The sequence below is a fragment of the Calonectris borealis genome, chromosome 2, assembly GCF_964195595.1.
Source record: "Calonectris borealis chromosome 2, bCalBor7.hap1.2, whole genome shotgun sequence".
In the NCBI taxonomy this organism is placed as follows: Eukaryota; Metazoa; Chordata; class Aves; order Procellariiformes; family Procellariidae; genus Calonectris; species Calonectris borealis.
The window spans coordinates 134,111,537-134,183,432 of record NC_134313.1 but is presented as its reverse complement, the minus strand read 5'-3'; the positions used below and the strand labels follow the sequence as shown (position 1 = coordinate 134,183,432).

The 71,896-nt window shown below is 43.4% G+C and overlaps 1 protein-coding gene across 4 annotated transcripts; it reads left to right on the top strand.

Moving 5' to 3' along the window:
- The first annotated feature begins 26,769 nt into the window (after positions 1-26,769).
- On the top strand, positions 26,770-62,658 carry SNX10 (sorting nexin 10). Of its 4 annotated transcripts, none has more exons than XM_075143513.1 (7): positions 26,770-26,877; positions 42,595-42,650; positions 48,825-48,911; positions 50,853-50,953; positions 51,542-51,640; positions 59,842-60,057; positions 60,493-62,658. In XM_075143513.1, exons 2-7 carry the CDS (start codon positions 42,627-42,629, stop codon positions 60,569-60,571), a joined length of 606 nt encoding a protein of 201 aa, XP_074999614.1. In that variant the 5' UTR covers positions 26,770-26,877; positions 42,595-42,626; the 3' UTR covers positions 60,572-62,658. The 4 variants fall into 4 exon arrangements, with proteins under 4 accessions (XP_074999614.1, XP_074999616.1, XP_074999615.1 ...); XM_075143515.1 differs by lacking the exon at positions 26,770-26,877 and adding an exon at positions 34,755-35,864; XM_075143514.1 differs by lacking the exon at positions 26,770-26,877 and adding an exon at positions 42,021-42,285.
- Positions 62,659-71,896: the final 9,238 nt, after the last annotated feature.

Sequence of the window (71,896 nt, the reverse complement as noted above, 5' to 3'; positions counted from 1 at the left end):
AACTGCAAATTATTATTTCTCTTATTTACTTGCCCGAATTGGGCTTTTGCACTCTAAAAGATTGTCCTCGTTTCCTGTTTTAAGAGGAAAACATCCTCAGCATTTTTCTTACCGTTGGTGTCCTTCTCTTTCTGTTTAGAATTTTTTCTCAAAATGCCACCTTTTATTCAACTTCTGAATTTAGCTGCTTGTGTTAAGACATGTCTACTCTGCTGACAGAGGCCTCTAAACCTGGACTAGCAGCCAAGCCAGATGCCCCCAAATTTGTTTCTGAGGCACCTTCCCCAAAATGAAGAGTCCTACTGCACAGACTTACTGCACCTTACCAGCTGAAGTGCAATACCATGGAAATATGGCTGTATGGTTCCTGGACCAAAACGTTGCAGGGTCAAACGGAGCCACGTTTTATCCTGTTGAATTATGAAGCTGTGTCTCCCCTAGCTCAAGGAGTTGTGCTTTGTTTTGCAGAGTGAATATGCAGACTAACTGTTGTGGGGGTTATCTGTCTCAGATGTATACTGTTCACGGGCTGTTTCCTCCTGACAGTGTTTTGCTGTTCTCCCAGCCTTTAGTTGCGACAACACCTGAGAGGGTGTGCAGCAGCTGAGGGAAAGGGTTTGGTGGTACCTTCATCTCAGCAGGAGCTGGAAAGAGCTGCAGAAGCTTTGAGCTTCACTCCTGCTTCACTCCTGCTCCTTCCTATTGGGACAATCCCAGCCGTCAGCTTGGGTAACATTAGATCCTTTTGAAGTTCAAATGGAAAACTTCCAACTCCCAAAATCCCTTTCAGGGACTCCTATCAAAGTACTCTGGGCTCTCATTTCAAATAAATGATAGATAGTTTAAGCTTAAAAAAAAAATCAATTTTGCCAAGCAAAATTGAAGCACTTGTTCCAGAGAAAGAGTCTGCAATTGATCCACCCTCATGGAAGCAGGAACGGTGCTTTTCTTCCTTGTCAAGTGCTGTGGGATTTATTAACATGGTGAGAGAATTGGATGTGATTCCCAGGGCTCCAGATGGCACCTGCCAGATGGGAGCTCATATTCTTATGTCTAAAGATGCTGGCGTTGATGGTATGGTGTTTGAGAATGCCATAACCTTTGGTGATGGATTTTCTTACTAGAAAATGGCTTTAGTAAGTGGTCAAGTACTCCCATTCATTGCAGTGTCTGCAAAATTATTTTAATCTGGTGAAAAGGTAGCCCTTCTGGGTATAGTATTGGATGGCAGGGTTTGGTTTGTTTCCTTGGTTGAAGGTACAATCCCTCAGATTTGCTAGACCAGCAGCGGCATCATTGGCTTCTATGTCTAATTCCTCCTTCCCAAAAATGGTTTTCTTACTCAGGTGCACTGCTCTGCACAGCGTTCCCAGTTGAAATCTCTGTGTATTTTTGTTTCAAAATCTTTGTCAAAAACACTGGGCCTTGTTGCCTGACTTTTTATAAGCAGGGTCAACAATCAGGAACTTCGGTCTTTATAAAGAAAAGGCATGTTAAAGAAACTTAGAATCATAGAATCATTTAGATTGGAAAAGACCCTTAAGATCATGGAGTCCAACTCTAACCTAACACTGCTAAGTCTACCACTAAACCGTGTCCCTAAGCACCACGCTACACGTCCTTTAAATACCTCCAGGGATGGTGACTCAACCACTTCCCTGGGCAGCCTGTTCCAGTGCTCAACAACCCTTTCAGTGAAGAAATTTTTCCTACTATCAAATCTAAACCTCCCCTGGTGCCACTTGTGGCCATTTCCTCTCCTCCTATTGCTTGTGACTTGAGAGAAGAGACCAACACCCACCTCACTACAACCTCCTTTCAGGTAGAGAGTGATAAGGTCTCCCCTCAGCCTCCTCTTCTCCAGACTAAACAGTCCCAGTTCCCTCAGCCGCTCCTCATAAGACTTGTTCTCCAGACGCTTCACCAGCTTCGTTGCCCTTCTTTGGACGCACTCCAGCACCTCAGTGTCCTTCTTGTAGTGAGGGGCCCAAAACTGAACACAGGATTTGAGGTGCGGCCTCACCAGTGCTGAGTACAGGGGCATGATCACCTCCCTACTCCTGCTGGCCACACCATTGCTGATACAGGCCAGGATGCCGTTGGTCTTTTTGGCCACCTGGGCACACTGCCAGCTCATGTTCAGCCAACTGTCAACCAGTACCCCCAGGTCCTTCTCCTCTGGGCAGCTTTCCAGCCACTCTTCCCCAAGCCTGTAGCGTTGCATGGGGTTGTTGTGACCAAAGTGCAGGACCCGGCACTTGGCCTTGTTGAACCTCATACAATTGCCCATCGATCAGTCCAGATCCCTCTGCAGAGCCTTCCTACCCTCAAGCAGATCAACACTCCCGCCCAACCTGGTGTTGTCTGCAAACTTGCTGAGGGAGCACTCGATCCCCTTGTCCAGATCATTGATAAAGATATTGAACAGAACTGGCCCCAGTACCAAGCCCTGGGGAACACCACTTGTGACTGGCCACCAACTGGATTTAACTCCATTCACCACAACTCTTCGGGTCCAACCATCCAGCCAGATTTTACCCAGCGAAGAGTACGCCCGTCCAAGCCATGAGCAGCCAGTTTCTCCAGGAGAATGCTGTGGGAAACGGTGTCAAAGGCTTTACTAAAGTCCCAGTAAACAACATCCACAGCCCTTCCCTCATCCACTAAGTGGGTCATCTTGTCATAGAAGGAGATCAGGTTAGTCAAGCAGGACCTGCCTTTCATAAACCCATGCTGCCTGGGCCTGATCACCTGGTTGTCCTGTACGTGCCGCGTGATGGTACTCAAGATGATCTGCTCCATAACCTTCCCTGGCATCAAGGTCAGACTGACAGGCCTGTAGTTCCCTGGATCCCCTACAAGATCTTGTAGATGGGCATCACATTTGCTAACCTCCAGTCAACTGGGACCTCCCCAGTTAGCCAGGACTGTTGTTAAATGATTGAAAGTGGCTTGGTGACCACTTCCACCAGCTCCCTCGGTACCCTTGGGTGGATCCAGCCCCATACACTTGTGTGTGTCTAAGTGGTGTAGCAGGTCGCTAACCATTTCCCCTTGGATTATGGGGACTTCATTCTGCTCCCCGTCTCTATCTTCCAGCTCAGCAGGCTGCATACCCCGAGAACAATTGGTCTTACTATTGAAGACTGAGGCGAAGAAGGCATTAAGTGCCTCAGCCTTTTCCTCAGCCTTTGTCACTATGTTTCCCCCTGCATCCAATAAAGGATGAAGATTCTCCTTAGCCCTCCTTTTGTTGCTAATGTATTTATTGAAACATTTTTGTCTTTTACGGCAGTAGCCAGATTAAGTTCTAGTTGGGCTTTGGCGCTTCTGATTTTCTCCCTGCATAACCTCATGACATCCTTGTAATCCTCCTGAGTTGCCTGCCCCTTCTTCTAAAGGTCATAAACTCTCCTTTTTTTCCTGCATTCCAGCCAAAGCTCTCTGTTCAGCCAGGCTGGTCTTCTTCCCTTTCGGCACACGGGGATGGCCTGCTCCTGGGCCTTGAAGATTTCCTTCCGGAAGAATGTCCAGCCTTCCTGGACTGCTTTGCCCTTTAGGACTGCCTCCCAAGAGACTCTGTCAACCAGCCTCCTAAAGAGGCCAAAGTCTGCCCTGCGGAAGTCCAAGGTCGCAGTTCTGCTGACACCCCCCCCCCTTACTTCTCCAAGAATCAAAAACTCTATCATTTCGTGATCACTGTGCCCAAGACAGCTTCCAACCGTCACATCACCCACAAGTCCTTCTCTGTTCGCAAACAACAGGTCCAGCAGGGCCCCTTCCCTAGTTGGCTCACTTACTGACTTGTCTAAGATACAAATGTGCTGATACTGCTTAATTTTATCCAAGGAATTTTTCCTAAAGATAGTTTTAATCTCAAGATAGGACGTGGAGACTTTATGCAACGTAGTATCACAAGATTGTAAGTGGAACACCATTGCCCATCCAGAGCAAAGACGAATTATGTCTCTTTGGATGGATGAGCAAATCTCCACCTTGTTTCCAACTTGAAGGCATTTTAAATTCCAGAACTGAGAATATTTGTTCGCACATCTAAAGGCACTTGTCTGCTCTGGGAAATCATAATGAAAGGAAGATGGTAATATTTTTTTTTTTTTTTGCTTCTCAATCATTTCTAGATTAAATGCTTTCAATCACAAATGGTCTCTTTCAGCTAATGCCTCTGCTGTGTACTGTGGCACTGAGCCACTACCTTTTCTTTTTCCATCATCTTTTTCATTAGGCTGAAGGTTTTTCTTGGGCCTGAGATCCAAGACTCAATTGGTTTAGCTTGTTAGAGCTCTTTATTTGTAGGAGTTTTTACAGACTGAAAGACTACCTTGGTTATGCGTCTCATTATTTTTATTTTAAGTATCAGCTAACCTGCTCCTAATGAAGCAGAACTATAAGTTTCACTCATGCTTAGTAAAAGATGTATTCCTTTTTTTGTTTTCTGGAGTGGTTTGATATTTCATGGTGATGTATATAGAGACAGCTATTCACAGACACTACATGTATATTGAAGCAAATTGATGCTCTGCATGAACATTTTTCATACTGGAACACTGCTTTTTGAGCTTAACTTCTGAAATTGTTTCTCACAGTATTTCTACCTGAAGGGAGAAGAACAAGGAAGAGAAGTCTCACAGGAGCACACTTCTCCTGCAAGTCACAGCTCAGCTTTTCACACTCAGCAGATTTAAAACAGGAGTTTATACTTTCTACCTGTATACTCAAGCTGAAACTTCAGACCCTGCAAGGCTTGCTTTCCTTGGTTTTATCCCTTTTAGATGCTTCAGAGGAGACGTTCTGTTGTAGAGGAATTACTTTCTCTCTGATCAGTATTGGGTTTAGCCACTGTACACAGAATTCCTCCAAGCAGGAAGTTCTAATAAGGAATATCATAAGAGATTGGTCATAATATATCTAAATGCTGACAAGCTTGTGATTTTCCTTCAATGCCATGATACTTCAGAGTTTATATGCTTAAAGCTTATGTTTTAGTTCTTGCTGTAGAGTTTTTTGGCAGAAGAATATAGGCAGAGGAAATATTTGTATTGCAACTTCTCACCAGCTTGACAGGTAAAAACAGTGAATTATAACAATCACAAAGGGGATGATTTGAAGTAATTTAATGCATTATCTTCATGTATCAGTGCATGGCATCAATGAAACACAGATGTTGGCAGGCATGGTAAGAAGAGAGGTGGTTTGCATGGTCAGGAAAATAGATGATATCTGGAAACCTCTCTGAAACATAGTCTATGCTGTAGAAATCTCTGCAAGTCCCTGCTTTTGATATTTGTGGTGTGAGTCTGTGGGTAACTATGACAGTGACAGGAGCTTTAGCAGCTCCTGGGGTGTTAGAGGCTGTGAAGACAGCTCTTTCTGTGAAGAGACCATTGGTACACGGCTGACATTGGGGCCCCTGAATGGACATGCCAGCCAGTGCCAAAGGGACACCAGTCCTTTGCCCAGCAGAGAAAAACTCATCAATACTGCCCTTTATCAAGCACACAATGTGTTTCTCTATCAGAGAGAAGAGATTTCAATCCATCGCCTCCTTTCCCCCACAGCCTGGCTCTTCTCCCGGTTGGGGACGTCACTATTTCTTGATCCTTTACTTCTAGAATCCATCCTTCCCTTTCGGTACCAACTCAGAACATGGCATGAATCGGCAACAAGCTATCCCTTCACGGCTTCTCCTGTTTCCTGCCTTTGCTTATGAACGGCTCTTGCAACAGCATTGCTGCTGCAGTTCCCCCCAGCTTGTCTCCCTTTGCCTTGGCTGCAGCTCTGGTGTTTCAAACTGGTGTCCTCAGCACAGGCCCTCCATTGGACTTACCCCTGCTGCTGTGATGTGAGGGTTTATTTGCACTAATCCAGGAGATAGGTATAGATATAGAGATATAGAGATGTAGATGTAGCTGTAGATATAGAAGATGTAGCTGTAGATACAGATATAGATATAGTTATAATATAGAAATAGGTATAAATAAGTGTGTTTGTTCCCTCAGCCGCTCCTCATAAGACTTGTGCTCCAGGCCCTTCACCAGCTTCATACAACTGAGTCAGTTACTTGTTTTTCCTGAGTGTTGCAGGGAAAACCTCTCAGTCCACACGGCTTAAACCTTAAATCTTAAACCTTTAAAATCTTAAATTGAGATCAAAGCGCTTTATTGATCTGTCAACAACATGAAATTAAGCAGCAATCAGTGAAGTGTTGCATTCAAGATCAATAGTAGTAATAAAACAGGTAAACCCTCAAACTAGGCACTTATTAACATTAATAAACACCAGCAAATTTCTAAACACCCTCTGCAACAAACGCAAAAGAGATTTCTTAAATGCTACAAGCCTTTCCATAGGAAAGGCAAGCATTGTGCAAAGCCCTGGTGAGAAGTCACCTGTACCACTATGGACATTTCTCATTACTCGGGTTCAAGAAAGATAAATTCCACCTAGGATGAAGGCAAACAAAGACTAAGCAGTTGATTAGGGGCATGGAGGCCCTACAGAAGAAGAAGAAGGAGCAAGATAAAGGCTGGCAGAGCTGCCATCACTTTCAAGAAAGATACCAAGGATGAAGGCTGTCATGGTTTAACCCCAGCCAGCAACTAAGCCCCACGGAGCCACTCACTCGCTCCCCCCCGATGGGATGGGGGAGAGAATCCAAAGAGTAAAAATGAGAAAACTCGTGGGTTGAGATAAAGACAGTTTAATAGGTAAAGCAAAAGCCGCGCACACAAGCAAAGCGAAACAAGGAATTCATTCCCTACATCCCATCGGCAGGCAGGTGGTCAGCCATCTCCAGGAAAGCAGGGCTCCATCACGCGTAACGGTGACTTGGGAAGACAAACGCCATCACTCCGAACGTCCTCCCCTTCCTTCTTCTTCCCCCAGCTTTATATGCTGAGCATGACGTCATATGGTATGGAATATCCCTTTGGTCAGTTGGGGTCAGCTGTCCCAGCCGTGTCCCCTCCCAACTCCTTGTGCACCCCCAGCCTCCTCGCTGGTGGGGTGGGGTGAGAAGCAGAAAAGGCCTTGACGCTGTGTAAGCCCTGCTCAGCAGTAGCGAAAACATCCCTGTGTTATCAACACTGTTTCCAGCACAAATCCAAAACACAGCCCCATGCTAGCTACTGTGAAGAAAATTAACTCTACCCCAGCCAAAACCAGCACAAAGACCAAAGGAGGAAAAGAGCTATTGAAGTGCAAGGAAAAATATGGCCAAGAACACAAAGGACTTCTCTCCAAGAAGACCTCACCGTAAGCAGTGTAGTAGCAAATGTCAGTTGGTGCATTGATAAGGAATGGTGAGGACATCCTGCATGCTCTCTACGTCTCTGCAAAGTTCATGCAGAGGAAAGCAAACCCCTTTCTTTCACCTCTGGCATCGCCACAATCGAATGTATATGGTATAAATGTCCTTATTAGGGCCTTATAATGTGAACGTACAGATTAATTTACAGGGACACCCAGCAGCTGTGCCCAGTGCATGGCCACCAAGGGCAGGGACAGCCACCACCCATGTCACAGTGCCACCACCCGGCAACGCAGCAGTCACAATGCCCCGTGGCAGGATAAAGGGGGCATCCTCCTGTGTCCCGCTGCCAGCCTGCCTGGCTTCGCCACTGGGACAGAGCTGGCCTGGGGGCAGCCTGAAGACATCTGAGAGGAACTCCTTGAGCTGGTGGAATTACTTGGAGGGGGCTGAGGGAGGAAAACTTGAGGCCAGACGAGGCTGCTGGAGGTTCTCCACTGCAATTCCAGCTCCTGGTGGGGCCACATTCAAAGCTCATCTGATGGATGGAAATACTGCTTCAGGTTTTGGGGAACAGATGCAAGCTCCTTAGGAGATGAGAAGAACCACCAACCCCTGGAGGCTATCAGGCTATCAGGCTTTTTCAGCTGGATAGCAGTGGCAAGACCAAGGGAATGCATTTTTGGCACTTGAGGAGCACTGCAGAGCTCACCGTCCTCATCCCCTGCAGAGCCAGTGGCAACAACCATAAGAAATGGGATGCACAGATGTCCCAGTGCCCTCCCCCAGTGTTTTGGAGCACCCGCTGGTGTCCTGCCAGGCATGGGAAGGATTCTTGCCCCCAAGGTCGGTCAAGCTGGGGGCATTTTGCTACTCTTGGAAGCCCCTGAGATGGCTCCATGTTGAGGGAGGAAAGGAGATGGGCAGTGCTAGTGTGTCCTAGGAGGCGTGACCGGCCTGTGGGATGAGGAGGCGGGTCTTGCTCACACGCTCAGGGAATAGCCGATCGCCAGCACTGGGGTCAGGAAGGAATTTTCCCCCGGGGCAGATTGGCACTGGTCCCCGGGGGTTTTTTGCCTTCCTCTGCAGCATTGAGCATGACCACTTGTCAGGGCTTCTCTCGTCCATTTTGGCTAGGTTACTGCCTGCTGCTCATGCACCATGAAGATGGCCTCTTGTGCCCTGCAGCTGGGGGGAGGAAGGCTTTTTTTCCCCCAAGGTGGGCTAGCAAGTGTCCCGGGGGGGGTTTTGCCTTCCTCTGCAGCACTGAGCATGGCCCCTTGCCAGGGCTCCTTTGGGCCATTTTGACTAGGTGCCTGCTGCTTGTGCTCCATGAAGGTGGCCCTCGTGCCCCGCATCTGGGGGGAGGAAGCTTTCTAGACTCCCAGGGTGGGCCCCAAGGGTGGCCCCCGGGGTTGCTTCTTGTCCTCTGTAGCATTGAGCACAGCCCCTTGCCAGGGCTCCTCTGGGCCCTTTAGGAGAGGTTCTTGCCCGCTGCTCTTGCACCACCAAAGCACCACTCATGCCCTGGCTCTCTCTGGATCTCTTTCCCATTGCAAGTTTGCAGTGGGAGCAAGCTCTGCTCTTCCTCGGCTCCAGTTCCCCAGGTGTTCTGGCTTGTGCAAAAGGGCTCCAGGCTTGCTGCACCATCAGGAGCTGCCACTTTGCAGCTCTCCCTGCATGCAATACAAGCGCGGGGCAGGCACGAGAGCACTTTTCATGCATTGCTGGCAACGAAGCACAGCGGAGGAATTTTTTGAAGGCAAAAAAGTATGATTGTCATCAACAGATGTAATACTTTTGAAAATACCCCACAGTACCACATACCTCTTCTTCTTCTTCTTTTGTGTGTGATCAGTACTGATCCTCATTCTTCAAATTCTCTTCAGGAAACAGGGGCTGCTTGGCCTGTATTCCTGCTGCTGCTTTCCGTAGCTCTGTGGCTTTCCTTTGCCAGACTGCAAGGGATGTTTTTTGCAAGCTAAACTAAAGAATGCATCAGCCTGCTCCTGGCTACACATGCACATTGTGTTAATGCTTGTGAGCATTGGCTCTGAAACAGATTCAGAAAAATAAAATAAAATAAAATAAAATAAAATAAAATAAAATAAAATAAAATAAAATAAAATCCTGTTTCCACTTGTAATCTTTCTGATTTGTGTCCTTGAAAGTGGTTTTGGAGCTGAAAAACCCATGACATTTCAGGCAAATAACAGTCTCATCATTATTTGACTCATTGTGAGTGCAGGAAATTAGAATAGAACAGAATAGTTATGCTATGTTATGCCTAGCATTATGCATGACAAGCTATGACCCAGGTCTCATGGGTCCATCCAGGCGAGCGGCTATCTGCAGCGCAGGTCCCACGCCCATCCAGGAGACAGGGTCAGAGATGGACACACCTACAACATCGCTCAGGCAGGGATTGAAGGCCCTTGGGACTGAAGGTCCCCTGGGCCCTTGGCAAGAGACGGTGTGGGTGGGGGTCCCAGGGGAGGCCGGTCGCAGCCATTGAGGCCTATGAGCACCCCCAGGACCCTGACAGAAGTAGTCCTGCACTGCTCATATACTCTTCTTTAGACTTTGATGGTTGGTCACTTTGGAGACAAAGTATTGGGCCAGATGGACCTTCGCTCTGATGGAGTACAGCTGTTCTCAGGCTCTTGTGTTTTGTTATGTTTTTCCAAGGGAAGCAGCTGAGGCATTTCTAAAAATCAATACAAGAAAAAAAAATCCACAGGGAAATGAACAGGTATTGCTCACATCAGAAAGATTTGCAACCATTTAGTTCAGAAGCATGTCCTGCTTCAGACTGAGGGCTTGATCTTTGAGCCTCACTAGTGTCAGAGATGTGGTCTTTTGCCATCTTGTGAAGACCCAGCTAAATTGGATGAACACAGAAGACTTTCAAAAACCGCACTTCACATGTGCTTTTTGCAAATTTGTTCAGATGGTAAAATTATGTAGAGATGATCCACAGCTCTCACCTCCATCAGAAGGTACATGCCTCCTTCCCAGAAAGTGAGAGAGCCAATGCCTAGGATGGGACATGATTACGCATTCCATTCCTTCTGCTCATGCAGGGCTGGAAAGAAATGTCATCAAAGATTTCCTCAGCATGTACTGTTAGGGAAAGAAGGCAGTAGGAAGAAAAAATAGAATAGAATAGAATAGAATAGAATAGAATAGAATAGAATAGAATAGAATAGAATAGAATAGAGTAGTTGAGTTGGAAGAGACCTACAACGATCATCTAATCCGACTGCCTGACCACTTCAGGGCTGACCAAAAGTTAAAGCATGTTATTAAGGGCTTTGTTCAAATGCCTCTTAAACACTGACAGGCTTGGGGCATTGACCACCACTCTAGGAAGCCTGTTCCAGTATATTTGACCACCCTGTTGGTAAAGAAACGCTTCCTAATGTCTAGTCTAAACCTCCCCTGGCACAGCTTTGAGCCATTCCCATGCGTCCTGTCACTGGATCCCAGGAAGAAGAGTCAGCACCTCCCTCTCCACCTCCCCTCCTCAGGAAGCTGTAGAGAGCAATGGGGTCGCTCCTCAGCCTCCTTTTCTCCAAACTAGACAAGCCCAAAGTCTTCAGCCGCTCTTCATAGGACATTCCTTCCAGCCCCTTCACCAGCTCTGTTGCCCTCCTCTGGACGCATTCAAGGACCTTAACAGCCCTTTTAAGTGGTGGGGCCCAGAACTGCACACAGTGCTCCAGGTGAGGCCGCACCAACGCTGAATACAGCGGGACAATCACCTCTTTTGGCCGGCTGGTTATGCTGTGTTTGATGCTCCCCAGGATGCAGTTTGTCATCTTGGCTGCCAGGACACACGGCTGGCTCAGATTGCGCCTGATGTCGACCAGCACCCCCGGGTCCCTTTCCGCAGGGCTGCTCTCCAGCCACTCCTCTCCCAATTTGTACTTGTGCCCGGCGTTACTCTGTCCTAGAATCCCACATTCATTCTTGTTAAATTTCATGCCCAATGCTCCAATCTATCTAGATCCCTCTGCAAGGTCTCTTGTCCCTCGAGAGATTCAACAGCACCTCCCAGTTTAGTATCATCAGCAAACTTGCTAACGGTGCATTCAACTCCTGCATGCAGATCATTGATAAATGTATTGAACAGAACTGGCCCTAGAATTGAACCCTGAGGAGCACCGCTGGTGACCAGTCGCCAGCCAGGTGTAGCCTCATTCACTACAACCCTCTGAGCTCTGCCCTTCAGCCAGTTCCTCACCCAGCACTGTGTACCAGCTCACCGCACAGTTGGACAACTTGTCCGGAAGGATGCTGTGAGGGACAGTATCAAAAGTCTTACTAAAACCCAGAAAAACAACATCCACCACCATCCCTTCACTCACTAGGCAGGTGACCTTATTGTAGAAGGATATCAAATTAGTTAAACAGGACTTGCCCTTTGTGAACCCATGTTGATTGTGCCTGATGATTGCACTGTTCTTTAAACGTCTTTCAGTAGCACCCAGCATGATCTTCTCCATAATTTTTCCAAGTACTGAATCAGTTTTGCACAGAGTTGCACATCAGTTTTACATCTCCACAGTAAAGGAGCTGTTATAATGAATTAGGTGAGGTCTAATGATTCTACCAGACCCCACAGATACTGCACTGTAATTCAGGGCTTGGTGTTCAGTGGATTGTTTACCATCATTTGAAACGATTGAAACCAAAATACTCTGCAGATACACATTAAGTCTTAATATTTCAGAAAAGCATATATTGGTGAAATCATAGTTACATAAAGGAAGACTCTTTGCATAACTAAGAAATAGTACTTTTATTAAGTAATTTGTTTTGGATTATATGAGCAGAGTTGCAGTTTGGGTTTTCAGTTAATTTCCATTTATTTGATTAATTGAAATAAACAGATATATACCTGTAAAACTAGAAAGGCGAAATTTTTCACCAAGGCAAGGAAAAAAATCACCTTATAGGCTGAACCTTTAAACTTGATACTCCAATTGTTGTACTAAGTCATAAATCCCATTAAGGCAGTAAAATCAGACATCCGAGGGAGAAACAGCATCTCACCTTGTTGTCACAAACGTTCTACAATTATTGCGGGAGCATCACTGGCTTTTACTGAGCACCATTTCTGATTATTCTGTATGATTCCACCTGTTGTATCTGATTAATCTAAAGTTTTGAACGCTACTGGTGAACATTTCTTGATTTTGGTAAGTCACAGCATGATTGATTTCTAGTAAATCCGTCTGAATTCAGGATTTTGTATTTAGCAAGCACCCCATTGCTCTAACTGCAATATAAAATACGACAAAGAAATAGGTCACTGCAACTTTACAGAAGAGGAAATTTAAGGAAAAACATACTACAAAGATACACCTGAGACATATGTAAAGGTGAATAAAGAGGACTTGCTTCCTTAAGAATTTAGGAATTACAGATTTTGATTTTCAATACAATTCTCAGTGATGTCTGTCCTAATAGACTAAGTTGCAAATTTTCAACTGTAACTGATGCTAGAAAGTCAGTGTTTTTCTCTTCACTTAATGACATCCAAAAGCTAGTTTAAACTAGATAATTACATTTAAAACCAAATAAACCAGAGGAAAATACTGACAAATACAGAAACGGAGTTCTCAACTACAGGCAACACGAACGCTTACTACTACAATATTGATTTGTATTGTCTTTTTCTGTCCCACGGCACTAAGAATTGCTCCTTAGTGTGCACATGCTATGGTCAGCAAGCTAAAAATATATCTCATTTTTGTGGACAACCCATTTCAAAAGAAGCCAAGAGAATTAGACCAATCAAGATAAATACAGTTAGGGAGGCTACTATATAGGAATCAATATGTTTGGACAACTTGGACAACATGAGACTGCTAAATTTATTTTTTTCTTCCGCTATCTGAAATTCAAAGGCTGCTTGAACTTCTTCCCCTGCCTTTTAAAATACCAATCAAAAGGCAGGCAATGAATTGCAACTTTGGTTTTCCCAGAACTGCAAAATGCTGTTTGTACTGAACATACTGGGAAGGTTAAGAACTGAAAACCCATTTGCTCCTTCCATCATCAAGCACCACAAGTAGCCTGGACAAGATGCAACATTTCTGTTGAACAAAAACCAGCTGAAACAGCGTGCACCCAGCACGCTTCCAGTCACCTGAGACATGCTTGTGTCGTTCCAGTGTTAATAATCATAGTATTGATGATCCAGGTGGAGGCGCTTAAAGTTTTTGCTTTAATAGAATAATACATGGTAGTCCTTAGATAAAAAGCAGAATTCGTGGGCTTCCCTCTGAAATTCTGTTGTTTCTTTTAATTGTCCCAGACCCACAGGTACCATGCCTGTCAGTATTCTGCACATCATTGTTTAGAAAATGTGTGCTATCACCTCAATTTAGAAAAAAACTAGTTAAACCTATCTTTTTTGAATGAGTTGTTGACTTACAGCTGGTTTTACTCTTTCAGGGGTAGTTCAAGATACAGTTGCTAGGGTTTTTTTAGGTTTTTCATAGTTGCTAGCATTTAAACATGTTGTTAGATATAACACATAATTAAAACACCTCATGTGTAGCTGCTTTTATTTCAAATGTTGTGGCTAAATCTACAAACCCTAACCAAATTGCCACAGGCAACGGTGGTGGTGATGCAGTAGATGGCACTCCTGCCTGGGAGTCAGGCGGTTGCCTGCAGCCAGCCCTGCCAGCCCCCAGCAGGTGGAGCGGCTGTACCCCGCCTGGCTGAGCAGGCACCTGCGGGGAGAAAATGATGGAGAACCACAGGAGATCTCTAAGCACACCTGGTTGTGCATGGTGTGAACGGTGTCTTGGTTTTGCGGGGAGTCAGTCACCCTGGTGCCGTCCTCCTGTTGGATCTTCCAAGGGTTTCATGGCTAAAGGGACCCCAGGCTGTCGTGTTTTAACAGCAGATTGCCACGGTCTGTTCCTCCCCTTTCAGGAAGGCACTGAAGCCTGGGAGGTGACATTTGGTTTTTCCCACGTAACTGCAAAGAATTCACAGCCGTTGTGCTATGCTGCAATGATACACCCTTTGACTGCCCCACAGGATGCAGTTTACAGCCTACTAGAATACTAAGGATTGGGGTCAAATTAACAATGTGCCATTTTCCCATGTTCAGTGCTCCACAGTCAATTTGCTGCTAACACTCTAGGTGCCGTTTTCACAGTACTGTGCACCATCTTTCTGAAAACCACTAATACTGAACAGTTCTTCAGGTGTATTGGCCCTCATCTTCATGGATGACTTTGACAAGTTGGAAGATACCACCAGCCTGGCCACTGTGACATAACATGGACAGCACTGGAGAAGAGGGATCATGAAAGCAGCTGTTTCTCTATGGCCATCTCCTTGTGATGCTCCACTCGGGAGGAGATAGTCCCAAGAATGGAATGGCAAGCAGTGGCCAAAGAATTCCAGAGGTGAACAGCAGCTTCCCTCAAGATGGTTCCAGGCACTGATGTCTCCTTCAGGAATCTAATTGTGCTCATTGCTTTCTAGTGACTAATCCATTTGCTGCCAGTAGATCAGCAGTCGGAGCTGCTGTCATGAAGATTAGTGCCTCCATTAAGAGGATGTTGTGTTCATTTAGAGGGAAGCAAGTGGGCCTGGGGAATAAAGTTAGTAATGTAAGTGTTCAATACCAACTGCTTAAATATGGTTCGAGGTTTGAATAAAGAGACTTTGTTTTTCTTTATCCCATGGCAGACACGCAAGATCCATGCTGAAGTTTGCAAATGTATTTTTAGGATGAACAACGACTAAATGATAAAGTTTAAAAAGTTTAAACTTAAATTGAATAGATATGTAAGATAACATTAATTAGAATATTAAAATCCCTTACCAAAGATATTGTAAAGGACTCTCTTAACCTGCCAATAGTTCTGATGAAAAAGAACAGCTTCTCAAGCTGATTTTGGGACAGTCATGGTTACCTTCCTGCATGTGGTTTCACGGCTGCTAGTCACGTCGGTGGCGGTGTGATGTCCTAAAGATCCAACTTAGTATTTGCTTCCTTGGCTTCCCAATGGTTTTACTGAACATTTGAACAGGAGGCAGAAGCTGTTTAACTTCATCCAGGACAGCTACGGAGTAGCAGTAGGGAGCAGATGTGGATGACTGCAGATTAGCTGTTACGTAGCAATGTGCACAGTTTGCTTGCTGTGCATATGTGCAAGAGCAACAGAAGAACCACAGCAAATGCTGGCAAACATAGACTTGGGAAACATTCTCACCAGTTGGAAATGTTTCCTCTGCAAAATGCAAATATTTCAAATTGGTTAAAAGATTACGCATTGATAAATCACTATCTTTCCAAGGAAGTTGTTGGACTAAAACAGCACTTGAAGCAGCACCTACTGAAACGTTCCTGTTCCTTTTGCAGTAACACCAGTAAATGCTGGACTAGAGTCACAGAGCTGACCTGCTGATGCAAGGCTGAGGATGCAGCAGAGTGGCTGGAGAAAAACAATGCAAATAAATGAGAGCACTTTACCCATACGGATAGAATGGTTATAGCATATACTGGGGATGTTATGTGGAAAGAACAAATATGGAGCATTTTGCTTTTCTTGACACAATTGCAAGAAACCTACAACACCGAGACCATTGCAGGCTTGATTCGTACTCCCTCGCTCTTTCCCATGAGGAATATTAACTGCTCTCAAAGTAAGAGATGCTGTATTTTGAAAAAGAGGCTATTTGATTTGATAGGCAGTACTTTGCAAAAGCAAAACTGAAGTTTAAGGCAGTACTAAAGCCTGAATTCGTGGAGGACAATGTATGTACATAAAGCCACCAGCACTGGAGTAAATTTCAGAGACAGAATTACAAACTTAAAAGATATTTTCTGTAAGTGGAAAACTGAAGTTCAAACAATTGAAGGCCTCCTGCTGTTCCTTATCATCCTCTATTACTTGCCATCTGAAGGTGTTCAATTAGAGCTGCGACAGACTGCTTGCTGCCTGTGTCTATTTTAAATAAGCACAAAAATGGAACCACCTTCATCTTCTTGTGTCTGACCCAGCCATATCTCACTATTAAGACAACTGAGCAGGCTCTCACTTAAAATTTGCATGCCTTTCTGTTTCCCGAACTTAGTGAGAAATGAATTTTGTAGTTGCTGAGACTGGTCTGACTGGAGGTCAGTATATAAAGGCCTGGGCTCTTGCAGATATGAAAGACAACATGCTCTGAAAAGGTAGGTGAGCGCTACAGGTAGGGGAGAGTTGCTTATGTACTCCCTTAAAATCTCAATTCTAACTGTACCCCAGATATTATACAACATATCTCTAATGAGAGTGTAATCAGCATAACTGCTCCAGCAAGCCCAACTACCATGCTCTCAATGCACAGGGGCAAAATGCTTTTAAAAAAATTTATTTTATTTAAGTAATATAAAAACTTTCTGAGAAAATAAATAAATTATTGCAAAAAGACTTTTGGTTTCTTGCTTAACTGTGCTAATGAAGTGAGGGAGTGCAGCACAGTACAGCAGAGAAATACTTATTTGAAATCACAGTAAGCGCATGGTAGATTCCCACGTCACAAGCTGAGCTAAGACAGGAGGCATTACAAACCTCCCTAGGAATATTGCTATACCAATAAATCCTAAGGTCAGACCCATGAGTTTTGTAATAATTTAACTAAGAAATTCTTACCACTCTTCCCACCACAGAAGTTACACTAGTATCCAACACTAGCGATTACGAGGTAATTGAAAAATAAAACCAAATGTTTTAGGATTTGGAGACAGAAAGAGGGAATCAAGCCACAGGTGGAAACTAAAGAGTCACTCAAATGCCCGAAAGCACGTCTAATTAAGTAACACACACTTCAGGTAGTGCTTGGCCTTAGCTTTTTTGGCCACCTAATATAATGAATAAACCTCACATGAAGTCATTAAGAGCAGACAAAGCAATGATCTACACCATAGGACTTGTCTACACAGGAAAGAGCTCAGAACAGGTACTGCAGAGTATCTGTTCTGCATCAGCTCCCCGAGGGGACACTTTTTTGCAATAAGTATGCATTTGTGTGGTTTCACTTAATACACATGAGAAGTGAACTATGTTAAAATCAAAGAAAGGCATCTGTCATGGAAAATAAGAGCATTGACTTGAGTAACTGGTGCAGGATAGCTGCGGGGCTTTGGATTCCCCACTTCAGATTGTTTCACAGTAACCACCTTATACAGATCAATCCAAAGTGCACCACTCCTTCATTGTAAATGTACAAAATGAAGGAAATGGAACAATGGACCGCATGGCTTCATGATGAGGTAATAGTTAGCCAGAAGCTGCTTGTGGTCCCGAGCTATTGCTGCAAGTCACACATGTAGCCTCACAAAGTTCGGGCTGCCAACTGCAAAGAAGCAACAATAGTCCAGCACCACTCACACCCTACGACATGTTTTTGTGGCCATAAATGGCCTTGCAGATGTTTATGAGACAATCAAAAAGCTGTTTCAAATATACTAGTGCATATGATGTAATTTATATTGGAAGTTCAAATATGACATGGACGTGACTTCTCATTCCATATAGACTTTAGAATGAGTCTGAAAAAAATAGCACAGTTTCTCCACTGTAATACCTTTAAGGCAATGGATACACTCTTCTAAAAGGGACAGAATACATGGGCAGCAGGGAGGGCAAACCCTGTCTGATGTAGCTGTGCCGAGCAGTAGGAAGTATCTGATCCACTTGACTTACTACTGAAAGAACTAAACAAGACCTCCTAAAATGTGTCAAGAGGGGATTCTGAACAACAGATGGTTGTACTTGTCCGTCTCCTGCGTTTAACAAACCAGCTGGTTCAGGAGATTTCACCCATGTGTACTTGTAAAATTTATTTGCAGCAATGAGGTATTGATATAATTAAAACTGACAGCCATTGACATGTTAAATGCTGTATTAGAGGTTGTCTATGTATAGGAGTCATACCACCACATGGGAGTAGTACCATTCCAACTTCGCAGGTATGTCTAAAGTAATAAAGCCTTGTTAAAAAGTTCATTAAATTGGCATTAGGAGGGTATATAGATAAGCTTATGCCTGTGCTGTAAGTTATTCTAATGTATGATAGCTTTAAAACAGCATAATATGTTAGTACTAGGAATTGTACTGGTATATTTACTCTAGTAAAAGATTACTCCCCTAAACAGCATGTAAGCAGGCCACAGGGTCAAGGGAGGGTAATGGCAGGAGAAGCCCTGCAAGGGAGCAAGTTCCGTCTGTTCCTCGGCCTGGTGGGAGCCACCCACAGACATGATCTCAGAGCACTGGGAAGGCAAGATGATAGTATTTGGCTTAAACCTTTCTTGTTCCCTGCTAAATTAGATTGTATGAAAAAGCATTTACATGAACCAGCACCAGAGTCAGTGTAACTCAGCTGATGCATGGTAACTTGTTCAGCTGCCACATCTTTGGCACAGGCATAAGCCCTGACCCTTTGCTGGCAAAGTACCAATGGGAAATGTTCATTTAGTGTGTGTCCTGGTTTCGGCCGGGATAGAGTTAATTTTCTTCCTAGTAGCTGGTATAGTGCTGTGTTTTAGATTTAGGATGAGAATAATATTGATAACACACTGATGTTTTAGTTGTTGCTAGGTAGTGTTTACATAGTCAAGGACTTTTCAGCTTCCCATGCTCTGCCAGGTGCACAAGAAGCTGGGAGGGGGCACAGCCAGGACAGCTGACCCAAACTGGCCAAAGGGATATTCCATACCACATGATGTCGTGCTCAGTATATAAGGTGGGGGGAGTTGGCTGGGGGGCAGTGATCGCTTCTCAGAGACTGGCTGGGCATCGGTCAGTGGGTGGTGAGCAACTGCATCGTGCATCACTTGCTTTGTATATTCTTTTATTATTATTGTTGTTGTTGTTGTTATTTTACTTTATTTCAATTATTAAACTGTTCTTATCTCAACCCACAAGTTTTCTTACTCTGACTCTCCCAATTCTTTCCCCCATCCCACTGGAGGCGGGGGGAGTGAGCAAGCAGCTGTGTGGTGATTAGTTGCTGACTGGGGTTAAACCATGACAGTAATTTTTGGCGCCCAACGTGGGGCTCGAAGGATCTGAGATAATAACAGATTAACCAGAGCGTATTAAGGAATTTATATCTGTTAACAGTTGCCGGTCACAATATTGATTCATCTGTTCTCGATATTAGTTTATCTGATCTGCACCATGCTCTTGTTTTTGCTGTACATGTTAAAGATTGGTGTTGATTTTTGCAGTCTGCTATGCTCTGTAGTGATTAGTGATGTTTTGCTAGGGAGATTTGTTATTAAAACATTGGCCTTGAGCATTATCTGGTACTTAAGTTTTGTTGTGAAGCCGTTACCGTACTTCGGGTACCACCTCACGGAGACAATTAGCAATTATACCTCTTCCTCTGAGAGGTTTTTTATGGAGGAAATACAGAATGGCATATTTGTTACCTTCTTCTATGATGTTTCCTCCTTCATTACAATAACTTTTCAATATCTTGAATATCCTTGGGTAGTTAAGATACTTCTATTGGTATTTCTTGGGAATATTGTTTCGGTTTTGTCTAAGGTTAATAAGCAATTTAAGAATATCATCCAGAAATCTGCCCCAGGGCTGGATAGTTACGAGTGGCAGGGTATGTGGGATAGTATGGGAAAGTACTTAGGACAGTGTATAATTAGAGCACAATCTCCAGCTGAAAATGGGTCCCTTCCCCAGTAATACAATCACTTTGTCAGTAATGCCAGACCCAATAAGATTGGATCTTTCCAAACCCGCTCCTCCTAATTACATCTCCTCTTCTTGATCTTCTTCTAACTTCATTCGTAGCCACCTTGCTGAAGCTTCTCTTAAAATATCGACCACCAACTCAACCTCTCCCATCCGTGCTCATCTCAGATAAAAAGTATCAACCCAAATGCCTCTCAAAACAACTAATTCCTCCCAGCCTCTTTATCGGCTCCCCTGGTTCCCATTGCCGGCACTCTAACTTCCTTCCGCCCGCAGGCAACAGAAAGTTACCTTAGCAAGTCATTGCACAAACACTGTCTAGAAGTCAACGGCAGAAGTCACCTCGCTGGGTCAGACCCACCGGCCCTTCAGGGTCAGGGTACCGTCAGCAGAAGAGGCAAGTTCCCAAGGTTTCAGGAGTGTGGTGAGAACTGTGGGGTCATCTGCCCAAGGAAACAGATGCTCATTTGGAAATACACATATACAACCTGCTTAAAGCAGGGCTCCCTCTAAAGTTTATAGAAAGAATGGCTAATTTTTTCCTGGGTTTTTTTTCCCCAGATGTGGAATAAATGGCACATGAGAATTTAACACAGGTTTCTTTGCATCAAAAGAAAAAACAGAAGAAAAACACAGGAAAGGTACCTACTAACCGAGAGTATTTGGACTGAGAATATCACAAGTCTGTTCTTATTCCACCTCTTTTTATGAATGTATTAATCAGGACAATGGTGGGGAGTAGCCAGTAATCCCCAGAGATACCGCCTTTTGCAAACATGCACATTTTCTGTGCTAACCAAATGCCAGCTCATGGCCAAGCCCCTGCAAGCCAAAAGAAAAAACTACCATTTCATAGCCAATCTGACCCAGCCGCCTCCCACTCGAGGTATAGAATTGCTCTTGGCTGCCTTTCCGGACACTGAAGGCAGAGGTGTGTTCAGAGGACAAATTAAATCCTAGTCAGCCTGAATTGTCTGAAGGAGATGTTTGTATCTGCCTCGACTACAGAGAGCTGAGGGACTGGTAAGTCCCTGGGGTAGGCAGGGAAAATAGGGCAGGCAGCTCCTTGGCCTTTGTGGCTTGCATCCCAGTACAAAGGGCCAGAAGTAGGAGGGGAAACTGGGAGACATGGAAATAAGCACTCAGTTGGAATCCCCTTCAAGAACGATATTGTTCTGGTCTAATATTTTGCAAGAAACCAGCACACAACCGGTAAGAAAATGCAGATGGAAAAACAGCACCTGAGGCTCTTCCGGTCAACCACTGCTTTAGACTATTATTATCTTCTCTGAAATAGTCACAAATACCAAGTAAAATTTGAGGGCTGTATATTTTGTTACTCTAGCATTTGCCCTCAATGCCGATTCTATTTTGGATCTGTGCAAATAAACATAGTGATTCTGTCTTATTTTGTTAAGTCTGACCTAAAGAAACAAAACTAAACAGAACAAAAATTGCCTAGAAATAAAGGAAGGAAACAACAAAGACTTTGGAAGAAACAAAGTTAGAGGGGAGAAAAGAAAATCTGTATTCCTTTGCTTCTATCAAACATGTAAAGGAGGAGTCCCTTTAAAAATATTCCTATTTGTTTTATGCTTGCTTATTTTTACTGCAGAATATTATACAAGTCTTGCAGGCTGGCCAGACAACTCTCTGCAACACTGAGGATGGTGATGGATCATAGCTCTTTATGATGGTTTTCAGTTTTTAATAAGGCATTCGGCTTTTGCTCGAGTTGAAAAAATGGCGTAGAGATTTCATTAATAGCTCTTTTCTTCTCAATTGGTAACTTTCTTCCTCTTCATGGTAGGAACACCGAGGCCTTCCATTTTAGCTTGTCTTCAGATCAGATCTAATACAGAAAACTGGAATTACTTATAGCGAAAAAAGAAAAAAAAAGGAAAGAAAATAAACAGTCCTTTTTCATATTACATGCAAATCCAAATAATCCTCTCCCTCCCACAGTCTGACCCAATTTTGCTTGGGCAGACTTTGTTTTTCTAAGCCAGGCACCTTTGAGACTGCAAGCTTAGCAGACACTACTGAATACGAGGGCCACAGCACTTGCAAAATCAAGTTTAAAGCTACTACATTCACGGCACTAAAATGTCCGGCATACTGACAACTTGCCTGTTCTAGCCAAAACTCCTCCCTTAGCCATGCTGACATACACGGACAAACCAAAGCCAAGAGTTTCATTCCTCCAGCAATTTTAGATATCAGAACACCCATCCAAGCTGCTTGAGGGAATGTCCTGCTCGAAGGTAGGAGTATTTAAACGTGTTCAAGTGCTTATTGTTATACATACTTGGAAAAGGGATAAAAATTATTAGCAGGACACGGGCAAATGTGTTCATTTCATGCTTTATTGCAAAAAGCTACAAAGAAATCACTACTGGCCAAATACAACATGACAACATGGTTGAGGGACAATTGTTGTTTTCCACCACAGAACACAAACCAAATAATGGGAAATATTTGCAGAGTTCCTTCCTTCCTTCTTCTCACTCTTTTCTTAATCCTTACATCTCCCACAACACGAAAGCACCCAAGCATCTTTTAGAACTGCAATCAGTGACACCACTCCTGTCATTATTTATTGGTGCTTCCTAAGAGTAATGCCTCAGAACCCCACCCTAGCCTAATGCTGCCTGATTTCCTGCCCTCTTGAGGAAATTATAGGAGAGTTTTAAAAACATATTTTGTGTCCATAATACTCCATGTGTGTTTGTTATTTAACTCTAGTTAAATAGAAGCGTACCTTGCAAACTCAGGAATTTTCCTTGGTATCTGAAATTTTTCATGATGTGGTCAAGCAGTCAGCATCCAAATAGTCCTGTAGCATTTTCTGGATGCAGAGCTTTATTCCGGTCTAATGAAATAGTTGAGGGACTATAAACATGCGGTAACAGAACCAGCATTTTAATCACACTGCGACTTAGACTATGTCTATGTTAGCAAGCAGCGGGATGCAACAGGAAAAGCTCTGCAGTGCAAACCAGCTTGTGCGGAGGACCTCACCTTCACCCTCTGCGTGCTCTGGAGGGTTTGTTCCAGGCTGGCTCCATCAGTGGTTGGAGTGCAGCTTTTGGTTACGTTTCAGGTGAAATGTTTCTTTGGTGTCTTCTGCGGCTGCTCCACAAAATGATCCTGATCTGAAACAAAATGCTAACCTACATGCACACTCAAGTGTGCCCTTCCGAGTAAATGGGTGGCCATAGTTGTGGCAGATTTAATCCGAAGTAAGTCGAACTGATGTCATAGTAGCAAAATAATAATTTATTGCAATGGAAATATTAAGAGAGAGCTGTTGTGGAATAAAGTCCCCCTTCTTTTTGGCTGAAACATGGAGAAAATACCTTATTCTTCAGTAACTCCCTGAAGAGCAATTAGTTTATCACAGCGCTGAGAGGCAAATTCTTGGCGTAGCGGAAGAAGTCCCCTCCGACCAGCAGGTCAGCCAACACCACCAGCAGGCCCCCATCGTTCATACCAGCACTACAGCTGCATCTCAAGAAAGGCTCACAAAAAACCTTGATGCAAATGCATTCTTGGACATTATGAGGAGCGGCTGAGGGAACTGGGGTTGTTTAGTCTGGAGAAGAGGAGGCTGAGGGGAGACCTCATCGCGCTCTACGACTACCTGAAGGGAGGTTGTAGCGAGGTGGGTGTTGGTCTCTTCTCCCAAGTAACTAGTGATAGGACGAGAGGAAATGGTCTCAAGTTGTGCCAAGGGAGGTTTAGATTGGACATTAGGAGAAATTTCTTTACTGAAAGAGTGGTCAGGCCTTGGACCAGGCTGCCCAGGGAAGTGGTGGAGTCACCATCCCTGGAAGTATTTAAAAGACGTGTAGATGAGGCCCTTAGGGACATGGTGTAGTGGGCATGGTGTGTTGGGTTGACAGTTGGACACGATGATCTTAGAGGTCTTTTCCAACCTTAATGATTCTATGATTCTATGATCATGTCAGGACAGAATGCCGCTGGTGTGAAAAAAGCTGGACAAAAATAGCATGAGAACTTCACAGAAAATGCACAGGAATTTCCTCTATGCAAATCCTCAACCAGCAACAGAACTAAATTGGCAACATCAGTTTTATAAAACTCCCCCTTGCCCCCAATTTCTAGCCCTTTCCTCAGGATATCAGTCCTCTTTTTCCAGTTCTTTGGTCTTTTTCCTCTCCCTATTTTTCTTCTGCTTCCTCCATCTTTCCTGTTTTCCTAGGATGCTATATGTTGTATTTTTTTATTTAGCACCTGCAATAATCCTGAATTTTGCTGTTGAGCAGATAGCCATTTCCCCTGCAGTAGGTCCAGTGGTAGATGCCCTGAGCAATAACTGACAGCCTCCTCTGGATCTCTCACAGACAGCATTATATAGTTCAAGGCAAACTGAGAGCTTGTTTTGCTGGCGGAAGGAAGAAGGGAAAGGAGTTGGAGCATACAGCCCCAGTCATCTGTTAATAAATGGAGAACAGAACACAAAATAGGAAACGTCAATTAAGATGACCGAGATTAGGAAAATTTTGTCTATGCTAGCAAAAACTGAGTGCATTGACCAAACTAGGCTATGGAAAAGAACCACCACCTTTTTGAGGAAATTCATCAAGGAGGTCTTGGACAGATCTTCCACTTCAGAACCACGAAATGTGGATCTTGTGATGATCGGCATCCAGTCCTTTTGATGCAAGCTTTCCTATAGAACTTTTCTTCCTTCCTACTCATATAGGAGCATCATATAGGAGCAGAACATGTTTGTTCTGCTGCTCACCGCAAACAGTCATCTTAGTAAGGTCTGACGTCTTCCAGTCTCCATTCTTTCCTGGAAAATATCCACACACCATATCTTTATGAAAGGAGGTAATTCAGTAGGACACTGAAGTGGGGCAGAACAAAAAAAGCCTGGAAAAGGAATTAACGGTTGAAATCCTATAAACAAGCAGTTTGGAAGCTAGAACAGACCTTCTCTGAAAGAAAAAATTGTTCCCTGTCATAATTGTTCTTTCTTTTTTCAAGGACACTTGCCTATACAGCCTCTGTTCGCTAAATTTAACTATATCTAATTATGATTCTTTGCTGGCAAAATTGTGCGGCTTAGAAGTAGCACTACTTCACATTTATGCAGAGATAACTAAGATTTATAAATCTCATTGACAATAATGTTTATTATGCTAGATTATAAAAAAAAAATCTGATTTGTGAAAACGAGTTTATACCAGCAGTACCACAGAGAGCTATTTAGTTGCCAGTTAGCCTCATTCTTCCTCTTTCACTCCAGTCTTCCCCTACGCTGGCGTTCCTTCGTGAATCCTTTCTCGGACAGGATGGTGGCTCAGAGCCGCTGCCCAGCAGAGCATCTGATGGTAAGAGCAAAAAAGGTGATGTCCAGCCTCGGTGCTTTCACCATCCTACCACAAAAATGGGCTCTGTACAACTTTACAAGACCGATGCCAGCAGCTGCTTGGAGCCCTGTCTGCACTCACAATGGGCCTCCACTGCCAGCGATGCTCAACCACCATTACCAGAAGTGGCAAATATTTTGGGAAAAAGGCTGATGTAGACACCTCATGTAACTCTCCTGTAATTCTCCGTACTCTGTTATCATGAATAAATCGTTGTTCATATTGATCTCTACATGTCTCTGTAGTGTTTTGCTTAAGGGCTCTTCTCAGAGGAAAGTTTTGGGGTACTCAAGACAAATTAATACTAATTATCTTCTTTTAGCAGAATTTTTATCCCAGAACTTGCTTTGTATTTTAATATCTTATGGGAAAAATCAGCCCATAGTTTACATAAAAAGACCAAGAAAGGAAAAGAGTCTAGGCTTTTCAGTATTTAGAAATGAAGTAAATATGTATAATAGTATTCAAATGATTTCTCCTTTTTAAAATAGAAGTTGCTCAGATTCTTTGGTGATTCTTTATCAGTACATAGATAAGTAAAGATCATTCAAGCGCTTCAGAAGCAGAAACCCTTACTACTTCTTGTTGTAACAGAAAATTAAATCTTTTTCTTCCACTCTAATTGGTGGATATTTCCTAGGGTGCTTTAATTTATTCCTCTTAAAACAATTTCAGCACACAAGAACAGCCTCAGTGGCAAGAGACAAGCATTCTCACAAGATAAATGATTTCCCCGAGCTCGTTAAGTTCCTTTTCAGAAGGCAGATTCCAAAACCCAGGAATCCGATATTCTAGAGATGTGGCATAAAGCTACCGTACTATTTCCAAGACCATCTCCAAGCACTGGCACACAACATTAATCACGTATTTCAAATCCCTCTTGGAACATTAACATCTAGCAAGCACAGATGTGATTTAGGTAAAATACACAAAACCAGTGAGGAAACAAAATTACTGGTATTTTGGTTTCCTGAGAAATCAAATAAAACTGAAAATAAACCTTCAGAAGAGATTTTATTCACCCTAAAAAAAAAAAATTAAAAATTAATTGGATTTATCAATCTTAATTTCTTTTTTCTTTTTTTTTTTTTTCCTCCTTAACTGAAAGGCTCCTAAAAATAACTCTTTTTCAGGAAAGCCATTCTTTGCACCTCTAGTTTCCGGAAAGACAGGTGGAAAACACCGGGCTTAAAAATTAAGCAGCCGCCGGGAAGCCCGCGCGGCACCCCACGGACAAGCCCGGGCCGGGGCGCTCCCCGCAAGCGTCCTGCCGGCCTCCCTCCCCTCCTGCCCCGCAGAAGCTCCGCCCTTTACCCCCCGCTGGCGGCTCCACCCGGGAGGGCGGTGGGCGGGGCGGGGCGGCGCGGCCCCGCCCGCCGCCGGTGACGCACCGCCTCCTCCCGGCCTATGGGCAGCGGCGGGAGCGGCGGCGCAGGGGCTGCGCTGGGGCTGCGCGTGGCGGCGAGCGGTGAGTGGGGCGACGGGGGCTGCGGTGGGTGTCTGTCAGCCCCGGGGGGCGCCGGCCCGGCCGCCGCACCGCCGGTGCATCGGCAGGGCCCACCGGGCGCCCGGGGCGGGATTGCTCGGGCTGTGTGTGTCCACAGCTGCAAACGCCGGCGCGGCTGGGTGGGTGGGTGGGTGTAGAGCCGTCCTCCTCTGGGTGACGGTGAGGCGCTGCCTGAGCTCCTTAAAATAACCCGCGCTTTAGGCAAGGGCTGGGAAAGCCCAGGTACAGCCCGCCCGCCCTATTGCCGGCTGTAATAGGGTTTGGTTCCCGCCTGTCTTCTAAAGTGTATTTATTCCCCTGATCTTTGATGTAGGACTCCCCTGTGATTTACAGCTATGTAAATGACTGCTCTTAGTAACGATTAACACCAGGCAGTAAGAAACTTTGGTTTAAATAAATATCAGTCTTGTCTTGAACCGAGGCTTTTTGCTTTGCTAAAGCAAGTCCATCGCCTTTGGCACCTATGACCTTTATATGGATGTGCAAAAGCTCTGCATGTATATACATTATACTATTATCTACATACATTATATAACCATGTGCATTATTGAGTATAATAATATATAAATATATAATGCATATTATATAATGGCATCATTTTATATTAACTGCATCATATTTGTTGTACTTCTTCTGTTATTCAGGAGACTGCCTTATTATTATTTTTAAATTTTGTGTGTTGTTTAAATTAAGCGGCCTGAGCGTTTTGGGGCACATATGAAAAAAGCTTCTGAAAACAGAGCATGCACTTAAAACTAACCGATTTATAAACCAAAGGAAGTTCCAGTGACTGAGTTGCAGGGTTTGCCTTGGGCCGCGTACTGAAATCAGGCCCAGAGGCGCGTGGGCGGCCGCCTGCGCTCTTCCTTGAAACGCCCGTGTTTGCTGGTTGTCTCGCACCCACCCGCTGGGATCGCCCCACGGAGACATACAGTCGCCATGAGATCAGCCCCTTCAAGGATGTGGCAATTTTAGGTAAATATTGCCTAATTCCGCTAGCAGTGGTGAAAAGGTGAAGGCAGATGGAGGTGTGGAGCCAGGCCACTGGGGACCAGGGTCTGGCCCCCTCGGGTGCGGTTGAAGCTCCCACCCAGCACATGCCCACATCCCCAGTTGCGCAAGGAAAACAGCAGCTGGAGTTTCATTGCCGGCTCTGCTCCTCACGTTGGCAGGAATATTCGTGCTAGGGAAAACTGAAACTAAAAGTGATGCAAGGCAGAGCTTTCCTGAATGACACAAACTGGACTTCCTTTAGAAAAATGGAAATACTGATGTTTTCTTTGTGTGGAAGATGAAAATAATATTTATGCCTACGTCAGCCTAGGGTATTATGCTATGTTTGTAATGCTTGACTTGAAATCCGGAAGTCTCTTGTTTATCATGTATATTTTATATTGAATCTAAGAAGTACTTACCTTTTAATGAATTTCAGTTTAAAGAACTTGCAGTGGTGTACCATGCCTGTATTCATATACTTTTAAGGGCTTATAATATATATGAGCTTTATTATAGATTATTATGATTTTCAATTTTATTTGCAAAATAATTATATTTAAGTATTTTTTTTTAAAAAGGAGAAAAACATTCTGAAAATGTTACTACTAAGGTACTAACAACATAATCTCTCCAATGCTATAGTGTAATTAGAAGACAGTAGCACCTAGAAGCCTCATCCAGTTACTGTGCCCCATGGTAGGAGCTGTGCAAATATAGGCAAAAAGGCAGTCCTTCGTCCCAGAGCACTTACGAAATGGAAAAAAAGACACTATTTGTGAACATAGACAGAAATAGTTGTTTAATCAAGTGCCTCCAAATGCTCATAGAAGTGGCAAATCCATTATAAATTATGTTGGTATCATGGTTCCTCTTTCATTTATGTCTCTATAGTTTAACTGCAGTTAACTGTTAACAGCTGAGCTACTGGAATTATTGCAAAACAGCAGTTGCCAGCTTGCAGATGCTCCTTCCTAAAATTAGCTGTTTTGTGATAGAATCTGCTGCAATAGTTTTTATATTTGAATAAGACAGTAATTTATTTGAATGATGCAAGTTTGGTGTGGTTTGTTGTTTGGTTTGGTTTTTGCGGGGTTTGTGTTTGGTTTTGGGGTTTTTTTGTGGTGTTTTTTTCCTTTTTTTCTTTTTTTTTCTTTCAAGATATGTTTATGGTACAGTCAGTCAGGGATAGCCCAGTAGAAAGCTGGAGTCACATCACAACACTGCGTTGCGGTGTTTCATGAAATATTGCCTAGATCCTATCTCAGCAGGCTTTCTGGTTTTCCCTTGTTCCCTGCCTTGCAGGCAGAGCTGGGTAAACATTGCCTTTACTCTTCAAAACCTCTCCCTTTCATCTTTTAATACACTTAGGCGTTGTTTTCAGCTATGCTTTGCCGCATTAACTCCTGAAGAACAGCTATTCTGAAGGCAGCACCTTTCACCAGCCCCGGTGTCCCTGCTGAAGCTACCTCCGTGCTCGCTGCATGCCCACGGCGCTGCGATGTTTTTAGCGTAGACGCAGCGTACGGGTCGGACATGAGCGGTGCCCTGCTGTGCCGCAGGCTCCGAGCATCCCGGGATTTCCCTTCCCAAGCACAGTGCCATACGCAGCAAAAACCACTGGGGATTTGGGTCAAACTGAGTAATTCTCAGGCATAAGAGGAGGTGGAGCATTAAATCAAGCCAGCAGTTGGTAAACACGTCGTGGTGTGGCTTCTCTGGGTGAACTGTCTAGCCAGGACTGGTGATGTGACTGAGGTAAGGGTAGTAGCGCTGAACAGATGAGGACCAGAACATAATAAGGGCGAAGGCTACGTTCCTAAAAATTTTTACAGAGCTCACACTGCTGCTGCACATGAATCTCTTACAAAATAGCTCTTCTCATCCAGAGAAGGTCATGGCAGTCATCATTTAGAAGCTTCCTGCATCCTGTTCCTAGTTAAGCAACCCTAGAGCACCTCTCCTTGATGCTTCTCTCCATCCCCCTGATGCTGCCTTTGGCCCGAGGGGCTGCAGCTGCTGGTACCAAATGTCCTTGCTTCAGCGTGGGGTTCCCCTCTGCCTGACCTTCTGCTGGTCCTCTGATCCTGTGGAGAGAAAGATGCTGTCAAGAATATTGATACAGAAGTTGGGCCCTTCTGACTGTAAAGGGCTGAATCGGGCTTGCAGCCCTGTTTTAGTCTATTTTTGCTCAGTACTTTTCCTACTTGCCATCATTTCAGGCAACTGCGGCCTTTTCTGCTTTTATCATACAATTTTGTAATGTCTCCATACGAAAGAAGGAAATGCTTCTCCAGCAGGCTGATTTTAAAAAAAAAACAAACAAACAAAAAACCAAAACAAAAAAACCCAACCAATCAAACAAAAACAATCAACCAAACAAAAAAAACCAACCACCACCAACAAAAAAACCCCACCAACAAACCATGCTATAGTAAATCCCAAAGTAAAGAGGTTGTGAACATTTGCTCAGCAGCATGGACTGCTGCAGGTGTTCCTTGCTTCCTGGGAGTAGGTAGGTAGGATAGGACAGGTGACAAATTTGGTGTATCGTATCTCTGCAATGTATCACATAGATCTTACTTCCATGTATGTAGTATGCATAACCTTTTGGCTTTTGTAAGCAGAGAAGTAAAAGCTTCTATTAACCAGAGATCTGCTTAATTTAGCATGTTGTGATTTTTTCTTTCTTTCTTCTTGTTAAACATTTTGCATCTTTTTATTATCTCAAAAAAACAACTCAGCAACTTTTTTGTTCTTCTGGTACTAAAAATACTAAGAGGAAAAAACAGCTATGTATCGTACAGGAATTTCCTGACTTCTTGGCAGGGTAACTCTTGGGATAGAGAAGCAAATCATGCTATCATTGCTCATTGACTACAGGGAACTTCGTGCACAAATCTGGTGCATAGTATTTTGGCTCTGGATCTGTTTATTTGTAGCATTTCTTTGCTAAATCTCTACACAGTACAGCTTGGGCATGGGTTGGTTGCCTGGATGTGGGTGACTGGTGCCTTTCAAGGGGGTGTCCAAGGGGATCCAGCACATCTGGCTGGCATCATGACACATGACCTACCGTTGATCCACTTTCTTCTTGGGCAGCAGCTGAAGAGTAAATAGAACACCTTGTGAGCATCCACAAAGACACTGAATGTTTATGTTTAGCTATCTGAATCCTACTTGTCCAGATTTCTGCAGGACAGGGGGTAAGGGGGAGATTCAACGAAATGTAATCCAATAACGTAATTGCAAATGGTCCTGCATTTCCCACCGTGTTCCTCCAGTGATCCTCTTTCGACTTGGAGAACTTCAAAATAGTATTTCTCTTCTCAAGGTCTAATTGGTGATATGTCTTCACAGAATCCTTAGATGCCCTCGGGGCTTCTGGTGCCAGAAACCAGTTTCCTTTTGGGCTTTGCTGGGCATGTTATATACATGCTTCCTTTTGGGCTTTGCTGGGCATGTTATATACATGCTGTCTCGCTGGTACTGCAGCATGAGTTATTTCAAAATGTCTCCCAGTACCACAGAGGAATTAACCATCAATAGACATGAACCCTGCAAAAACCTTTACAACTTAGCATCAACCTGTGGGCCTGGCCCAAAAGGAAGGACTTGATTAGTTTGAAAGGAGTTTCCCTTTGCTCCAGCATCTTCACGTGATTGACGTTATGGATTGCCACAGAGTCGTTTAGCAGGATGCATAATGATGAGTTTCATTTTTTAAGAACAAATAAACCAACGATGATTTTGTTACGGATCTTCTCTCCAGTAACTCTTGTGCATAAAAAGAGAATGCAGTTTGCTTTCCGTGCCTGCTTTTTGTGGTATGAAGAAATTAGTGTTTCTTGGTATTTAAAGGATTTGTGGCTTAAAAAATTACTTCTTCCTCTCCCTTTCTTCTCTACCAGAGTTGTCTAGGAGGATAAACTCACTTATAGGTATCCTACGCCTTAAAGCAGAACGGATGTTTTGCTCCTGCAACAGAGCATCTATTTTACTACGGAGTTGATTATGAGTAATATACCCTGACCCCTGTGCCTGTGCTGCCAACGCATCCTTCAAGTTCCTGCCCCTCCTTTCCCGCAGGGAAGCCCTAACTGCTCGCCTACCTTGCTCCATGTCTACAACAACAGTCACCGGGTTATAACTTTGTGCCTTCTAATAGTCTCGTTGTTTTAATTGCATAATGGTGATGTGTGGTTTTAAATTAGTCATAACTTCGGTACCCGTTTTAATGAGATCTTCCCAGAGGGGAAGGTTTTGTTTTCCCAAGAGCGGCAGTGCCTCTTCCCAGAAGAAATGGATTTCTACTAATGAGGGATGAAAAGGCGAGGTGGCAAGGGGAGTGTTGGGGAGCATTTACAAGGAGAAAGGAAATAGCTGTGAGTCTTGGGCACTGGAGAGCATTTTGATAATGCCAGAGCCTGTGACGTGCTGGGCATTCGCATGTATAAATTGTTGCGTCAGTGCGTAGTGTCATTGCAATCAGACTTGCTTTGAGAACAGCTAAATGTAAGAGCCTTGTCTCTCATGGCGTGGAGGAGCACAGCCCAGAAATACCTTCACGTGTCTTCACACATGTGAAACAACGAGACCAGCGTTTAATGGCTGTGACACCAGTTGATCTGCTCCCCAAGAATTTATGACTACGTTGCATTCGTTATGTCTGTCTGCTCACGGTGAAGACTGGTTGTGGTATGACTATTCGGAGTGGTATCAACAGGGTTGTTGGGGAGGCAGGAAGGCAAACCACTTATTCCAGATGTGAGAAAACCCTTTGTCTCCCCCCCTCCGAGCAGATGAAGGTGGGGGTTGCTGTGAAGATGGTGGAGAAGGCAGCCAGGTGGCTGGCTTAAACAGTCCCTCCACCTCCCAGACCACGAAACTGGCTTTGGGCAGTAAGATCCAAGAATCGGAGAGGATTTATAGCCAAAATGTCCCTTTGGGCATTTGATGAAGAACTGTTTGAAACGCATAAATACTTGTGCAGAAACGAAGCCTTCCTAATCTGCTTGTCCACAAGGAAGCTTTCTGACTGCTATTTCACTCGTCACCTCAGGTGGTTTTGAAAGGAAGATCTGTTTGACCTGCTGACCAGGAAAAAGTTGTCTGTACTAGGTGTGTAGTCCAAGGCTAAATCTTAAAGTAGGGATGCAAGATTCTCTCTCAGCTGAGGTCTTTTCAGTGAATCACAGGGATTTAATGCAAACCCTGGTAAGTAGGTGTTAATAGTTCACGTCAGTTTGCAAAGAAAGCATCTTGACTTTCTCAGGAAAACTACCCTTCAGTGTGTGCACCAAGCCTTGTAACTCATGCAAGATAACTGTAACGAGAACTTGGAGTAATGTGGACGACCTTTAAGAAAACATAAAGGCAGTCTTCAGGCTTCAGTCAACATACAGATTCTACCTTCCTTTTTGCCATTACGTATTTGAATTTAAATACAAGATTTGAAAAATAATATGCTGTACTATAGCCTATGGGTATAAGCAATGATTTTCTTTCAAAAATGGTTCTTCCGTACTCTCCAGGCTCTTCAGAGCCAGAGATCTCTTTGTCCAAGGCAAGTTTTGCGTGTTAAATATCTTTTATTAAGAGTAACAAGTCTGCTTGGAAAAAATTCGCCTTTGGGATGTACAGCCCTGAAATTTATTGAAGAAGGGCTTGCGAACCTGAGAGCTCATTTCTTTTCACAAGTATACTTCTAATCTGTCATAAAAGGCACCATCTCTGCTTACAGCACTGTCTTAGACCATGACAGCGACAACCACTAGCATGTTTCTGAACACTGCAGAATCATTTTGTCCACCTGAGGATGACCAGAGCTCTGTCATTCTAACCTTGGGTGGTAATTGATTTGTCCTAGGCATATGAAATATAGGTCTGTTGGCAGTGTGGGAAATGATAATTGGGTTTGGTGTATGTGATTACCCATTGACGAGATTTCCAGCAAAGCTTAATTCCAAGGAGTGCTGTCTTTTCCCCATAAGCTCAGCTAAACTAGATAACTTTCAAACCTCCAACGGCCTTATTCTCTCTTTAATGCAGATGAAATTCTGCTCTTTCAGCAGTCAGTTAATAGCTAGCTCTTACAGTTACAAAAGTTGCATTGTTTTTAGGCTAGATGACAACCATTCTCCTTCTGGTTCTCCTGCTAGACCAATAAAACAGGCCGTGTCAAGGACAGCACTTTCCTTATAGAGTGCTTTCCAAGTATGTAAAGCAGTTGCCTGTATATAAAGTGCTGCAGGATTTGAAACTCGCCTATAAAGCGGAACGCATCGTCAGTAATGGTTACTTCCACCTCCGTTGGCCATAGCGACCCAATTGCATCAGTTCTGCAGAAAAGTTACTGGCAGTGACCGAGTAGGCTGGATACCTGCAGCGAGGCTTTCCTCTGCGGGTTTCCAGCTGCAGGGGATGTGCGGTAACTGGAACCTTCTGCTCCCGCCTCGTCTGGGCCATTTGTTTCGCTGAGTTGCCTTGATTGCGGTTTCGTTCTGAGATGCGTGCGTAGCCCTGGACTGAAAAGCCGTTGTCCCCGCGGCATCGTTGTGTTTCTGCTAAATGGTAGAGCTGGAGAGGATCTCCTGGTGGCTGTCAGGTCCCAGCAGCCGTGTGATAGACCGGTATTATGGATTTGCCTGTAGGACCACAAAGTAGGATTTCAAATATGCCCATTCGCAATGTGTAGGTTTCAACTGGTTTAGCTAAAGGTGTGATTATATAAATTGACACTTGTTCTCTTTTAAGACTGGATTGTGCTTTTTTGGCCTGAAGTAAATATATTTAAGTGAATCTGGAATAAGCCTTACTTAAACAACACAAACTTAAACCAGTTTCATCTCGGTCCATTGTTCTCCCATAGGCTTGTAATACAGTCTGAACTGACCAGGTTTAAAATTAATTTAAATATGTGCATTCTGCTCATTTAGGCACCTGCTCCGTGAGTGGGAAGTCTTTCTCCCACTAAAGGCAGAAAAAGTCCTTCAGATTACTTAGTGGTCTGCTTGAATTCGTTGTTGGAAAAATATTGTGCGGGTTTGGGCACCATGAAAGCAAGCTGTGGGATGTATTTGTCCTGCAGGCATGAGGTTTTCCACCTTTGCTCCTCTTGCTGCTTGACCTTGAGCCAGTGTTTGTTCCAGGCTGGCTGACGACTCCTTTGACTTGGCAGAGCAGTCAAACCCAAGTGCTGCTTTTCTTCTCTTCCTCCCATTTTTGTGCGTTTGTCATGTCTCCTGCTGTTCTCTCACGACTTCTGAAAGGAGTTTTCCGTACCAGCAATCTGCCTCCCGTGCTGAGAGTCAGCCAAGGGTTGATGCCAGTCTTATGAAGTCATGGTGCAACAGTGGGGTCCATAACTGGGGTGAAAGAAACCAAAATCACATCTTAACATTTACTGGACGGAAAAGAAATGAGAAGCAGAAAATCCAGGGATATGGATAAATCACTGATTTTCAGCCTGATTTTCTTATTGGTCAGTCTCATGAAAAGTTCCTCCTGCCGAATGCTGTTTGCTCCTCAGAATTGTCTGCTTTAGTAATGAATAACACTATTTAGAAGCTATGTACTTCCAAAATACTGTTTTCATGCCACTGGCACAGGCTAGCTCAGAAGGAGAACAAAGCCTGTTGAACAAACAAGCTGCCCAGTTGAAATCACTGTTAATACATTCTTAAATGGTTAATTTAACTGTTGATAGATCCAGCTCATAAACTAGTGCAATGTATGGATGCAGCTACACAGACGCAACACCAGTAAGGTGTTGCAGTAACAATGGGCCATCTGATGTCCTCTTCAGGGGAAGTGAGCCCGAAGAGTGGATTGCCATTGCGTGAGAGACTGGATGGCTGATCCAGCTGGGTGGTTGTAATCATCCCTCATGGCCTTTGTCAGCTTAGAAGACCCAAGAAACACAACAGTTTGACCGCAGTTGATCAAAGCGCTTGGTGAGCACGCTGTATTGACTGCAATATTTTCTATCTTCCCCACCGTTTTGAGCTGCAGTCACAGAGAATGCTTAGGATCGATCTGTCTTAGGACGTTATTACTTGACTATTCATTTTATTTTTTACTGTATCTGTGCTCGGTTTTTCCAGCCGTCTCCCCAGATGCACGTCATAAGACTGGGACTTCTAATTCTGTGGTTACGGCCGAGACCATTGCTTTTGCTTCACTTTCCTCTCTGGGGACAAGACCAAGCACTAGCGCTTCCTAGACGGGACCAGGTGGTGCGTCACAAAAATAGCTGTTTTGGTAGAATAAGGAAATCTGCAGCAGGAAGAAAGCCAAGCTAAGACATGTAGTGCTGTGTAACAGCGATTCAAGCAGCAGGAAAAAATCATATCATAAATTAAAAGTGTTTGAAATGAGCAAAAAATGAGAAATTTCTGGCACGTGAGATTCAAAATGTTCCAGGGGGTGAGTCAGGAAGAAAAGGGTCAGGTGATGTCAGCGTTTGCAGTTGGGAGACTGAAAAAGAAATGTTGCAATAAGCCTGCACGGCATTTGCTGATTTTTTTGCTCTGCTTACTCAGCAGGAAAAATACAGCTGCCATCAGCCCTTCTTTCCCCACGATAAGTAAAAATTAGTTATTACAGAGAGATACCTTGGGGAAGATAGTATTTTTAGGGCAACTTAATTTGATTTAATGCAATGAAATATTTCATTCCTGTAAGAAACATGAAGTTTTGGAAGAAAGAAAAACATACATTCTCTGAACATAAACCCTCCTTCAGAAGCAACATTTAAGATTTTTCTTAGGATTCTGATCGGTGTTCTGACATGCTGATACTGCAGTGTCTATTTACAAATCCCTTCTTTGTAATCCACCTTGTAAAAGCAACAGCTGTCTAATGTGTTTTTGTAACTGGCATCATATAAAAATATCTAAGGGTGGCTTATCTGTCCATGATTTTATACTACTGGTTCTCAGTGGTGTATCTAACAAGATGTGCTGTGTGCACACAAACCATGCGCACATACTCATCACTTTTGTAACAAAACGGAATTTTGACTTGGAAAGTACTTGGGTACTGTGTCAGCAAGTGATTTTAGCCTGGAAGTTACTCGCTTCTTTCCCTTTGTTTTCAAAGGTAGTTTTAAACTGCCAGTGGTATGCCCTGTTTGTGTAAGTATCAGTAAGAAATCTAGTGCCTATCCAGTATTTTCCATGTTGAGTACAGCTATAGTTGAAAGATGGTTGAACTTGCCAGATTGCCAATGTTGCTGCTGCTTCTGAAATCAGTTTTTCCTAGCTCAAGGGATGTCAAAAATTCTCTGGAGCAAGCACTCTTACTGGGACTTTACCTTGGAGGTCACCAATACTTCCCTTCAAAGTCTGCCTTATCTCTTTGTTGGCCTTCTGAAAATGCCCTAGCAACAAAACCTGCAATTATTTACGCTACAAAATCATTTAGTGTAGTTTAAGCTACTTATCATGCACCATCATGTTTGGAAAGAGTAGCAAAGGCAGGCTCACGTGGCAGCCCAGCTTGACAGGCTGCGTGGAGAACACAGGAGCCCGAGCTGCAGGAGAGTTTTGAGTGGTCCCCAAGTTGTCTGCAGAAGCTGTGACGAGCATCAGCCCTGAGTAATAACTAACTACCACGATGAAGACTGGCATGTACTGTTCTTTCAGTGTCTTTACCCACAACTACCCTTCTCTAACCATTGCCTAAAAGCCCAATCTGCCAGTGTTAGCCTTACCGGTATCGTCTGATGGGAGAAAAAGAAAGTAATAGTTGTTCTGGGATCAGCAACCTACCGAAACTACAGAATATACATGAAGTCCTTTGGTTGAGCATATGTCTGCAATTTGAGACTGGGAAAAAAAAAGAGAGGAAAAAAAAAAAAAGAGGAGAATCAAGAAACATCTGATGCTCTCTCCTACTGTGAACAGATTTCTTAGTACTTCTTCCTTGTTTATCTTTAGGCTTTTAGAGGTTTCAGAGAGGCTTGGTATGCGAGTCATGCTGCTGTCCAGCAATATGGTATTAAGTTGATGCAATTCAAAGTGTGCTATAATGCCACTGTAACTGGAAATCCGTGACCCGCACCTGACACCGTGATCCATGTCATGTATATATATTTTGGAGGGGAGAGGGAAATTCGTATGTTTGATTAACTCTTTGATTCTCACATTCCTTTGAAATTAATGAAAATTTCTTTGATAATTTTTTTAAATGGTCTGAATTAATTGTCTTGATAAAACAGGTCTCAATAGCTAGGAAGATTGCAGCACAAGGGAATTGCTGGTTGGGGAAAAACGATAACACAGTGCTTAAAGAGGAGCTGTGTTATACCCGGTGGCCATAAACAAGCATTTAGCAACAAAATGGAGTGAAATCCTGTAGGAAAAAAGGAGTCAACTAAGCATCTTGGCAGCAGCGGCTGGAAGTCAGAATTTCAAGTGCAGGCATGATTTTTGGCAGTGCGTTTCTACGCAGCGTTGTGGTTGGAGGGAAGGTGTGTGATTTCTGTCGGTGGTTTGGAAAGCTCTTGTTCTTTTAAAAGCAATTTACACAGCGTCCTCGTTTCCTGCTCAGCAGCAAAGTGATTCTGCTGCTACTGTAATACAGCACTGACGAAACAGGTACCTTGAGCTGGAAAGTGAGATGGATTCGCTCAAGGGGTACTTTATTTTGTTGACTTCACTAAGCGGTCTGCAGACATCCGAGTGCTGTGCAGAGTTTAGATGAAAATGCTTATGTATTTCATATTTTTCTCACTTCTAACAAGCAGACCCTTATGGTGATTTGCTGAGGGAAGGCGAGGCGGGTAACCAGCAGGGCTGATGAAAGAAGGAAGGATGCTCTGTGACCTACACAGTCTAGTTTCGGTCCTCACCATCCTGTTCATGGACAGTGAGGGACAGAAGGGAACTCATGACTCCTCTGATGAGGGCAATCGAGTTGACCCCAGGTATTAAACTGGACCAGGTGAAGTAGAAGGCATCTGCTTATGCTAAGGCTGAATTGCTCTGGAGCCCCTGCTTGGGGAACAGCATTTGGATAAGATTTTTCCCATCACCGAGAGCAGTAGTTCTGTGATGGCCATGTACCCAATTCCTGTAAATGCCAAGCTATGTCATGATGTGATCAGTTTGGCATCACAGAATGGTACATTTTATATGTATAAATGTATGCTACCTATATATAGTTTCCACATTATTTTCTTCAAAACTGGGGAACAAGCACTCAAAATTTTGCCTGTTTCTTATACTCTGAGGTTTCAGTACGAGTCACCATCTAAGTCACTGCTGGACTAGATGGACCTTTCCATTGATATATCATGAGTGAAATCATAAAATTACAGTGCAACTACACACAGCTACTAGTGAGGCGGCTGGGAGGACTCTTGTTTGTTCGTGCTGTTCTTATAGCAAGTTGTCATGGTTTTTGTCTGTGGTACTGCTTCAGTTTTAATCTTACAGTTTGGGAACGTAGGGGAGAAGTTACTTCCTCCTTCAAGAGCAGTCCATTTACATGATAAAAGGGTATTCCCAAGTAATATTAAATAATTTGTTTTAATTTAGATTTTAAAATATAAAATCAACTCTAAAATATGCAAAAAAATGTAATACTTAGTAGTGTTTATCTATTATCCCTAAGAAAAGCACTGCAGTACTTGTTTGTTTCCCCCCTCCCGAATTTTTTTTTTTTTAGGCTGCAGGAAGTATGGCAAGTCATCCTACATAATCTTTTTGCTTTGGGTTGTTGTTGTTGGCAGTTGTGGAACTGTTCCCTGGTGGTTTCTTTGGTTATGCAATTAAGAACAGTCAAAAATATGTACTGCAAAGAGCAGGTGTTATGTTATATTAAGTATATGAAACTAAGTAATAATAATTAAAGAAGTCTTCAGTCTGAGAATAGATAAGAAGCAGGACGAGAACTTACTCAAAGCAATGGGGTTTTTTCCCAGTCACAGCAGAAAGCATTTTATCAAAACTACAGATCTACCACTGCCTTTTTTTGATTCTTTTTCCCAGCACTGGTTCATTTCTCTGTCAGTGGAAATTTTTTTTTATGAGTAAAAAGACCAGCAACCTTCTGTTCGTCTTCTGAAGGCTGCTTCTCTCTGTCACAGGTATTTTGGGTAGGGTTTTTCTAAAGATAAAAAGGCATCTTCTTAAGCAGACAGTTGAACTGTTCTGCTTCAGTGACTTCTACATGTGTTAAAGAACTCCTAAAATATATGTCTTGCTACCAGACAGAATACTGCATTCTGTATGTTTGCAAGTGGCTGCAGCGTGACTGAGGCGATCTTAGACTTGCTGAGGTGTCTGTGGAAAAGGTAGCTTTGGTGGGCTTGTATTTCCTTTTTTTTCTTTTTTTCCCCCAAATTACTTGATGAAAAAATGATGTATTTTAAATATTTTAGGAAGGTTTTTGATGCTGAAATATTCATTTTAGTCATTAAATATTTAAAGTTGCAATGGCTGTTTGGAGTTTAAACTGTTCTTTCTCACCTGTACCAGCACATAACTTGGTCATTAGAAAGCAAAAGACAAAACGAAATGTGTTATTTCAGTCCTGTCATTCACTAACAGTGTCAGGAATGAGATATTTTGGGCTTGCCTAATTTCTTTCTTAAAGCATTTAAGAGACAGGAGAGAAAGAAGCTGCAGAATCGGATAGAATAAAGACATATAACTTGGAAAAAAAAATTGATTTGCCATTTAAATAACAAAACCACATTCAACCAGAGCCAAAGGGGGAAAAAAGCCCCAAAACTATATAGGTTTACAGCTGCACTCAACCAGGAGAGGTAGAAGGCAGAAACAGCCCTTCCTCTTCTAACAGCCGGAGCCCTGCACGGTGTTTTCTGTGGTGTGGGCTTGTGCTTGCCCGAGAGGTAAAAGCCATTTATCTCCACCAAAAGGAAAGCTCCTAACATACTTCTGTATTAGCAGCAGTTATAACTGATGAGCCAAATTCTTGCCCCTCCTTGCTGAGCTGCTTGGCGCTGCTGAGCCTGTGCAAGAAGTGCTGGAGTGCTCTTCTATGCCTTCAGCCCAGAGCATATATACCAGTTAAACATAATTACATTCAGCAAAAAACCCAAAAAGTTATCAGGAGTGTGTTTTCAATAGTCCTCTATGCTTTTATCGGCGCAGTCCTAGCTACAGAAGTGAAACGGTGGCCTTATCTTTATGGAGGTGGGAACCATACTGGTGGTACCATTTAGGATGTCTGAAGTCTCTATCTGGAGACAGTGTGTCCTATTTTGATATAACTGATCCTATGGAAATTTGACAAAGATGTGTTTGTTCCAAAAGAATTTCCTGGTCAAAGAAATATATGTGTGCTTATCTGTGTGCTCTGTTTCATTAAAATAGGTGGAGTTGTATTTTGAAAGTTAGGCGTGTTTGTGAGAGGCATTGGGCAGGGGTGGGGTGTCCAGGAGTCCTTAGCTGGGCTTGACCTACATATACAGTTGTATAATAACAAAAGCGGCTTCAAGTTCTGTATCGCTAAACCTTAGCAAACCACCTCCAAAAGCGTAGCCGTGTGTCTTCCCTGGTCACACGTGAACATTTTGCAGCCAGCTGACAACAGCTGCTGAGGATTGCCTAAGAGAGCTGCAAATCCACCTTTTCCAACCCGAGGTGCCAGCCCAGAGAGATGCACGGGAGGATTTTGCTCAGCTTCTCCTGCTTGAGTGGCATCCATCCTGACCGCGGGGCCACTGCCCGGGGCCGTACTGGGTGAAGGAGGGATCCCGCATGGATCCTCTCGGTTTGGAAAGAGGAGGCTGATGTTTAAAAGCTGAGGAGGCAATGGGATGTTTTCTGTAGCTGGGGGTCAGTGTAGGTGTTAGCTGGCAGTGGCTGGATGGCATGTGGGAGAGGTAAAGGGGAAAGGCAAATTGCAAATCTTTTTTCCCATGGCCATTATTTTTAGGCAGGCGGTGTGTATGCAAACCAGCAACTGAATAAAGCCGCCCTGTTCTTCCCCTGTGGGTACCTGTCCTGAGCAAACCGGCTGGTTTACGGGACTGCAGAGGTAGTTAAAAATTTATCAGGATTTCCAGTGAAGGAGTAGGTTTAAAACATGACGGGATTTTTTGATTTGGTCTAATTATACACTTCCCTACATGGAGGTTTTAAAACCACGGATGATGTGAAATTTAGCCTGAGTTTTCGCTAGGTTGCAGGATCTGAACAGCTTGTCTCGCTGCTTATCTCCGTTTCAGAGAAATGGTTGCGAGGGGCTTTTGATTCTGCTGACTCGGACGTTTTAGCGTCTCCTGGACCTCAGCCGCAGTCACGCAGACCTGTGCTTGGGTGCCTGGGAGCAAGGCGCAGGCAGCGCTGCCTCGGCTGTGTTTGTGCATGGGGGATGCTGGCTGCGCGGAGCTGTTGGGAGGTGGGTGCAAGGATGAGCCCCGGGGCGGCTCTCGGAGCAATGAAGAAAAGCACTGATTTCCTGAGATCGACAGGCATCACTGGACTGTCATGTATGACAAGTATCCCCAGAAGGGGGCTAACCCAGTGCTTCTAAAATGGGATTTTTTAAAGTTAATGAATTGTTAGATATAGTTAATGCAAACATGTTTTCTGGTATATATGGCACTGAGCCTGGCTCTTTCCACTGTCTACTAATGTCTAGCGAAAGTGATAATGACCTTTAGATAACTACTAAATGCCAATCTGATGTCTGTTTTGTTTTTTTCAGGTTGATTTTTGTTTTAATACAAACCAGTGAAGATGACACCAAAACATGAAAAACAAGTAAGTCATGTCTAAGCTTTAATAAAAAAGGATTCTACTTTGGTGGTTGTGGGTTGAATTTCATTAAGATTCACCTGGGCCAGGAAAGATTGGTTGTATTCTTCATGCTTTAAGTGCCAGGCTACAGAATATTCTGGAGTGATGCAGTGCCAGTTCCATCTGTTAAAGTTTGATGGAAGAATTAAGTATTCATTGGATCAGAGAGGAGGAGATTAAATGATTCGGTGCATAAGGGGCTCAGACCCTGAGGTAGGAGAGATGGACTTGGATTTCAGTCTTCTCTCCATCAGTCATTAGGAATTTTGTAGGACATAATGGCTGGAGCTGAGTGTGAACTCTGATTACCAGATACATAGACCACAAGAATCACACTTGCATGTTCTCTCTTGCTCCGTCCCAATGAATGTTAAAAGTTTTAACAAATTATTTTGCCTCAGCTGTTAGTCTCTTACCAGCCTTACTACTCAGCATGTGTGGAGTGAAGATGCCAACACTCCCAGCATGAAAAGCCCCATGTCCTTTGTGGTTGATCCTTTTACTAATAGGCAACCTGATGGGAAACTTTTTTTCTCGGAAGCATTGTGGAAAATGACTCTTCAGGGGTTATTGACTAATCAGATGTGTAACAGCGGCACCATGGAGCATGAGGTTATCACCTGATACGGTCCTGAGTGCGGAGATTTGAATTAAAATGCGGCTGGAATGAATGAAGCAAATAATCATCCAATGCAAGATTATTTTTATTCCTCCTCCTTGTGGTAGATTTTTTTCCCATATTAAAAATAGATGTTTCCATGTCAGATTTCCTATTTTCCTAATAGGAAAATGTTAAAAATAGACTTCTCAGAAACACATTTTTTGTGGACAAATTCTTGTTCTGGTTTAACCCCAGTCAGCAAACAAGCATCACACAGCCACTCGTTCACACACACCACGCACACCACACCCCCCCCCACCCCGGTGGGATGAGGGAGAGAATCAGAAGAGCAATAGTAAGAAAACTCGTGGGTTAAGATAAGAACAGTTTAATAATTTAAATAAAATAATAATAATAAGTTGTAATGAAAAGGAAAACAATAAAAGAGAGAGAGGAACAAAACCCAGGAAAAACAAGTCATGCAACCGCTCATCACTCACCGACCGATGCCCAGCCCGTCCCCGAGCAGCAATCGCTGCCCCCCTGGCCAATTCCCCCCACCTTATATACTGAGCATGACATCACATGGTATGGAATACCCCTTTGGCCAGTTTGGGTCAGTTGTCCTGTCTGTGCCCCCTCGCTTCTTGTGCACCTCCTCGCTTGCAGAGCATGGGAAACTGAAAAGTCCTTGACTTAGTATAAAAGCTGCTTAGCAACAACTGAAACATCAGTGTGTTATCACATTATTCTCATGCTAAATCCGAAACACAGCACTATATCAGCTACCAGGAAGAAAATTAACTCTATCCCAGCCAAAACCAGGAGAATTCTATATAGTAGAGCTGCTGGCTTATCCATATCTCTGAGCAATCCACGGCATTGTACAGAAATATTACCAACAGGAGAAAAGGCGGGGCGGGGAGAAGAAAGACTTCTTAAGTTTGCTTCAGCTGCTTTTATGGTGTATTATTCCTTTTGAGGTAAATCCAAACAGGAACGTTTAAGTTTTCAGTGCTTGTGTCTACAGGACCTCAGTGCTGCCCTTTTCCTCTGCTATCAGCATTCGTGCTCTTTGCACAGGAGTGTAACTGTGAGGGAGTAGCTGTAAACCAGGCTCGGGGGTCACTTTGGCCATTTTGTCGTTTATGTGTGACCCTAACTACTTGGACTGCTCCAGGCCTTGAGGGCAGGGTAGCAAAATGCCAGCGGTGCCATCCATGCCTGAACTGCCTGGCACAGAAATCACAGCTGTTTTAGCCAGGAATTAAAAGGCACATCCAGCCAGAGAAGCTGCTCTGCTAATTCCTGCTTGTTAAGTAGTTATGGCTACTTTTTGTAGTAGTTATGACTACTTTTGGGGCAGGTTTGATGTTCTTCATGAGGATGTTTGGGCCAGCCTGTCTACTGGGATCCATATCAAAGCTACAGTATTAGCAGTTTGGATAGGAAAGGCTTTGCTTATGAATATATACAGTTTCCAGGGAGGAGGAATAAATGGGGATGCCACTTTGTCCAGCAGCTTTCTGTTGAGTCTGTATCATTTCCAGTGCAGTAGGCTTCTACGACCAAGCTTGGACACCTTGAACTATCAGCAGTAAGTTCTAGTTTTGAGAGAATTGTTACACTTAGGTGTTACAGGAAACATATCGTTCTTGAATGCATGGTAGACATGCATGTATTGTGCCCCTCAATTACAAAAAAAAAGAGAAAGTACATATAATGTGGCATAATAGCTGGATCTGCAATTCTGGAAAAAACAAGCAAAACTGGGTGGGAGGGGATGAAGACACCTTGAAAAGAATTGCAGCTGACGAAAGTAAAAAGTCCCTGAAACCTTGACTCTTCGGGCTCTGCTTCCCGGGTTGTATGCTGGGCTGCAACGCAGTCTTGTGACAAAAGATGAAGTTAGTCTTCATGTGGGCCGTAGCAGGAAGAAGTTGGCCTCACCTCCCATAGGTGAACAGTGCAGTACTTGAAGATAGATATGTCTGTTGAGGGTATCCTAATTTTTATAGCAAGACGGGGAGGGAAGGGTGTATATACAGAGGAGAAAGGCAATTATTACCCAAAACTGCTGTAATCTGGTGACTGTGACCAGTGAACGCAGGGTGGACTGAGCGTACAACAGCAATCTCCCAGAGGAATATTCTGCCACCTAACTCTGCTCGGACCCTGTATGTGAATGTTGGCCTTTATAAGCCCACTTTTATAGGGACGGGGAGGCATAAGCACCTTTTCTGGCAGTGTATCTGTATCTATACTGGGCAGTTAGGGCTGCTTTGATTAAATCAGTATTGTTGTCCCAGTGGGGTCTTGTATCCTGGAGAAGGCTTAAAGGTCAAAAGAGAAGTGATAGTCTACATGTGCAATACCACTGTTTCAGAGCAGCAGAAACTGTAACGGGAATTGGCATTAACGCTTCAAGATGTTTATAGGAGAAGTGACCATAGATCTTGAGAAAGGCTGTACATTTTTGGTTTTGTTTTCTCATTGCTTAATGTTTATCTTGCTTCATTCTGAACTCAGTATCGGTATTCTTTGGTAAATAAAGGAAGAAAAAAAGAAAAAAGGAAACACCCAGTCTTCTGCTGAAATCCTGGTGTTTCAAATCAGAGCTGACACTGACTGTGTGCGAGGGCTGCAGTTTGCCGAGGTGCTCTGCTGTACGGCGGATGATTTTTACTCTGTGACATACTGCCTAGACACCTGCCTACACAGCGTGTACAGCAGGTCTCCTTTCTACTATAGGTAGAGTCTGAAGGGTGTTTGACTTCCTCAGTATTGAAACTCAGTGACTATTTAATTGGAAATTAAAAGAGTACAGAGTTTTTTGTGTAGGTCCAGTCCGGAATGATTTGCAAGGTAACCCGTAGCTAACCCACAGCATATCCAATAGTAACTTTTAATCATAATGCTTTGGTATAATAGAGGTTGAAAGAAGCATTTTACTTCAAAGATTGTTTTGATTCTGTACAAAGGAGAGGGTTATAGAAGGTTACTTGGAAATGAAGTCATTGGGGAATTCGGGCAAAAGGAAGGGCAACGAGAAGCCGGTGCGGCGGTAGGTGAGGGGAAGGGGACGCAGGCGGGGTTATGAGCAGGCTGCCTGCAGTTGTGACTCCTGGGCTGCAGCGGCTGAAGGGAAGAGGGGAGCAGCGTCCCGTTTGGAGCTTCCTGGCGTAATTCCTCTTCTTCCACTTGCAGGACTGATGCATTTAGTGCTCAGGAAAGAAAAGAAAGTATGTTTAGGTGAAGTGGTTGCAGCTCTGGGGAAGAGTGGGACATGGGGAAATAGGAGGCTGGGGAAGACAAAAACTTGGGAGAACGTAAGACTATGGGTATGAAAAGATGTTACAGTGGATCCGAAAGTATGCTATGTCTATATATGTATGCGAAATACGATAGACAGTGAGGCAGGTGGAAAAAAAGAACCAAAAAATGGTTTCGTCTCCTTGTTCAGCACATTGCTCAGGAACAACTTCCTAATGTCTCCTGCTAGCATTTTTGTAAAAGTAAAGGCATGATGCTCAGCTGGTGGAAGTGATTACAGCTCTATGCATTTGTTCCTCTTGTGCCACGTTGGCATGGGGTTAAAAAGCTGCAGAGGAGAATCGGGCCTCCGGTGCTCTTCAGCGAGGAAAGAAGCCTCAGAGGTGGCGGGACCTTTCAAACGGGCTTTCTTTGGCAAGGTGCTCATGACATGCACCAAAAGGGTATCCAGCAGTAATGCAGAAAACACCCCTGTGACTAGGAGCTGGGCCAAATGAGATAAAACCGTGGGCTGTATCCAGCTATCAGGCCACAGGCTCCCCATCCCTGAAGCCTGGAAATCAGAGCGATAAATGATTTAATCCAGACCATGGACACCTCCCTGCCATGTACAGAGTGCAATGACCGTTCAGGAAAAAATACATCTTTTCCTTTCAAGGTTGTTGTTGTTCTCCTGTCGGTCCATGGAAGGTTGCTGCTGGTGGCACACGGAAGTGTGTGTGGTGGGGGAGAAGACTTGGCTGAAGAGTAAAGGTTTTCTTTCTGACATCTGTGGTTTGGGCATGGAGAGACGCATTTTGAGAGCTTTCTAGTTCAAGATTCCTTGATTTATGGAAAGACGTACTAAAAAAGCATGTTACTTACCAGAGACGCTGCCCTTCCTCCCGCAGTCGATCCCTGTACCTGGAGATCTTGTGCAGTGCCCTCCTCTCAGGGGGAATGTATCTACAGCTTAAAATGATACGCTTTTCTTTAACTGAGTCATTGTTTAACTGGTTGGCTTAGCTCTTTGGGTGAATAGCTTATTTAAGCAACTGAATTAGGGCAGCCTATTCGTTTGCTCTGGAAATAGCAGGTGGTTAGGCACACTTTCAACTTTTGTATTTTAAAGAAACCTTTTCTGTCTTAGTATGAACATATAGATTCAGCAGGCTTTTTGGTTTTTGTTTTCTGTTTTTTTTTTTAAACACAGTACAAGTTTTCACATGGTCATTAGCTAAGGATACTCAGAAGCATTTAATTCTTCAGCCTCTTCCAGTTCCTATTAGTGATGCCCAGTTACATTACAGTAATGCCCACAGGCCTCTCGCACTCCTTCAGGATCCCTCTAAATTATTATATAAATGTAGGAATTGCAAGGAAATAGGCTAGATATGACAACTTCTACAACAAATACTCTATGTCATTGTCCCTCGAAAACGGGGAATTATGCTCTGCGGTGCAGAGTGTCGCTGCCTTGGGCAGGTTGATGGGCAGACTGGGAGAGAAGTGCCCAGGTCCTGCATCCTCGGCTGTACTCCGTGGCTGAAGTTCCTGGTGTATCAGGAAGGATATGCGGCAGAAGGGGAGGATTCATCTCCTTCCACATGGCATCCGGGACACTGGGCTTGACACCTTGATTCCCTGTGTCAATCTGTGTCCGGGGCAATTAATAGTGGTACATCCTTTGCCACTGGGCTGGAGCAAGTCATTTGGGGCGTAGAAAAAAGGCGGTTCTTCAGCTTCTCATGGAGATACTGAGCCCTTACCACAGATGCCTGAAATCGATGGGTATCAATATTTGATTTAAAAAAATATAGATAAAATGACAAAAAGAAATTTAGGAGCGAATAAAATGTTATATGTAAGTATTGGGTACATGGAGTAGGTATGTAACATGTTCTTCGTGAATGTTGATTACAAGGGTGGGAAACACCTAAAATACCTGCCTAGTTCTCTCTTGAATGTTAGGTTTTTTAGTTTGTAGCTACTGAGATCACCAAATCTCCCATGCATGAAACATGTATGACTTTTCACAATATTACTTAATCTGAAATATTCCTTTTCAGCTAGCAATTTGGCAAGGAATTTCCCGGACATGTGGTGTAGCTCAGATGATTCATTGCTTTTTGCTTCTCCTTTTATAGGGTTGCAAAATTCAATAAAACAGTTCAGCTTTTAATCTGAGCACAGTAGTTTGTGGAACAGCAGAGCAATCAAGAGAGTCTTTCAGGCTCCCTTTGTCTTCCAAAATTAATTGCTTGATTTTTGTTATGCGCTTGCAGGAATTTGTAACTGTCTTGGTGCGAGACCCCAGGACACAGAAAGAAGACTCATGGCATTCTTACATAGACTATGAGATATTTATTCACGTAAGTATAAGAATATCAGCACAGATTCTTTGGGCTCTTACTGCTGTTTCTGTCCAAGCTAGGGTTCTCTCTGGGGTATTATGGCATTTCTTTACACCACTTCTGGGAGGCAGAAGGTCTGGCAGAGCTGGGAGTTGAACCTGGTGGTGTGTTCACATGTGCACTCCACGATGTCTTGCAACAGAGAATATTCTTAGCTTTACTTACCAACTAGAAGACTGTCATAGTCAGTGGTGTCTTACCATAATAGAAGAATTTTGATGTTCAGGTATTCGTGGGAAAACAACTTTCTTTTCAAGTAATTATCTAGTTATTTATACTTTAAATTCTCCTCAGTTCTTCTTTTTGCCAAGTTATTTGGTTGCTGCAATGGGGTGGTTTTCAGTGTACCTTGACATTCATATTATGCTGGTTTAGTGGTGCTTGGATATGTCAAGTAACTACATTTGGGTTTATGATGGTAGTCTACCATATGTTTATGGGAATGCACTTAGAATTATGGGTCTCGTGTGTCTTAAATCTGTCCTATACATCATTTTGTTTTGTTGATTATTATTCTTTGGTTGGTGACATATGGAAGGAGTTATCCTTATTTCCCAAAGCTACATCCAGGGATTTTAATTGCAACGTAAAAAAAATTTTTGTGAAGTGTATCTGCCATAAGGTGGAGAATTTAAGAGCACCGAGTTACGTGGTTAATGCTTGGCACAGGACCGAAAGCATTTCCTTCCTGTGTGGGGGAGTTAAGCATTCAAGCATAATGAGAGCGAGCAGCCAAATGATGGCTTATTAAATGTCTGTCGTGACAAGTGCTTCTCTCATGTGTGGCAATCAGAGCTGTGAAACTTTTACATTTTGCAGTGTGGTTTAAGTACTGGTTTAAGACTTCCGGTAAATAGAAATTCTGTAGATTTGGCGGGGCGGGTGCTGTATTACTGTTTCACAGGCATTGGTGCTTCTGAACAGACGTATATTACTGGCTTTCTCAGCGACTGTGATATCGTTTAGACCCAGTGTTACATGATTCAGCACTGGGCATCTCTGAAGCATATAACCATCAGCTCAGCTTCCTACCAGCGTAATGCCAGGGCTTTCAGAGACCAAGTCTCTAGGTCAGTCCTACCATCCAGGCTTCTCAATGGATTCAAAATATTGGGTCTGCCCGGCTCTTAGACCAGCTGGGTTCCCCTTCTGCCCAGCTCCTAGAGCGTTCGGCCTCTTAAACTGTGAGGCATCCCGGATACTCATCTATTCCAGAAAGCTGGCATCTTTGGGCTCTCTACAATCTGCACTGTGTGGCTGTCTAGGAGTTGTGGCTCCCGGCAGGCGATGGAGGGTGGGTTGGACTGCAGGCAGATTTATAATAGAATCCTGTCTGGTAGGTGGGGTTTCATCTAAATGTATGCTCCACAGGAAAATTTGGCAAAAGCATTTAATTTCCGTGAATTGTTTCTCTTTTGATGAATTGGCATTTTTCTGGTGGACTACTAGTGTTTTGTGGGAAAACTTCCAAATGCTGCTACTTGTGGAGAGGAGTCACATTGCTTTCTTTGATTTGATTTAAGTAGGCTGGCACACTGGAAGAACTCGATGTAGCTAACTGTTTGCAGGATTATAACTAGAATAGCTAAACATTATTTTTTTCCCTGCAAAGATTGCATTATCTGCTGAAACTTTTTTCCTGTTACTGCAAGTTGTACTGTAATCCAGATCTCTTCCTTTTACAAAGAAAAAAAGCTATGAAAAATATTTCCCTGAGAAGCAGTAGAAAATGTCACCAGTCCTGTCTGAGTTAACGCATAGCCCTTAACCTAAACTGAATTAACGTCAAGCTTTCCATTGGTGTCTCAGGGATTAGCATCTTGGGTGTGTTTTTAATACCATGCCTGCACTTTAGCTTAAGCTGATTTACAAAGTAAAATGTTTTTTATTTCCCAACAGACAAACAGTATGTGCTTTACAAGGAAAACATCTTGTGTTAGACGACGCTTTCGAGAATTTGTTTGGCTTCGGCAGAGGCTTCAGAGCAATGCAGTGCTTATGTGAGCAACTTTATTTATGGCTATTTAATAATCTGTCAGTCATGGAAGGGGAGGATTGTTTCATCTTAATTCTGAGAATTACAGAAATCGGAGCTGGAAAGCGTCCTCTGTTTCTTACTAGCACAAGTTTATTCTGTACAAGGCATTTTCTCTGCTTTAAACACAGAAGAATGGGTCTGTACTGATAGCCTTTGTTTGGTGAGCTGCCCTCCAATTTGCAACAGATTTGATCTGCGTTTCCTTTTGCTATGCACAGGTAGCAGAAATAGCAATCTAGCGTAGGTGTACGTACCTCCTCTCTGCGTTTTTACGATGTGCTTAGGTTCTGCAAGGACCTGCAGGAGACCCAGCCAGACACGCATGCAGGCTTAACAACTGGACCAGAAAAATAAGATTAATTTATTTTTCCCTTTGAGGCGTGTGAGAAGCCCTCCAGTTTCTCAACCTTGTGTTCCCAAATTCGATTTCTTGAGCTTCTGGAACATGACCTGTGATTTTCACATGCTCAGGGTTGGCATTTGCTTATTGCATTTTTCTCCGCTGTTTCAGATTTGGTTTTAACTGTGTATTTGCTTCTTGTTTATAAAGACAGCTACCTGAACTGCCATCCAAAACTCCCTTTTTCAATATGAATAATCCTCATCACGTGGACCATCGCCGGCAGGGTCTTCAAGAATTCCTGGAAAAGTAAGTACAGCCTATCCTAGAGGTGTTGGCATTTTTATGATGTCATCAATTTCCTGGTTTAAAATAGCTCATCTCTGGTACTTGAGAGCCACCGTGTGGTCATCTGTACATGTTACACATTTGATTTTATTTTTTATTTGCACAGTCATATTTCATACACGTGACTTCAGCGCTATTGGTTATAAGGAAACTTCAACGGGGGCTTTTCCATTGTGTTTCATTGCATTGGTTATCAATAATAGTTTTGGATTTATGTCACTTCGCAATTGTGTAGTAAGGGTGGGCGATCTTTCACCGTCATGTCTATTTCTAGCTTTCAGGAATGAGCTAGATATTCTCACACAAGGAAACAGACTTCTCTCCCTCTTTATGTTCATGGAAAATCAGTGTCTTTGTGGGCTAGACCCCTGGGAGCCTGGGAAAATTCTGCAGCGAGATCTCCTAACAGATATTTCCTACAATGCCAATTACTTTGTTTACCAGTCCCACTAACATAAACAAGCTCTAGCAGCTGTGACCATTTTCAGTACAGCTGCAATCTGTATAAAATCATTCATCAGACTCAGCTAGAGCCTGACCTGCGTTACAAGGGGGTTCTGTACGAGTTTCAGTACTGCATCCCTCAGTCCCGCTGCTGTAGCCACTTCACCTTCTGCAGTGGCGGAGACTCTGTTGGTGTAATTTTCTGCTTTCTCTGCCATTCTCATAGTAGCCTGGCACTGCTGGTGTGAGAGCAGGCTGCTCACGGCTGCTGGGGCAGGAGTTGTGCATACATTCGCTAGCTCTTTTTAGCCACTGCTCGGGGTAAGGGCATGGTAAAACGCTGTGGGTAGAGGCTGTTCATCTTCTTTCAGCATCAATGTTTCCATGAATCAGAACTGCATAAGCACAGGAAAAAAGCAAATCATTTAAGTAGGCTTTAAGCCTTATGGTCAGAGGGTAGAGGAATAATGAACCACTATTTTTCCAGTCAGTGTATTATAATTATAAGCCTCCCTAACGGACAACAAATCATTGGTCCTGAGGTATATTTGTTAGGCTTAACAGCTGAAGGCAGAGAGAGCTAGCCACTACAGAAATAACATTCTGTATACAGTTATATAGGATCTGTGGCCAAAAGGATAGCCAATAAATACTGGTTGAAGGCGTGTGAGACAGGGAAGGGAAAGCAGAAAGGAGCAGAGGTTTTTTTCTGCACCGCAGGAAAGAAGGATGGTGAAATAGAGTGGCTGCGCTTCTAGAGGCAATGATATTAATGGCCATACAAAGGGTGTGGTAGTTCAGGTCCCTGGGTCTGAGCAGTTCTAGCTTAGCTGTGCTGCCCCATGGAGTAGTGCGTTTCCAAAATCACTCTCACTTTAAAACAGCAACTAGGCCAATCTGGTAACAGGGTACAGTATTGCAGCGTCAAAAATATTTACAACCACTGTCTGTGCTTTAGAAGGCAAAACAGAGAGGTAGATTCCCTTAAAACACATCCTCACTCTCCAATTTTGTGGATGTCTGTAGCTTAAATGGGTACTGACAGCAGAAAATGGCAGCACGTGGAGCGTTTTACCTGGCTGCTGTAGTAGTCCAGGAGTGGGAAAAGAGGCATCTCTGTTGTAAGGTAACGATTTAAATGTTTGAACTTGGATGCTGTTTAGAAAGGTGTCAGCTTTCTGTCAGCCCTGGGGAATAGTTGGAAGGAATTTTCAGAGATAGAGTTGTGTTGTGATGAATTGGCTTGGCACCTTGCATGCTGTACCATTGCCCTCTGCTGGCTGGCACCTCTGTGCTGCTGCTGCTGCTGCTTGCAGAAGGGATCTTTTTTCTGGCTCAGCTAGCCTGCCATGATGCTTTTTTTTTTTCCTTCCTTTTTTTTATGAGTCTGAACCAAAGGTTATGATTTCTTTCTCTGAAATTGCATTTGTGGTCCTCATTGACGTGTGTGTGTATGTGTATATATATATACACACACACGCTTGACTTTAGTAAAGCTCTAGGTCTGGATGCTGCATGTTCTGTAGTGTGGCAATGCCAGGGGAAGCAGGACCTCCCTGGTATATTAGGAAGGGGGTGGGCAGGGAGTCAGAAAGTAGTTGCATGGGGTGGTGTAACCCAGAACTGCAAAGCCGAGTGCTCCGTTCACCCTGGCAATGATAGCAGTCGCCGTGCACAGGCTCAGAGCCCCGCTGGTGTTTCTTTGTGACAGTGGGAAGAAATGGGACTTGAGCCTATGTGGACCTGTCAAGGGAGAGGTTCGCAGGTAACATTTTTTTCAAATGCCCACATGCGATGCGGGAACCTGAGCTCCTCTCTGCACTCAGTGCCTTGTGAGGTTATCAGGATCCGAGCCATCTCTGAAATGGAGTTTAGGTCTTTCACAGTCTCACTTTGTGCCCCGTTGCTGCGTGAGCAGGTTCCTGTCGCCTCTGCCCAGACAGGAGCCTCGTGCCAGGGGAGTAAGGATCGAGTGGCTATAGGCTCTCCGGTATTCGGCTCCTGGCCCTGGGAGCTCCTCCATATTGCCTATACGTGGACAGCTATGGAGTTCTCTTGTGCTCCTTCACGCGTCACTCCAGAACGAGTTCGCTCAGGGCAAGGTGCTGACTTAGAGCCTTTGTGAAGCCTCTCCGTGCTGAGCACGGTAGCGTGAGAATTAGGCCAACAGCTGGAAACTACAGCAAAGCAGTAGGGTTTGGTGAGATCTGGGAACAGGTGACCCATTTTGATTTGGCATAACTGCACAAATGCAGGGTAAGACCTGCTTGTCTTACAGGTTATTATCTGAGTGATGAAGAGCTGTAAAGCTCACTTCTTGTCTGGGCATAATTTAATATTTCAAGAGGCCATTTGCATTAACGGAAGCCAGCTAGCCCCTCTTCAATTATGAATTACATCGTAAGAATAAGGAAAATTATGTGTTTTTCCTGGTAAGTATTCTCATACCTTTGAGGATGTCTGTAAATTCACAGGAAAAGCTTATTCTTAAATTGGAGGTCAAAATTAAAACACTGTCTTACAATACTAGGTTCTGTAAGATCCTCTTTGCTTTCATCCCTTTTTAGCTACACAGGTTGAACTTCAGGATTTAGATAACCTTCATAGAAGATCATCCATGCTTGCTTATTAGAAAGCGAATTAACAAAACCATTTTAAATGAAGTTGGGTTCAATCACTGACACTTTTTTATTGAATACCGTTGGATCCCAAAAACTTATGTGGTTTAGGAAAAAGGATTAGTCTTCAATTAGTTTTCAAACATGCAGTTTATGATGGGGTGGAAAACATACTAGGAGTTTGGAGAAATGCAGTGCTCGGATCCACAGGAGATGAAGGGCATCCAGAGTGCCGCTGCTCTGGATGGCTGTGCTTCGGGCTCATTTGGTGCCAAACAAGCCACCCAAAACTCGGCTGCCTAAGGCAGAGCCGTTCTCTGGAGGTGGTCAGGGTTTTGCCCTCCTTCTCACACCTCCTTACCTTCCCCACCGCGGTCCCACAAGCAGGAGCTGGTGCAGGGTCGGAGGACTCTCTCCTGGAGGTGTCTCCACTGGGTGCTCTCTCAGGGATGCGGAAAGCAGGAGACTGGCTCCAAAGGGGATGGATGGCAGCTCGCTGGGGCTCAGGCAGGAGCGTCGGCGGCCGTGGCCAGGTGGGATCTCCTCGGGCGTGTGGTGGCTGCCTCTTTCCAATGGAGCCTTGCTAGTATTTCCTATCTGGTGAGCGAGTAACGCCTAGCAGGCGCGCATCGCTTAATTCTGTCTTAAACGTATGCATTATCAGATGCCCAACAGTTGCTTCGCAGTTGCTCGCTCTCAGTAACGTTTCCTGCCTGATAAAAAATGAAGGAGGAAACAGAGTCGGCCTTTTTTAAGAGGAAGCTGGGGCTTTGTTTGCTGCGGGCTGGGGCTGAGGGGCTGGGTGCTCAATAGAGGGCACCACAGCCCAGGCTGTCGTCCCCCGCCTCTCAGCTCCTGGGGTGGTTTTTTTTTTCTTCCCCTTGCTCTCATGATGTGATGTAAATGGGCAGAGTAAATTTGTCGAAAACAAAATCGGAGTGTTAACCTTCCACACACATGCGAGTGTGCATCTGTCATTGTATTAGGTTACAGTAGATACAGGAAATCTTTAGTTAGGATTAAGTTGTAGTGTTCAGCCATATGTTGTTCTCCTCCAGCAGAACAGTGTATAATATACCTAATAAAATCATGTTGAAGAAAACCAGATTTTGGACCTTGTCCAAATAAGACAAAACACATGTTTTGTCTTTTGTAAATGTTCTTGCCATAACACAGGGAAGGAGGAATACTCCTCGTATAGTATCCAACATTTCCTCAAAAATGACATTATTTCTTTTGGTTGTAAAGTGACGTTTTTTGGCCCTGCTTCTTTAAAGGTCTAGAGATCACGAGCATTTACTGAAAGCTTACAAACAAAGATTCACATGGCCATGAATAAAAAATGGTTTTATTATCTCTAATTCAAATGTAGAGCCTTATCCTGCAGCCCCCTTAATCACATAAGCAGTCATTATGCATGTGAGCAATCTGGCTGAGAGGAGTGAGATCTCTGACAAGTAATGACTACTGATGGGATCAAGACTTGCAGGATTTAGCCTTTCGTTCTTATTCCAGGCGTGCACAGAAAGTCTGTTGTTCTCTTAAATACGCCCGGCCAGTTCATAGGAATTATCACCGTGAGCCATGACTCTTCCATTAGCGCGACGGCAGCGAGAGCTGATTTACATCGCGGTAACCGCAGCTTTGCACTGACGCTGGCTGTAATAAAACTGTTTGAGAAGCACCGGGCGTGCTACTGGTTGTGTTCAAACTGCGCACGCGTTCAGCCTCTGCTAAGACATCCGAGTATTAATGTTATGACACTCCGCCTTCCCTCTTGCCTTTTTAATTCGTTAGGTTGTGTTTTGTAATTTTGAATTCTTTTTTTTAAAGTCCTTGGAGCTGAATCTATTTTTTAGATCTACAACCGTTCACACAGTGAGTCCCCAGGACAGTGAAAGCCCTGGAGAGCAACTGCTATTCCAGCAATTAATACCGCTAGTAACATCTGGTGACAAATGTATGGTTATTTCCTTGAAGAAGGAGTATTTTGAACAGGAAAGCATAATGCTTACGGATAGCGCAGAATTTATTTTTCATTTTGATTGCTTGAAGGATGCAATTAAAAAGCAATCTAACCTGTTGGTTCAGATGGGGGGGGAGAAAGCAGAAGTTATTTTTTAATTAAAAGAAAGAAGAAATGCTTCAAGGGTATGACTGGGTGAAAGGTGTTCATATATTTGCTTTCAGGATGGTTTTAAATGGCCTGCAAAACGCATTGAGTGTTTGGTCCCTTCCCCCCTTCTGAACATATATACATACACACACTCACACACACATATATGTATATACATGTGTGTGTGTGATTAGCTTTATGAACATCTTTCCATTTCTTCGCCTTGGTTTCTCTTCACTCCTTTCCCCTCCAGATGGCACTATGAAGCAGAAAAGAAAATTACTGTGAAATAATGAGTCCAATGTAAAGTAAAATTGGAAATTGAATTATAGCTGCAGAAAAAGGACAGTAGCCTTGAGGTCCTGATCAGTCTGCACTCTTATCACTTTTGTTTGCTGTTCCATGTGTTAGGTTACTGCCGAGTTAATAACAGTGCTTTAGCAGTTCAAGGCTTAGCAGAATTGTACTGGACATGAAATAAAGCTAAAATGAATTTGTGTCCAATATCATTGACATTAGTGCTCATTACCTCTCTGGTGTAATGCCTCAAACCATCTAAAATCAATTTTAAAGATTACCCATTATTTTATAAAGAAAATAAAATACATTTCAAACAGCAACAGAGCTGTAAGTGTGGTGTAATCTCATGAACAGTTAGTTACTTGTGTTTTCGCTGGTTGGCAGGAAACTTTTGAAGGTACGGCAAGAGGAAAATCTGTGAAACTAAATGCCATCCACAGAATTTAATGTCTTGGCTTTTTGCTGGGTTACTTGCTATTAGACACGCAAATGTTAGAATTGCAGAAATGTGCATCCCCTCATTGTGCTCATAAGCCTGGGAAAAAACAGTAACTCTAGTTACTCTACGGTAAACTCCAGCATGTTATTTTTCTTTTTTTTCCTTTTTCTTTTTTCTTTTTTTTTTTAAAGAGGAAGAAAAGAGGAAGGAGAGTATTTACTCCCCCAATTGCATAAACTATAAATGTGGATTTATTGTGTGGAATGATACTTTTTCTTTTAGTTTTTGTTGCAATGTTTGTTTTTGTTTGGAATGTATGTTTATCAAGAGTCAAGGCTGAAATTCTCTTTTAGTGGCCGCTGAATGATGGCTTTTCAAACTGTATTCATGAAGCTGGTGCTGTCAAGGTGTGTAGACCTGTAAATTCCGTGTGTTGAATAATTTTTACACAGTATTTGCTGGCTTCTTTTAGACTACGAAGAAGTTTTTCTGTATATTAATACACTGCATGCATTGATTTTACAGATGTCTCTTTGCTGTGTTTGTTTTTAAGTAAAATTGTGAGAATTTAGATTGGATTAAAAAGGCTTTCTCTAGGTATGAAAGTGTGCTTATTTTGAACTTCAGCAAAATCTGGTCCTTCTCAGACTGAATTTCCAATGCACCTGGTAGATCATTAGGGTTATTGCAGACATTTCCTCATCGGAAGGTGTCAAAGTTTGAGTTACTTGGTTGAGACTGTGTGTGTGTTTACCTAGGCAAATGAAGTGTGCTTGTACACAAATATCCCACATTTTCAGTTAGATATCTCTCATTACTTATTTTGATTTGACAGATTTTTGTAGGCTTAGGTGAAGCCAGAAATCCTTTAGTGTATTTATTAAACGTTATTGTAATGTTGGCCACTTTAGAGAACAGTTTTCAGAACGTATTTGTGTTTTAAAACATTACAGTCCAAACACACCATTAATCTTATTTGAGAGAAGGAACTAATCAGTTATACTTTTCATTTTAGTCAGAGTACCTATAGAATGCAATATTTCTTTCTGCTCTTGCTAGTTCTTACATTAATGTCATCTCGTTTGCTACTGCATAGCAATGACTTTTTTTGGTAACAACTGTAACCTAAATGGGTAGAAATAGGTAAATACTGACTCTTAATAGTTTTGATTTGTTTAAATTTTAACTTAACAAATTTAATTTGTTAAAAATTTTAATAATTTTTGGTGGAGCACTGTTTGGCATGGTCGTAGGCTCTGATGACTTTATTACATGAGTAAAATTACATGTACATATAAAAAAAAGAGTCATTTGTTAATCATTCTAGGATTTGTGTATTAAAGAATTCCTTCTTTAGAGAAATGTTGCAGCAAAGTTGCCCCCTCCGTCCCCCCTCCCCCTGCCAAAATAATGATGATGATCCTCAATTCTCAGTCCTTGTAAAAGTATCTCCACAACTTTCTGTGTTACTGGAATGTACTGCATTTTGTTTACTTTCACTTGATGTAAGTAAATACTCTGTGCTAAATTTATATGAAGACTTAATTTAAAATACATATAAACCAAAGACTACAATGGACTTTTGAAAAGAATAGCTGGAATGAAATAGTATTTAAGTTTCCCTGAAAACTGTTTGTTTCCCTGAAAAATTTAAATCAGCGTTCAGTATTAGCATTTTCATTCTAGCTTAAATGTACGCATATTTGTAAAAGTGTAAATTATTCTGGCTAGTGTTGGCTCTGTTGTTTACAGGTCTTTCAAAGTCCTGACACTGCGTGTGTATGAAGTCCTCTGTCTCCGTACACACTTCTTTCCCTCACCAAAGAAATTGGTGACTTGTAATTTTTAAAAAAGCTTAGCTATTAAAAAAAAAAAAAAGACTTCTCAAATGGAGACCAAATTTTCGTAAGAGTATATGCCTCCAACTGCCTAAAAATCATTAATTGATCCATGTGGTAATAACAGATGGTTAAATGGAAGAAATGTCCTTGAAGTTATTCTAATAGCAGATGTGCCTAACTATTAGCTTCGTGTTTTTACTCACCTAAAGTTCCAAATAATGTAATAAGAAAGTAACACACACCTAATCATTTTAATATGTTCATTACCTTCTGTTACTGATTTAGGATTCATCTGAAAACTTAAAAGCAGGACATCATTTAGAATTTGCTCTGGTAAAACACTTCAGAATATATGTGTGTATGTGCATCTGTGTAAGAACATTTGACTTTTTTTCTTTTTCCAGGATCCTACAAGACGCATTATTGCTTTCAGACAGTAGGCTTCACCTCTTCTTACAGACTCAGCTAAGCCCAGAAGATATGGAGGCTTGTGTGTCTGGACAGACCAAATACTCTGTTGCCGATGCGATTCATAAGTTCGCCTCTTTGAACAGACGCTTTCCTGTAGAAGATGAAGAGAGAAAAAAAGGAAAAAACGATGCGGACTCTGATTCAGAGAGGTGATTTCTGTATTTCCTTACTTTCTGAGATTGTATATACATACATACATACGCGCATGCCTCACTTTTTTTGTTGATGTAATACTAAGATAATGAAAAAATTAATTGACTGAGATTTTATTGAGCTGTGACAGCTCATCATAGAAGTCTTCACACACACCTCCACACTGAATTAATGAATGCAGTAGAAATTCAATTATCTGCATTCTGATTATGTGAATTTCATTTAGTCAGACTTGAATTATTCGCGTTTAAATTATCTTGCTAAAAAAATATCCAACTGCACTCCAAATGGCTAATTAAAAGTCCAAATTTCCTGTCTCTCTTTGTGACTGGAGATAATTAAAGTTCTCCTCTGTTACTCAGGCTTTGAGTGTGTTGTGAAAACCAATTTCCTCCTTTTATTTTTTTTTTTTCCTCTCCCCTTTTCTGCAGTTCATCCTCCGGGCTCGGACCTCGTGATGACAGCATTTCATGTGGATGTAAAGCAAGCCCAGCTTCTGAAGAATCATGAAAAATCATTCCTGTATTGCTATCTTAAGGACAGTCCAAAGCAGTTTTTGCTCTGTTTACTGGTTATGCACACCACGTAAACACGGCTGGGTGGTAACGTGTACCTGAAAGACGCATCGTCAATACAACCATATATCCTTACAAAATTTTCAAAACGGACCTTGATACTATTTCTTTGTTGATTTATTATGTATGTTGATTCAGGTCTACACGCTACGTATTACATTCAGGGTTTTGTGACTATTAAAATCTCAGTATTGGGTAAGTCACGCTCTGCTGACATATGTGGCAGTTAAAATATTTCCCTTAGTGAGTGCATGTCTCGGATCTGGAAAAATAAAGATGACTTAATTCCTCAGCTTAAAAGTTGGTATATCATATTAAATATATTCAAAGCATCTTTTTGTAATTTGCATCAGAGAAGTTTCATCTTTAGAAGTCATCTGACATTGGTGATGAAATTACATACCCCACAAGGTATTCACTTTTTAAAGTAGCTCAGCAACATCAGCAAAACAACATTTGTACAAACTATATGCCGCTGACAATTTGAGATATAAATATATCTTCCTCTGGTCTTTCTGCAATGTTTGTGGAAAGCTTGGTTTTATCATGCATAAGAACTGAAGGCCAAAATTCTTGAGCATGGTTGCTTAGAAGTTAGAAATATTAATAAAAATGACGTCATTTCTAGGCTTGCTGGAGATTCTCGGTTCACAGGGAATTACAGATACTCGTTCCCAGTGAAAATCCTGGATGAGGTCCATTGCAACCCACGGCTGAATTTTGCATCGACCTCGCTAGGGCCAGGATTTCACCCAGCATGTTTAACTTTAGGCACTCATATTTGAAGACACCAGGAGAGATGTTTTAGTTTAGCAGTTTAAAGGGAGAGTAGATGATGATAATCACGCAGCTGTAACATGCTGTACGGACGTGGACCTCTCCACTCTTTGGGAGTAACAGGAGCTGCTGATTTCATTGCGGCTGTAGTTAACACGTTGGAGTATTGACTTTTTCACAAACAAAAGGCAGGCTTGAACACAACTTCGTAACCACCAACACTTATTTTGATTAAACGTCAGTTTTGCTCTTTATTGTTAACAGCAGCTGCGTAGTGTCTTGTCCCAGATTCTGTCAAAGGAATATGTTTCACTGTGGTGTTGTATTTATATTTGACATTTAACTGCTATTAAAAAGAGCTTGGGGGTCTGATCACCCTAGCAAAGCTCCCATTAACTTCAGTGCTGTAGTTACCAGCCTAGAAATGGATTTTTTTTTTTTTTTTTTTTTAAGAATTCTGTGGATATTTTCAAAGAAGGAGCATTTTAAACCTGTGAATTACAGAAAGAATAGATTATTAAATGGCCAGATAATAAAGGTTAGCATAGGCGTGTGTGGGCAGGCTTTTTTAAAGCATCCAGCTGGGAATCTGTGTAATTTTAGAAACATGTTTTAATAGCCCGAGGATAGCATCTCTTAGGTAACTACTTTAAGCCACCGTATTTTGTTGATGGTAGCACTTTTATAAGATAAATACCCGTGTTTCTTTTTGCTCAGTCTTACTGAATTGCACAAATGTATCTATTCACCTTCTCAGCTTGTGTGTGAGTTAGCAGCAAAGCTATTTTAATGTAAAAGTGATAACATTTAATTAAAGCAACAAGTTATCACAAAAAGTAGCTTAAAAAAGAGCTATTATTGCCAGGCAGAGATGTTTGATTACTTAACTTTTTTTTTTTTTTGAGCAGGCACATTACAAGAAAAATTGTTTAGGAAATTTATTTAAAAGATGGGAAAAATATAGAAACAAAACCTGGAAGAATGGCTGAGAAATAAATTAATGTTTTTATTTAACACAATATTAGGGTAGTGGTTCTTTTATTTTGTTTTAAGAGATTGAGCTAAACTCTTGAAGCACTTTACAATTCTGGCCTACTAACACGTCCTCAATATCTGACAAAAATTACAGAAGTACAAGGTTTGGAGAGCTTTTGTGGCTATTTTTTAATTCTAGGAGCTTATCTGTATGCCAGTGAGTGTTTTTGAAATTTAGATATTTCTGAAATAAATATTTGTTTTCTAATAGTTCTGTTGTTGTTCTGTGATTTTCTTCGTCACCCTTTTCAAAAATTCTAAGACTACTATAACGGAACTTTCTTCCCAGCTTTGACAGAAATTAGTTTAAATATTTCTTTTGAATGCTGTTTGTATGGCTAGTATTACTGGAATTTTTCTTATTAAAAGAAAAGGAAAAGTATTCTATGTTCTAGTATGTCTTCTTTTTGTATCAGCTGTATGTAATAGCATATAAATGCTTTAAGACATTTTGTTTAATTTGGAACATTTAAATGTAACTGTTACAAATTTTAAAAACCCAATTTTTAATGTCTTTTATGACTTCAATGATTTGGTGATTTTTTTCAACACTTTGTAATTTTGATTCAGTTGATCACTGGTATTTTGATTCCCATTTTTTAGTTGTCAATAATGCTGATATTTCGTACTAGTTTTTTAAATAGGCTAATATCGTGTTTGTAATATCTAATTACTGTTGCTAATTCTAATTGCAATAATTCTGCACTCAGAAACTTTGCTTTATCTTTTGCTTAGAACTTTATAGTCTCATTTTTATGATTTCTTAAAAGCTTTTAAGTAATTAGAAAGTATAGCATTTATCTTGTGTTTAAACCTGCCAGTAAGGTTTCCTTTATTTCAATATCAATATCCTAATCACTTCATGACTTCCCATATATAACTACTGTACTATTTTTGTGATATGTGTGTGTGTATGTGTGTGTGTGTATATGTATATATATACACACACATACACACATTAAGTGGTGTTTGGTTTTGGTTTTGTTGTTACTGGTTTTTTAGAAAATACAAACAAGTGAAAATAACTCCAGTCGTGTATCAAATTCTATAACGTGAAACTTCAGGATATTGTAAACTAGTATTAGGCAACCTGTTACTTACAGTGTCATTGAAATATACTTTCAAGAAGGATGAGAAAAATTGTCTTTTGGAAAGAAAATTTTCATTTAAATAGCAGTGCAGTTTTATAAGCGTTGAGAAAATTTATACCCTTAAATGTCCCACCATTTAACACTGCAAAATTCTGTGTCCAAGTCTTTTTTTGGCATGTGATATATTGACATTTTTTCCAGAGCAATATTTAAATTACATAAGTACACAGTATTTGTGACTTGCTCCGTTGTGAAATACAAGGTACAACTGAACTCAGGCTGTTCAGGGGTGGGAAGAATAAAACCTGTACGTTTCTGTGCTGTCCCTCTGTGATTGCAAGAGCAGGAGCGGTGCTAATGCCCAGGGCATTTACCTTTCTCCGCTAGCTTGTACAGTGTTGCAAAAATGTAAATCGTTATTTCCAGTAGCGGATTGGTTCTTTTCAAGAAAGGCCTAAATGCTTTAGGAAAGACACGGTTATTCTCTTCTTCGATGTTAAAAATACTCTGTAACGTGTTAAATCGCTTCTTCGCCTTCTGGGATAAAAACCCCTTAGAAAATTATTCGAGTGACCTTATAACACAGAAATCACACTTTCCCCTTGAGGCTTAACCCCCCGCATTTTTAATTCGCGAGGCACCCCTAGCACACGCGTGGGTGTTTCCGTGTGATGCTGCTGAAGCTGTCGCTCGGCGGGCGGCGGGGCTCTGCCGCCGCGCTGCCCGGCAGCGGCTGCTCTCGCGGGGTAAAAACCTTAATAAATAAAAAAAAGGGGGAAAACCAGAAAAGGCAGGCAGCACCCCAGGTCGCGCTCCCCGGGGCGCCGGGAGGCAGGAGCGCCGCTCCTCGCCGCTGCGCCCCCGGCCCGGCGCTTCCCCGCGCCCCGTCCCCTCCCGGCCCTGCCCCGGGGCCGCCGGCCGCGGAGCGAGAGCCTTACCTGGGGCCACCGATCCTCTCCGCCCCGCTCCGCTCCGCTCCGCCCCGCCCGGCAGGGGCTGCCGCCCCCCCGGCGCACGCCTCGGCTCGCGGCGGCGGGGTGCGCGCCGGCCGGCGGCCGCGTGCGCGCACGCGTGTGCCCGCGCGGGCCCGCGCTCGCGGCGGGGGGCGGCTGTCAGGGGGCGAAGCCGCCCGGCCTTGATCCGGTAACTCGTGGCAACCGCAGCCCATGGCAACGGCGGGGGGGGGTGGCCGCCCGCGCTCCAGCAGCGCCCCCTCCCCATCCCCGCGCCCACGCACGGCCGCGGAAGGCGCCAGACCGGCTCTCCCCGCGGGGGGGGGGCGCGGGGACCGGCTCCGCGACCCCCCGGCAGCCCGCTGTTGCGCCCCCCGCCGCCCCGGGGTCCCTCCTACCCCCCCCCGCGCAGGCGGCGCCCCCGCCCCGCGCCACCCCCGGCCGCGCCCGCCGCGGCGCGCCGCCAGGGGGCGCTGTGGGTCAGCGAGAAGCGCGCAGCCGGGCGGGGCGCGGAGCGGGGCGGCGACCCCCGCGCTGAGCGCGCGCCGCATCCCCGCGGCTTTCCGCGGGGGCTGTAAAATATTCCTCGTTTATTTCTCGGTGTTACTGCTCCCCACCCCCCCTCCCGTCGCCCCTCCCGTCGCCGCCCGGGTCCGCAATCAGGCAAAGCAGGGAGGCGCCCCCCGCGCTAGGGATGGGGCTCAGCCGGGGGGGCGGGGGGCTGCACCTGCCCCCCCGCCCCCCACGGGGAAGCCCCCGCCGCCCCCCACGCACCGGCCCCCACGGCACGGCAGCGCCGGGCTCCGCAATTTCTAAAATAAAAAAAAAAAAAAAAATCTTTTAGAATTTTTTATATTTTTTATACAAAAGCAATTAGGGGCCAGCGCAAAGGCAAGGCGTGACATTTACCCGGCTCTGTGGCAGGCAGGCCGCGCTGAAATGGAGGCCTTTCTGCGGAACAACAGGAGCCAAAAGGCCTTGTGTCACCCGGTTATGTAAGACACAATCTCGCCTGAAAATGCACAATGAATCGGGAAGGATTTATGTAATTAATTGACCAGTCTTAACCTGTTATCGTGATGTAAGGAATTTGGAACTCATTAATTTGGGCCCTGACAGATTTCATATTAGAGCTGGCAAATATGGATTGAGCCTCTTATTCTTGTAGCAGCTGGAATTTCCATGACAGTGAGGATTAGTGAAGAAGACCTATTGCTCGAGTCAAACTGCCTCTTTTGTAATCAGCAGCCCTGCTCTGCATTAAAGGGGTAATGGGAAAGAGAAAAAAAAATAAATACCAAAAGGAAAAAAAAAAAAAGAGATAAATGTATTCATGTATGGAGCAGAGCAGGGGGAGGGAGAGGAGGGACGTATCCTGGTGAGTGCAGGCACCAGAGTGGTGCTCTCCCGGCCCCGTGGCAATGAAAACACCGCGAAGGCAGCCCTGGCACGGTGGAAGGGGAAGGCACCTGAATGTCAGGTCTGCAGCATTAGTGTGGGGCTTGCTGCCTCTCGGCCAGACCTTCAGATGGAGCCTCCTGGGAGCCACCGACCACCTGGAGCTGCAGCATCAGAGGTCCCAGGAATGTGCTCTGGGCTGCCAAGGGCTGGAGGGATTTAGGGATAGAGGTGTTTGGGTTGTGATCCTGGGGAGGTGGGGACCGGGAGGTACCTGTCTTCCAGCCCAGACCGTGATGCCTTCCCCAGGGGGGAAAAGGATGCTCAAGGCAGGTAAGGGGGAGATCCGGGGGCAAGGACAGGCCTCCATGCTGCCAGGGCGAGGGTGACTCTGCACATGATGTGCCTCAACTTCCCACATACAAAGATGAGAGGAAGAAAACTCCCTTTGTCTGCTGGTTCACGACAACCTCTCAGTACAGTTTTTCACGGTGCCTGGCTGGGGAGGGCCCTCATCCCATTATCATTTCTAGGCATTGATGTAATAACATCAGGTGCAGACTGTATGGAAACAGTCTAGGGGCTTTTATTTTCTCTCCTGGCAACCTGTTAATGGCTGCGCTGGTAGTGAACACAGTTGTTAAAAATTACTTTAAAAGGTTTCCATGAGACATCATCATATTTCTCCCTGCAAAGTGTTTACCTACTCTTGTGACAAATGCCATGCAAAGATGGAGGGGTATTTCTCCTTTTCCCTTTGTTTCTTTGCTTTATGCTTTTTGGTAGTTGAACATTTCCCTTCCACAATCGCTTAGATCCACCATTTGTTCCTTGTGGTCATTTCTGCATAATAACCAGGAGAAGGGAAAAGATATAAAACAGGGGGAATTGACAGTAAAACCACAATTGTTTGCAAAGACTGTAATGGCAAATGCAGATTAAAACTAAAACGCAGCAAATAAGGCCTATGTGGCTCGAATCCTCTGGTCAACCTTGTCCATGTGCATATTGGCCTTGTCTCCCATCACTGTGCCAGGATGGTTATATGAATTCTGGTACCAAAACTCAAGCATTCAGTCCTAAATTTGGGAATCTCCATGGGATTGAGCGCGTGGTGCTGGAGACCTGCCCTTACCAAATTGCAAACTCTTTGGAGAAGGGCTACTGTGTCCTCCTTGGGGGGGTGGAGGCTAAATCTAGCTCCGTGGTAGCCTTTACATTGCTCTCATAGTTGTCAGCTAATAATCTGGATCATAGCTTTAATCTACTTGATTTAAAACAAAAAAAAAACCAACCCAGACTAATAGATTACAATTTGATTGTGCTCCTTCAAAGAATATCTTTTGTCTTACTGCCTCCTGATAAATTAAAAAATCTTCACACATGTCAACTAGCTCAGATTTCCCCCAAAGGTAGGGAATAATTTCTCTTTTATGGTGGTACACAGACCCAACTCAGCCATTGTCTCACTGAGTCTGTCTTTGCTTTTTTTAATGATCAGGAGTGGCAAACCGCTCGGGTACTACTGCAGCTATAGGTTTTGCTCAAATGTTCCTCTTGTTAAAATGTTGATCAGGCACAGCTAATTTCCATGTTAAATGTGCCAGCATATGCCCGAGCTTAGAATTATTTCAAACAACAAACCAAAACCTTTTAAGTTTAAATGGATATTGTAATTATAAGTATTTGCACTTTCTCTGATTCCTTCCCAGGGATATATTTAAAATATGCCTGAGTGGTAGAACTTTCCTGTGACACCCATGATTTTGGGTGCTCCCAAATTTAAAGTTAGTATTTACTACTAGTATTTACTAGCATTTACTAGTTGGGGTTGGTTTTTTGCTTGTAGGTAAGAAAACAGTCATCAGCCGAGATGGGCGTTTTGCCAGATTCTTATTTTTATTTGATGGTTAATCAGAAAGCAAAGCAAAAACATGATATAGAAAACCAAATACAGAAAGAAGCCACAGCTAAACCTTCTGAACAAAAATATCTTTGCTGCAGATAACAATACAGAAGGCCTGTTTTAATTTATGTGCAAATCCTGAATGCAAATTTCAGAGTAGAAGTGGTTAAGAAATATCAAGCACTGATTCAATTGAAGCAGATGGAAAAAACTTTGTGCTGCTTATACTGGAGGTGAAAAAATTCTGTCTTCCGAATGGAACTCAGATTAAAAATGACATTCTTGTTTGAACCAATAGGTGGCCTTTTAGAATGTGCTATAGTTAATTTTTTTCCTGAAAACAGAAAAATGTCTGCTTTGAAGTAGAGAACATTTTCAAACAGTAATTTTCAAACACAGTGAAAATGTATTTTTGTTTCTGAAAGACAATAGGTAGGAGATGAAGTTTGGGATTTATTTCCTAGTATTCTAGAAGTTTTCGGTGTACTTATGTTTATGTTAAGTCCTGAGTCTTCAATGCATGCCGAAGATCAATAATAGCGTTGATAAAGTGGACTACAAAATCTATCCTTTCTTTTTTGTATGTTTGTGCTCTCAAAATGCCATATATTTCCAGTTTCTAAGACCTCTCATAGGTTCTTATTTCATGTTATTTACACAGGTAATTAGAACAGTTTTAAAAGAACAGTATCTCCTTGTGCTTCAGAAAAGGAGCACTTGTGATTTTTCAGAAGTCGCACCTCTGAGCTGAGTGTCAGGAATCTTGATTTTATTTTATTTCCTATATAAGCAACACATTCTTAAAAGGGTTTCTGCAAGGAAAAGGCAGCCAGCAGCCATAGGTGGCCAAGCTCTCTTAAAAGCCTGGGTCAGGTGAGGGTGTTATACACTTGAAAACAGAGCCCCGAGTTCTTCAGGACATCCTTCACTTGGGCCTGGATCCCCTGAGATATTTTAGCAGCTCACTCCATGAGTTGTGTTTTTCTGGATACACGACTATTTCTTGGGGTTTTTGCCAAATTTTGGGCTTGTGTTTTTATCCCTGTGAAGCCAGTGTGAGGCTGAGAGCTGGGCAGGTATCCCAGGGAGGCACCACCCTACGCCTGTCTTGCCCCTGCGGTCTTCTCCTGGTGTTCGCTGGAAGCCCCTGTCCGACAGCAGATTCAGAGTCACAGGGACCGCTGGTCTGATCCAGTTCTTATGTTCCTCAAAGGCAACAACCATCAGGTAGTAACAAATGACTTGGTCTGCACTTGGTCTAATTAAAGCACCATGAAATTGGGCTTTAATTAGAGACCTCAGTGTGCGACAGGAGTTCACCCACAAAGTCCAGTTGGTGTTCCCGTTTGTGTCCGCACACCGTTTTTTACTTCCGATGTTCATTTGAAGGCTCTGTGTTTTGAATTATGAGACTGAGGTACCTGAGGTTGGGGAGAGTATTTCTCAAAGGCTAACTTCAGCCTAGGGAGGCTGGTTCCTAACGAAATTTAGTTGCTCTGACTCATCCCCTGAAGGAGCCCATCACTCCCCCCAACATGTGAGAGCTTTGGGAGACCCGGTCCTATGATAGAAAAGTAACCCTATGAATGTCCACCTTGGGACAGTAGTACTTAGCCCCAAGAAATAACTGTGTTGGAACCTGTATATAGTAATAGGTTGGCGTCTTATTATGTGGCAAAAAAGGCCTTGTAAGTGCTGTTTATATGAATCTTCTCTTTTATTGCTATTTTCCACTCTATAAAAGACCCACAACTCTTGCTACTTCTAACGATCTAAGACATTGGGAGAGGAGGTGGGATATGACTGTCTATCCATCAAAATGTTGCCAACCCAGCTGCACAAAAAATGAAGTGTCTTAAGGCAAGTTTGGCTCCTGGACGGTTTGAATTTTTTGGGGAAGTCAAAGCTCCCCCTTGGCACCAGAGTGAGCACATCACTGGCTGGATATAGGAAGTTAATAATTCATCTGTGTTTATGATAAATCTTTCCTGTCTGGAGTCTCAAAGCCTTTTGCAATGAGGGATTAAGTCAGCCTTGCAATAAACAGGATCTACTATTTTACAGCTGGGGAAACTGAGGAACAGAGATGCGATGCACAGGGATGTATGGGTCGTCTGTTGCAGGTAAGGGAGGAACAAGGATCCTCCCGCTCGCTCCTGGGCTCCACTGCTTTACCTGCTGGGAGAGACAAAGAGCCACGTTCCTTGCAAAAAATCTCACCCCAGCTATCGGCACAAATTGTTTGTGAGCAGCAGCAGAGAGGCCCTAGTTTTTTATGTTTAACTTGAAACACCTGAAAGGGATTTGATTTTTGCTTCCAAGAGCTGTGCACTCTGGTGCTTGGAAACCAAACTCCCTCCGGCATCTGTTGCATCTAAAAATTTTGGGCTAATTATCCTTCGGGTTGCAGCATTCAGAACAGAGATTTATGTCTAATTTGGAAAAAGGGGGTTACTCACTCCTCTCGCTAATTAAAAAAGCAGAGGTTAGAAGAGAGAGGCAATTAGGGTACCTTGTTTGTATTGGTTAAATAAGCAGCACTGACAGGATTTTCTCTGAGGGACACTTGCAGAAGTGCCGCGGTCTTGTTGATATCAAGTGGTATTATCATTGGAACTGGACTGAAGGAAGCAGGGCTGATGTTGACTAAAAACTATAGGAAAGATTGATTTTGGCCGGATCTTTCAGTCTTTACTCACCCATCCATGACAGCACTTATTAAAATAATTTGGGACTGCTAGCATGAGTAAAGACCGTTTGTGTGAATGAGCACTGCAAACCTGGGCTTTAAACTTCCCGTATCAAAGTTATGTTGCCTGTTCAGCCGATTCCAGCAGACCTCCTCACACCACGTGGATTTATTTTGCTGATGGGATGTGTGATCTGGCCTTCCATACTACCCCAGAAACAAGTCTCAAAAATTGCCTTCAAATACAAGCATTATAGTTAAATATAATTTTCTAGATTGCGACAACCCATTTAATTAAACCCAAGCAGAATCTTTTAAGGTTCATATTTTGCTTTCTGACCAGGTCTTTTTCTCGGGCTGGTGACTGAGACACTTCCCCAGCAGGGTCTGCAAGCTTATCCTGATTCTGCATTGTTTGTACAAAGCGAAGATGACTTCTGAGCAGGAGATGAAGACTGTGCCAAGGACAGAGCATTGTGCCGTGCCTGGAGCTTTACTAGCTCTTCCCTCCCGCCCTGTTTCTTGCTAATCACAATGGCTTCCTACAACGCATTTATCAGCGCCAGCCACTGCCTGTAAATAAGAGAGATCTTGTCCTTTCCAGAAGCCAGTACAATGTTATCTTTCCTTTTTCCCACAGAAGAGAGCCGTTAGGAAATTCCTTGGTTTAGTTTGTCCCTCCTTGTTCCTGGATGATGTTGGAGCCATTGTAAAAAGATGAGGCTTACGTTTCCTTCTGAAGATGGCAAACTCATTGATGCATTAGATTGATGAGCTGGATGTGCGCTGATGTGTTGCATCCTGTAAGGAGCGGAGTATTCTGGGCTACTTCAGGGCTTGGGGGTCCACAAAGGATTTTTCTGGTCTGGGAACTGAGTATTTGGGATTTTCCTGGGTGAAACACAAGTATAGACCTGAATGTTAAATATAGTGAAAAATTATTTGGGGAGTCAGTTCATGGCAGCGGTGGTAATGTGCTTGCACTCATTCTGACCATTACCATCAGCACCCCCTGAAATTTCTTTGAAGGCAGTGCACTAATTCCCATGTGGGAATAACTCGGGAAAGAGACCTCAAAGATTTGGCTTTATAAAGTGAAATGCAGTTCCTAGAGAAGCATCCTCTGGCAGTTCTCCATTTCTCTGCCTGCCATAGCAGGGAGGGCAAGGAGGGACCCCTGGCTCAAGCTCTCCTGCCACAACCGAGGGGGACCGCTTTGGCTGTGGGTGGTGTCAGGGGTGTCACCAGCGGGAGGGTCACCTGCTCATCCCATTTGCACCACTTTGATGTGGTTTTGCCCTGCCCAGCTTTCCCCCCAGGAACGGTGCTTTGGGGTTCACTGAGAGACGCCTGCCAAATTCTGCCACTTAAATACATGATGCTTTGCAGCTCACCTGATAGATCTGAGGAG

Bases quoted from the DNA above. Each gene is read 5' to 3' on its own strand.
- SNX10 (XM_075143513.1), top strand. From the start codon at position 42,627: ATGACACCAAAACATGAAAAACAA. The intron at 48,912-50,852 runs GTAAGTATAAGA...ATTTCCCAACAG, and splicing joins ACTATGAGATATTTATTCAC to ACAAACAGTATGTGCTTTAC. The intron at 60,058-60,492 runs GTGATTTCTGTA...CCTTTTCTGCAG, and splicing joins GCGGACTCTGATTCAGAGAG to TTCATCCTCCGGGCTCGGAC.